At 43.9% G+C, this 72,089-nt stretch overlaps 1 long non-coding RNA gene across 1 annotated transcript; it reads left to right on the forward strand.

Annotated features, from left to right (window-relative positions):
• The first annotated feature begins 22,851 nt into the window (after nt 1–22,851).
• Nucleotides 22,852–34,144, forward strand: LOC132830094 (uncharacterized). The gene is made up of 3 exons (XR_009646322.1): nt 22,852–22,927; nt 27,089–27,127; nt 33,905–34,144. It is a non-coding gene; the product is annotated as an uncharacterized LOC132830094 (long non-coding RNA).
• The last annotated feature ends 37,945 nt before the right edge of the window (nt 34,145–72,089 follow it).

The raw sequence follows: 72,089 nt of genomic DNA on the forward strand, positions 1-72,089 counted from the left end.
CAGAACAAAAGCTGAACAATATAATCATTTACATTGTATACAAGTAGTTTTTTTTAACTTCTAAAGTGTGTGGCAGTGTGGATACTCACTGCTGAAGGCAAAATGTAATGCCAGAAGAAACAATGTGGTCTGCTATACTGTCTGTCACAGTATGAGCCTGAATGCGCAACTACATTGCCATCTTCATCTTGATTTGGAGATGCGGTGTTGGACTGAGGTATACAAAGTTAAAAATCACACAACACCAGGTTATAGTCCAACAGGTTTAATTGGAAGCACACTAGCTTTCAGAGCGAAGCTCTTTCATCAGGTGTACGGTGTGATGTAACTGAAATTATACATTGAAAAATTGATTGTCTGTTAAGTCTTTCATCTGTTAGAATACAGTGATAGTTTCACTTCTTTCATGTGTAAATCACAAAATCTTTTTTGCATTCTCAGGTTAGCTGTTAAAAATGGTGATAGCTAGACAATATGTTGAAGGTGTTAGCCCCCTGTGTTCTCTGTCTATGACCTGATGTTTAGATTAATTCTAATCTAAAAAGTGAGATAAAGGAGTTTTACATGAGTTCATGTAGTTTTTGTGCAAAGTACAATGTTACAATGTTGCAGGGTTACATTGAACTTTGCTCAAAAACTGCATGAATTTAAGTAAAACTCCATTATCTCACTTTTTAGATTAGAATCAATCTAAGCATCAGGTCATAGACAGAGAACACGGGGGCTAACACCTTCAACATATGAGGTTAAAACAATGACTGTAGATGTTGGAAACCAAATTCTGGATTAATGGTGCTGGAAGAGCACAGCAGTTCAGGCAGCATCCAAAGTGCAGCGAAATCGACGTTTCGGGCAAAAGCCCTTCATCAGGAATAAAGGCAGTGAGCCTGAAGTGTGGAGAGATAAACTAGAGGAGGGTGGGGGTGGGGAGAAAGTAGCTAGCTATCACCATTGTTGACAGCTAACCTGAGAATGCAACTTTTAAAAAAAGGTTTTGTGATTTACACATGAAAGAAGTGAAACTGCCATGGTATTCTAAAAGATGAAAGGCTAAACAGACAATCAATTTTTCAATGTATAATTTCAGTTACATCACACTGTAAATTTTTGCTATAAATTCTGTGTTACGATCGAGCCCTTCACTACGACCTGATAAAGGAGCGTCGCTCCGAAAGCTTGTGTGCTTCCAATTAAACCTGTTGGACTATAACCTGGTGTTGTGTGATTTATATCTTCATCATGCACTTCTTTACTCGACACTTGGGCAAGGTGTTTTTACATATCAGACACAAAGAACACATTCAATTCACTAGGTGCACTACATTTCTCATGATATCATTTTGAGAGCTTCAGCTGTGTCACCTTGACTTTCATTTCGATCGGAAAAGTATTACGTTAGATTTTGTTTGTAGAAATTTAGAGATATTACACAAATTAGTGTAATTACTCACCAAATTCCAATCAGTTCCTCCCCAATTTCACTGGTGATTGGGTCACTATAAAATCTTGTTTGTATGAATGATTTATCACTGATGTGTGAAGTTAAAGGACATCATTTAATTAGTGCAGGTAACTGCCTATAAACCAAGGAGAAGGACACAATCGTGGAGGTTGTTGAATGGGATGAATGCAGCATTTACCTGATGTCTAATACGTGACTTTAAGGTTTATTTTAATGTTTCCTTGCAGCTTGCTGTTATGCTTGATTCTTGTGCTAACAGTCCCTAGTGTTTTGTGCTGCATTTGCATTTGATCCCCTTCCTGATGAAGAGCTTATGCTCAAAACGTCGACTCTCCTGCTCCTCGGATGCTGCCTGACTGGCTGTGCTTTTCCAGTGCCACACTTTTTGATTTTGATCCCCTAAATCTAGCATGGGACACGTCTGTGTGCTGTTAGATATTTTACAGCCATGCCTTTTCTATTTGCTGAGGGCTTCCCAGCTATATGTGTTAGTTCCTTTATCCTTTGTGAAGCATCGCTTCCATTTTATGAAGCACCTTAGACACCACCTTCCAAACCCATGACCACTTACATCTAGAAAGGCAACAGTGACATATAGTTGGGAACACCACCACCTGCAAGTCCCCCTCCAAGCCATTCACCATCTCACTTCAAAATATATGACTGTTCCTTCAAGTTATTGGTAACACCCTGGAAATCTCTCCCTACTGACATTATGGGTCAACACCACACAGACTGCAGCAGTGCAATAAGGCAGCTCACTACAACCATTTCAATGGTGACTAGGATGGGCAATAACTGCTGACCCAGTGATGTCTACATCCCACAAGTGAATTTAGATAAAAGCCTGACTCTGCTTCAGGGATGAAAGATATCTCAAGGAAACACTATAGATATGAAGACTTCCATCATAGTTAAATTAATGACCATGTAATTTCTGCTGAAATCATTTTATCTGTCATCCGATTCATTATCCATCAATTCAGACATTCTCTTGTCTAACTGTCTTGCACTTTCATCTTGCAATTCAACATCTGAATTGTCATCTCTTAAGACAGATTGGAAGGATGTTGTGAAACCTGGAAGGGTTCAGAAAGGATTTACAAGGATGTTGCCAGGGTTGCAGGGTTTAGCTATAAGGAGCTGAAATGTGTTGCTGGAAAAGCGCAGCAGGTCAGGAAGCATCCAAAGAACAGGAGAATTGACGATTTGGGCATGAGCCCTTCTTCAGGAGTCTTCTTCCTGAAGAAGGGCTCATGCCCAAAACGTCGATTCTCCTGCTCTTTGGATGCTTCCTGACCTGCTGCGCTTTTCCAGCAACATATTTTCAGCTCTGATCTCCAGCATCTGCAGTCCTCACTTTCTCCTCTTAGCTATAAGGAGAGCCTGAATAGACTGGGACTGTTTTCCCTCTAGCGTCAGAGATTGAGGGGTAACGTTATAGAGGTTTATGAAATCATGAGGGACATGGATAGGATAAATAGACAAAGTATTTTCCCTGGGGTGGGAAAGTCCAGAACTAGAGGGCATAGATTTAGGAAGAGAGGGGAAAGTTACAAAAGGGACCTAAGGAGTAACTTTTTCATGCAGAGGGTGATACGTGTATGGAATGAGCTGCCAGAGAAGTGGTGGAGCCTGATACAATTACAACATTTAAGAGGCATTTGGATGGGTAAATGAATAGGAAGGGTTCAGAGGGATATGGGCCAAATGCTGGCAAATGGGACAAGATTAGGTTAGGCTGTCTGATTGATCATGGACAAGTTGGACTGAAGGGTCTGCTTCTGTGTTGTACATCTCTATGACTCCTTGAAACCCTTCAATGAATAACAAAGAGCTTTACTAGAAACTACATTGTGGGTTCTTCCAATGACCAGCTGTTAATTTAGTGGAAATACGAGTATCCATATTTTCTCCATCATTTATATTGATGTCCTGTGGAACTCATGGTGAAAATAGGGGAACTCCAATTATGGTTCCCTCAAGGATGCAGCTAAATGTTCATCTTCAATGTATATAATTGAAACGCAAGCTAAAAATCTTCCAGAATCCTATGGTAAGGGATTGCTGTGGCATGTAAAAGCCATGGCCAAGGACTGGACACATGGTACAAATGGATAACCAATGGCCGAGAGCATCATCGTTTTATTGTTTTCCTTCATTTTGAAATGTTACATTTGTTAAAAAGATGAAAATGATTCTAGAACAAGAAAAGGGAAAGCCATCACTAATATGTGTCATCATTAATTTACTAGGAATAGAAAGAAAAATTGTTCCCACAGTGGTTTATTATGGGAGTAAAGATGCAGCGTTAAACATCATCCAGATCTCTTCAAAATAACCAGGCTCCATCACTCTGTGTCATGTCCTAGAGCTTTCTGAAATATCACTACATGGTATTTTGTAAAACTTTAACGAACAACATTTATTTCAAAACTGATAATCTGAAGGATCACTAATTGACCATAAAATCTTAACTGACAGATATGTTCAAAGCTACCTCGATTCTGTAATTGTGAGCTTAAAGTTCAATTGAATTTTAAATATTGATACTCTCCAATTTCCTTACCAGTCATGAATCCATCAATGATTGTTTCAGTGCCATGTGTGAAGCATAATTTTATCCTTGTGATCACTAACTGCCCACTAACATTAAACAGTTTTTGTTCAGAAGATTTAAAATTTTAATGAAATCTTTTTAAATACATATCTGGTTGATGCATTAAGTTTCATTGGAACAGTGTAGGTGCCCAAGATGGAAATTTTAGCATGGGAGCAAGAGAAATGGTAAACAACTGGAAGGTCAGAATCATTTCCATAGACAGAGCAGAGGTGTTCCACAAAATGGTCATGCAGCCTGCATTTGTTCTCATTAATGTAGAAGAGACTGCTTATTGAACAGTGAATATAGTAGAGTCAGATCGAAAGAAGTACAGTACAAGTGAAATACTACTTCGCCTGGATGATGTTATGTAGGCTTTGGATAATGAGAAGGGAGGAAATGAATGCGTAAATCTTACATGGGAAGGTGCCATAGGGGAGTGGCCCACTGTCCAAAATGCAAGACCCTTTTTCTTTTACTCTGGGCACGCTCACAATCTGTTCCACTTGCTCCTCCTATACCTCTCTCTGCGGCATAAAACCACCATTTTACGTTCCTTACAGCTCTGATAAAGAGTTATACTGGACTTGAAACTTTGCCTCTGTTTCTCTGTCCATAAATGCTGCTGGACCTATTGAGTTTCTCCAGCACTTTCTGTTTTATTTCAGATTACCAGCATCTGCAAAATTTTATTTTTATTTGCCATTAGTGGTTGAGTGGTCTGTCGAGGATCAATGTGAATGGTGGAAAACAGCTGTTTGGGTTTAATGTTATCTTTGGGAAGAGATGGAATACAAAATACAAAATGTGATAATGTGCTAATGAGGTTCCTTGAATAAGTAGAGAGGACTTCAAAAATTAGACCTCTGATTTGCTTTTTCCTATGAGAGAGAAATTGCAATATGCTTACTACCTTGATGTTCAGACTTGATTGTAAAAAGTGCTGAATTGTCAGAAACATCTAGCAATACTAAGCTATCTTTAGAGCATTTCCACTAGCTCTGAATGTGTATTATATAGATCTCTGGATCTACTACTGCCTATATGTCTTGCACTAGTGTGCTGTTCAGCTTGTTTGAGCCGACCTTGCTGGAAGCTGAAATAAATAGTAATAAATAATCAGTAAGAAACTTCCAAAAATATTTTGAAAATATTCTGCTAGTGAGGCTGTCAAGTTAAGTTCTGTACCCGAGAGGCTCTGTCTAAGCTGACCTCCCATTGCTGAATCTCATAGAATCACAGACATCATATAATCTTACAGCATAGAGACAGGCCCTTCAGCCCACCATGTCTATGCTGACCAACAAACACCAAGCTACATTGCATCCATTTACCTACGCTTGGGCAATAGTCTACTGTGCCTTAGCATTTGAAGTGCTCATCCAGACGTTTCTTAAATGTTGCAAGACTACCTGCATCCACCACTGTGGCCTCACATTTCCTTCCTAATTTATTTTTTAAGCACCACCTACAGTCTTTATACTTTTAAAGGATCTGCCCCGTCTCTAACATATGCTTCTTTCCTTTTCTTTATCAAGCTCTCTACATCTCTTGATATCGAGAAGTGCCTGGAATTGCTGGGCTTATCTATCACTATTAGAGGAATGAGCTGGTCCTGAATCCTTACTCTACTTCCTTAAAAAGATTCCCATTTTCCAAATTCCCATTTGCCACCTGCAAGTAGCTGCTCCTAGTCTATATTTGCCAAATCCTGTCTAATGATATTGAAATTGCTCTTCCCACAGTTTAGGCATTTAACTTCTGCATTATCCTTTTCCCTCTCCATATTGACTTTGAAACTTACGGATTTATGGTCACTATCCCCAAAATGGTCACACACTGAACCTTTAAAATGTTGACTGGCTTTATTCCCTTGGATTAGGTCTAGCACTGCTCCATCTCTAATAGGACTATTGTTGTACTGGCACAAAATCACTCTTGTGCATGAACTTTGAAAATTCCACCCGCCTAATCCTTTCACCCTAAGGTAATCCCAGTTAACCTTAGCAAATTTGAAATCCTTTACAACTATAACCTGTATCTCTCACACCTTTCTGTTATTTGTCTGTATATCTGCTCCTCGAACTCTCTTTGACTGTAAGGAGAGAGAGAGAGACATGCAATATCATTCCCTTGGATCTTTCCACATTTCATGTCTTAGTCTAGTTTATGGACTGAATGAATGCAGGCAGTCCCCAACTTGTGAACAGGCTCCATTCTTGTGTCTGCTCACAAGTAGTTTTATAAAATATACAGAGTACAATGCAGAGCTGAAAATGTGTTGCTGGAAAAGCGCAGCAGGTCAGGCAGCATCCAAAGAGCAGGAGAATCGACGTTTCAGGCATCCTGATGAAGGGCTTATGCTCGAAACGTCGAATTCCCTATTCCTGAGATGCTGCCTGGCCTGCTGTGCTTTGACCAGCAACACATTTTCAGCTGTGATCTCCAGCATCTGCAGACCTCATTTTTTACTCGAAGATTTTGACCTACTGCGAATCCTCTTGCAAGGATGCCTTCCTTGAAGAAGCTCTCTTCCTCCCTCCATTCCTGATGAAGGGCTTATGCTCGAAACGTCGAATTCCCTATTCCTGAGATGCTGCCTGGCCTGCTGTGCTTTGACCAGCAACACATTTTCAACCACTTATAATATACCCAGTTACCTCATCAATCATCAAAAAGGGACAAATAGGTGAGGTATTATGTATTCTATTTAGATTTATGTTTTAAAAAATACACAATTTTGGCTTTACGGCTTGAAGATTGAAATGTCACACCTTTTCTCATTGGCCCATGTTGATGTTCAGCCATTTTAGAACCCCTCTGGTGTGACATTCAAAAACAAGTGTTACATGGCAGTTAGCAACGGGCAGCTCAACTTGGCAGAAGAATCTGGTTCCAGACAGGCAGTTTGTTTCAAACCCGAGTGCGACAATTATGGTCAAAGTGGATTGAAGGTGGAGTATGTGCTGGAATTTCCTATGTTTGAATGCTGCACTTGAAGTAACCAATCATAAACTCTCCTTGCACTCCCCTACAACCTCCATCAGCTGCACTGTTAGAACCTTACAGAAATAACACGTTGTGTTGGTTGGAGCATTTAATTATCAAGCTACACTGACATTCAGTCTATTCCCATAGTGCTGCAAAGCACAGAATTAATACTGAATGATACAGAATTGGGATAGCAAATTGAAATTTCACTTCCCTGCATCATTAGATATAACCCTTCACAGTTTATCATTGGGCTTAGCTTAATTCTCAAACCTGGAATTTTGTTTCCTTCATCCATCCCTGTAAAACATTGCCAGACACTCCTTGCTGATTGCTGCAGTCTAGGCCTCTGAGCTGACCATTAGCAGTAATTGATACAGTCCTCATAGCTAATACAGTCATCTGTGTCATTGCTGCTTCCTGCTGATCAGCACTTTTCATCCCGGAGTCCCATTTCTATTCAATAGAGCTCCATTTATTTTCTATCTGATGATAACCTTTACTGCCTGTTCTCTCACGTTGCCTATATTAAAAATACATATCTATGTGCATATGCGTTTTATTATTTTCTTCAGACTCGGATGCAAATGATCAGAGTTCTCTCTGCATGTAAATCTCCACCAAACTGCAGCAGCAAAGTGTCGTTGAGTTATTTATAGGGAATTTATTGCAAATGGGACAGTCTTGAATGTTTCTCTGAGGAGAACTGCACCAGACTGTTGTAAAATCCTGTCACTGCCACTTTTCTTGAGAGACCGAGAGCGGCAATATCTAGAATTCATTGTGTACAGTTTACTGAATATTACAGTCACACAGACAACCAGCGGCAAGGATAGTAGATTCTGAAAAAAAAGAATTTTCAAATGAGTCGGAAGATCACTTGAAAGGGGATGTTTTTCCATAGTTTTTAAAATTCAGTTTAGAAAGCATATTAATACTGTTGCTGGATTCCAACATTTTATTTCTAGGCTATTGTTGAAAACCACAATGAGATACTAAAGAGTTATTACCTGCAGCACTTCCAGTAATGGCTGAAACGTAAGAGACGCAGCCTCAGCACGTAATCCATTACTTATTCAGGGTCCTGGGACCATTAACTGTCATCCCAATATAACCGGCCCTTGCTTAAGCAGTTGAGGGGGGAGATAAATAGGCTAAGTGCCACGCAGGAGACAGAACTTGCCTGGACTTTGCGACTGCTTGTGAAGGTTATTGTCATAATTTGCACCAATGTGCCAGTATTGTTTGCTAATTGAGAGAAGAGAAAATTCATTATCATATAGCTGTTCAGGTCAGGTTTTTTTTCCTTGCTGCTAGTGAGTTGGTATTGATCTAGGGAAGGGGTGGGGGGAGGGAAAGCTGATCCAGCTTTTGCATTCTATGAATGAGCAGCAGTAGAATCTAATGATAAGGAAAGGAGTGCTGCCTTGACTGTATCCTGAGATTCTGTCTCTCACTATCCCGTGTCTCCGTGGCCTATAACATCAGCATATTCATCACTGCTGTCAGGATTAGTGGACTGTTTGCTGCCTTCAGCCTTAATTGGGGGAATACAGCATTTTGCAAGGAGAGGAAAGAAAAGAGAGGATATTTTCAAGTCAGCGAAAGAATGATGAAGGCGCTCCATAAGGACAGTTGGGGAAAGGGAAGAGGTAACATGCAAGCAAAAGGACTGACAGTGTCTGAGCAGGCGGTGGTTGGTCAGCTGTCTCCAGCTAATGACAGGTGCTGAATCAGGTTCATTGGGAGCACTTCCATGAATGGGAGAGGGGGAGTTGCTGCAAGGCCCCTCCCAAGCCAACAGAATGCAGAAAATAGAAGGATCTTTCTGCCCCTCTGCCTCACTCTCACTCTCTCTCTCTCTCCTTCGTCCCTTGCTACCTGATGACGCAGCACAAACCGACTGGCAGCGCACAACAGGATGGGTGACTTTAAAAATGGCTTCAAGAGGTCACCCTCTGAAACTTCTACTGCGAGCCTGCAGCTGAAGACAGAATCGAACTGGCCTGTTACTCACAGACAGGGCAACTGAGTGCTATTGCCATATTAGAGGTGTATCTATTAGGAACAGTGAGGAACTGCAAAGGTAACATTTGACATATTATAGCGATGTTTCCTTCAACTTGATCTTATTGTTTATTTGAATTAGTTTCGCTTGTAACAAATGATTTGGGGTAGGGGAGAGGGATGGTGTCGGGGGAGTGGCCATTAACTGTTTCAAGCATTTTTGTTAAGTGTAGAGAATGCTGCAAAGAGATCAGGCGATAGTCTTGTGTGCTAACATGCTTCCTAATGAAAGAAATGTTTTGATGCCAATTCTGATTTTGCAGGACTTGCCCCCACCCACGATCAAAAATGTTTTTGAGGGTGGGGCTGATGAAAAGGAGCCATTTTTCATTTTATAAAAATGTGAAATCTCTGGGTTGTGTTTGTTTCCTGGTTTCTCATCTTGTTAAGGAATGTGGTGGGTGCAGTTTTCACCAAACAGCTGCATTTAGCCGCAGTTTTAGTTTGCTTGGAATGAGGAGCCTGTTTAGTCCCTATAACAACATTTTTTTGCTTTTTGTTTAATTTGGTCTAAATGTACAGCTGTTTTGAATTAAACCAGACGGTCTGACTAATGCAAATTTTCTTGCCTGAAGTACAAACTTTCACTTTCCAGATATTAGTTTAATAACAGCTTTTGAGTCATGCCACATGTGTTGTACAGAGTAGAGTCTGGATAAATGATTATTACTGTATTAGGAAATGAAAACAGTTCCAATTTATTATGTCCTTTTAAGAGGCTTTTGCAGTCAGCAGGAGCTTGTAAAATATCCTGCCATTTCCACGTAGTTTGTCATATGTATGATATATCAATTTGTACAAGACCGTAACTGTCCACAGGACTGGGTTACAGACTGAGTTAGAACACTGTTCCATCTCCTCTGGGACCTGGGTTTGAATCCGGGCCAGACAGTGCAGATGAAGGACTTTTCTCCAACAGAGGAGAGGTGCAAGTGAGAGGCCCTAGGTATTGCAGTATGATAGAACTCTTCCTTTCACCTTTACAAATACAAGCTAGACACAGGGACTGACTCCATTAAACGAGTCTTCATTGTCTGATAGCTGTTAAGGGATTTAGATTACAATAAAAGTTGAGAAACAGTCTGAACCCAGCTATCAACGACTTGCATCATTATGTTGACACACACAGCAGTCTTAATAATTGTCATCATTCTAAATTCTTCAGTTTGGTTCTGTAGAAATTTTGTCTTGCACTACATTTTTTGAATCTTTCTTTAATCTTCATTTTTAAAAGAGGCATAAAAAAAACACAATTTTATAATCGCCCTTAAATATTAGAGCACAGTCTTGATAATGATAAAGAATTTGAAGATTATTAGATGGCTATTACACATACAGGCAATTCCACAGGACAGAGTTTTTTTAATGCTTTAGTCTGCAAAAGTTCCTTCCATGCTTTGTAAAAGTTGTTCAGCTTTCGTCCATTTTGGTTGGTGAATTCCTTAGACACTACACAATTGATTGGCCGTTAGGAGGTGATCATTAGGAGATGCTACTTTGCAGGGCAGGGCAGAGATGGACTAGTCCATAATACCATGTGCAGACCATTTGTGAACTAACAGCCAAAACTTGCAATCAGGGTTTTTGCATGACTTTTAACAATGACAACCCATCTTGCCAAGTTATCTACAACCAGAGCTATGAGGTAAGTATGGTGCTATTTAACTCTGCAAATATATAAACGTAAATTTGATATTCAGTTGTGTTTGATGCTTGCATGTAAGTTTTGAATGTGGATTGTGTGTTCTAATGTTATATTTTCTCAATATATTTGTAGTGCAAGTGTTTCTGCTGGTTTGATTGCAGATTTGACACAAAAGATCTAATTAAGGAAGCCAATTGTTTTTTTAACTGTTAGATTACTTACAGTGTGGAAACAAGCCCTTCGGCCCAACAAGTCCAAACCGACCCGCCGAAGCGCAACCCACCCATACCCCTACATTTACCCCTTTACCTAACACTACGGGCAATTTAGTATGGCTAATTCACCTGACCTGCACATCTTTGGACTGTGGGAAGAAACCGGAGCACCCGGAGGAAACCCACGCAGACACAGGGAGAATGTGCAAACTCCACACAGTCAGTCGCCTGAGTTGGGAATTGAACCCGGGTCTCTGGAGCTGTGAGGCAGCATGCTAACTATTGTGCCACCGTACTGCTCACTGTGTCAAATTTTCCTTAGCTTAATTATCATAAAATTAATTTGTGGCTTTGAAAGGTGTGTGGATACCATTCTGTTTTAATTTATTCCCAATTTCTTGGTTTGTTCACGAGTGTGGAAAAGAATGTTTCCAGTGTTGCATTCCAGTTTTTTTTGTTCTACTGTCAACTCTGTCCCACTCCACATGTTGAAACATCAAAGAATTCCTTCTGATATTCTGATACTTCTGTAAGCATGTTCCATTAAAACAAATTTTAACTTTTGTTTTGCTTGATAGCATGTCATTCATCATTCACAACATCTTGGTTTTTAGTAATAGTGACAAGTGGCAAAAAGGGGTCTACTGAACTATTACTGCACAATTAGTCTGGCAAATAAGATTCACTTGGCAACATTTTTGTTCTGTAGCCTTCAGGATTTACAGAGTAGCGCATCTGTAGCTTATCAGAAAAATTATTTATCCTTGAATATGATAGTTGGAACAATTTTAAGATGAATCCTTAAAATTGGAAAAACGTGCAGTAGGAATTTCAGAAGTTAATCTTGTACAAAGTTCACTTTTCCCTCATGGGCTAACTTTTGAGTTTGGTTCTCTGTCAAATGAACAGAATAATTATCACTTCAGGTCTTGTTTCTTTGAGAAACTGTTGCTGACTTGCTGTTCTGTATCCTCAGTATTGGGGTTACATACACAGTACATAATTCTTTTCAAAGGTCTTTTGAAATAAAATTTGATTGTATTCTTGACACAGTTTCATCTAGCCATGAAATGGTTCTGGGATATTTTATGTCCAAGACACAAATCAAGAAATCTCCAAACCTTGGTGTCTGACTCTGCCCAGAGTTACATACTTCTTCATATACCCATATGAACGTCCAGGCTATGGAATGTAAAGAAGTATGTATTTGTGGTGTGGAACATCTTCAAATATGAAGAAACCAAGTTCAATAAAAGCACAGAGCACACACACTCCTCTCATCTTAATGAAAGGCCTAGATGCTTCCTCATCATGTAGTACATTTTCCAGGAAGGAACTTGCTCATTCTCCAGAATGCAGAAGTTTTTACCTCTTAAAAAGCAGGCAGTTAAGGTGAAAAGGTATCATTAATGAAAATGGGAAATTATAAAAATAAAGGCTTATTATTTTTAAGTGCTACATAATTCCTGAGTGGGAGAACTCACAGCACCTGAAGCAGTTTCGTAAAGTAAAATACTCGACATACTTAGCAGGGTCCTGGAATCTATCTCCATTCCTTAAGCAACAAAAGTTTAATTATTATTATTAATTGATTTTTACAGTCCCTGTCCATTTTCTTTTTGTTTTCTCTCCTCATTGACTTGGTGCGATTTACCACTCTCTACTGAAAAGCAGCAAGCTGACTGCTACCACTCAGTCTTTAGCCAGTATTGTACAAGGGACCACCAATAATTATACAAAAGAGCCCTGTTTTCCATTTGCCATTGAACTTGATTCAAGGGAACTAATCCTCTCTGACTTCTGGACATGCTTCCTGAGCAGCTGGGGAAGGCTGTCTGGTGAATTGGCAGTACGCAGTCACACATTGTTTTAAAGTCTCCTCTGAGCTCTAGAGGATTCTGACCTCCCCGAGTATCTCCTTTCTGGTGCAGTAATTCCAGGCTTGTAACTGACTAATTGAAATAAACCCATTCAATTTCAAGTCAGTTGTGGTTCAGTTATAGCACTCTTAGCTGAGTCATATGGTTGTGTTGGTTCCTGTTCAATTTCAGCACTTAGGCAAGGAAATCTGGGGTGACGCTGCACTGCAGTATTGAGGGAATGCTATACCGTTAGTGGTGCCACCTTTCAGATGAGATGTGAAACTGAAGCCCTCTGTTCCCTCGCAGGTGGATCTAAAAGTGTCACATTGCACTATTTCAGAGAAGATTAGAGGAGTTTTCTTTTCACATTCTGACTAATATTTAGCCCTCAATCAACATTTAAGAGGAGATTATTTGGTCTTGACCACAATGCTGTATGTGGAAATTTGCAGTATGCAAATTAGCCATCAAGTTTCCTACAATTGGAGCAGTGAGTGCACCTCAATGTGTGAGCAGAGGGTGTGTTGGGATATCTGGAGGACACCGCTGAATGCAAGTCTTTCTTCCTTGTCTTTCCATTTATTTTGTTCTCCAGGCCATGGCACAAGGCACTGTTTTCATATCTGCATCTGATGCAGAAAGCAGTCAGTGTGACTGAATATGTCAAACCGACGCATATCTATTATTTTATCTTTTCCAATTTGTACCATATATTTTGGGGAAAGCCTTTCCCTCTTCAGCTCCCATATTCCAACAGACAAGAATGTCCCTTGGATTGGTCCATGGATATGGTTGTCAGACCACTGCAGTGATTCGCCATTGAATTCTGCAGGAGGCCTGATCAGTGACTCACCCACTCTTCCTGCCTGAGTTCAGGCGACTTGGAAGGATTTACACACTGATAATCAACCTGTTGTGAAGGGGAAAGCTTAGAAGGGTAAAATAAAATCAGTATGGTATGCAGAAAGACTCTAGCATGCAGAACACTGACGGGGGTCACATGGCTGGAGATGTCAGTAACTTCCGTGAGGATACTTGGCAGTGATAGATTTTCCCATCTGATGCTTTTGAACAACAGGCGAAGGTAGAACTGAGCTTAAGCAATCAACTCATCCTGTGTCTCACAAATCCACTGTGATTTCAGTCAAGCCACACTTGCTAGTTGCCACACTGGGACACAGTGATTTTCGGCAGCAACAGCTGTAAGTTTTTATTATCCTATATTGTCGTGTGATTACTCAAAGCAGGTGCCAGATGCTAAACTGCAGATCCTATTTCTTGGAGAGTTGAGTTAAAAGCTGTCAGCCGCACACTGCTGTCAGAAATAGTACAGCTACTGTTGTGATAAAGCAATTTATTTCAAATCTCCAAAGATTTAGCTAATATCCAATGAGCAGTTTCAAACTTTGGTGACATTGTACATTACCATCCCATAGTGGTGAAGAAAGTTTATCTACCATTATTACATAATTGCCAAAGTCACACTTGCCCTGTTTTCCAATTATAAAATATCAAAGGAATTCAGTTATGTTGAAGAAATTTGAGTATAAACATCTTACACACTAATGTGCAATTGCTGCAGAGTTGGTGCAAACATGCCTCTACACCCAGAGCAGGGGTTTTTAACTCCAAATTTAAGTATGAAGGTTCATTTTTTTCACTCTCGGTTTCAAACTCAAAATGTGCAACACCAGCCTGCTTTCCAGCAGCCAAAGATTGTTAAGTTCCTGATGATGTGGAGCTGGGCCAAGTAAGACAGAAGGGGATGAATTAGACACCGAATGTCAACAAAGTTTCTTAGATAGCCTGAAGGTGACGGGAGTTAACCGATCCCAAATTAAGACATTTGTATTTAGACAAGTTATGACAAAGGTTGGCCCAAGTGGGGCCTGAACCTTCTGGCCTATAGGTAGGAATGCTACCACTATACCACAGGAGCCCGCCAATTGCAAATTTGACCTGGTCTGTTGAGTAAGCAGCAAGGGCATAAGACCAGATTCTTACAGATCAGTGTTGACTTGTACCTAAGCCTAACGTTCCTTCCTTTGCTGAATATCCACTGATCCAGTTACCTCAAAAGTCTACTGATGGGAAGAAAAAGATTGATGGTCCTTCAGATTTCTGAAGAAGGGAGAGATATATTGCAAATCTGAGCTTTGTGTTATACTGCCCTCTTACTGGGGAGGTATTAATAAAGATAGTTCAAGGCTAACTGCATGCCGTTGAACATTTGTTAATCTTAAGTGCAGTAAACAGTAGATAGATGACAATGGGGCTGAGATGGAATGTTCTTTTATAGTGCATTTGAGAAATTAAGGGCTGAAGGACATTGTGACATATTTTTGGAACTCTTGAAGTTGTTTTTCAGAAAGTTTGAGCAATTACAAAGATTGCTTCATGACTATGTGTTCAGGTACAAGTATATCGGTGCAGTATTTAATTATTGAAAATGACACTGAAGGCATTTGGGGCTGAGGGAAGATTTTAAACCTGACAAAGAGGATTGGAATAATTATGAAGAAAGGTTACATATTTCACTGGAAGCAAATGAAATAGGACACGAGGAAAAATAAATGTTTTCATTGCCAGGCCAGATGCTTTTGACATAATTTTAAATAAATGCTGCCCGTTGGACCTCAGTACTTTGGACTATTTTGAAACTAATGAGATTCTTGACTTAGACTGACTGTGATTTTACCCTCCATGGAGGTGGTGAGAAGGACAAATAATTGGGAGAGTTCACCCCAGAGAAATACTCTTGCCCCTCTCACAACTTCCATAATTAAATGAATAGTCAATGAATGATCTTCTCAAACTACCAGTTAACGCCTTTTATGTGGTTAATTACCATTGACTTAAGGGGTTCAACTGACCACCGACCCAATAACTGCCTTCCCAGCAGAAGAGAAAATGATTGCATACAGCAATAAATCTTAGTTCAAGAATGAGATCATACTGAGAGTTGGATTAAGGAAACAGTTGTCAAATGAGAATTTTGCAGGGATAACATATTAAAAGTTAAACTCTCTTGACATTGTAACATGGCCCAAACTTAGAAGGCAATCTTTGAGATACATTTGTTGGAGCTTAAAGAATAATAAACTTCAAGCCAACCTGTTCAGCAAAGGCAATGAGCTAATGTGAATGGAGACCTATGATAAGACCACAGACATGGAAATATCAGAAAGATACAGTTGAAATTTACAACTGTAACTTTTTTTTCTTAAGGTTACAATGGAGTTTAGCAAGATTCAAGTTGTAGCAGCCAAGTTTACTCTCTCCAAGTCAGTTACCACGGTAGCAACCAACTGTTTAAATGCCCTCATTCCCAGTCGAAGTGCTCTGCCTGTGTGAAGTTGGTCATATCCAGATATCATGAAGGGGAAGAAGAAAGAGTAATTTTCAAGGTTGTGTTAAAGTTCCAAGTTGCAACCATTCAGCAGCGATTGGTCTAATTGATGAGGAGACAATGGCCTAGTGGTATTATCGCTGGGCAGTTAATCCTGAGACACAGGTAATGTTCTAAGCACCTCAGTTTGAATCCCACCATGGCACAGAGTGGGATTTGAATTCAATAGTTTTTCTTTAAAATCTGCAATTGATATTGACAATGAAACCATTGTCGATTGTCGGAAAAAAAACCCAACTGGTCACTAATGTCCTTTAGGAAAGGAAACTGCCATCCTTAGCTGGTCTGGCCTACATGTGACTCCCGACCCACAGCAATGTGGTTGACTCTTAACTGCCTCAATTTGGGATGGGCAATTAATGCTGGCCTGGCCATTATTCAATGAACAAATTTTTAAAAAGCAGCCTGGAAATCCTTGAATGTGCATATGATCGAAGTGGAAGCAGAAGTTGATGTTATTAAGCAGAAAGATCAAGAGTTAAGCTCAGTCAAAGAGCAAGAGAAACATTGTATGGAAGTTGAGTTAAAGGAATGAAGATATAATTCCAGCACCTACAGTAAATTCAAATGTCAGAGATTCACAACTTACTTTCATCATGAATACAGCTGCAGCTGTTTCTGTTATCACAGAGAAGGAGTCCAAGAAGCTTCTAAATCTCATTCCCTTAGGTAAAGCTGATGTGAAGCTGATTGATGATTCCAGTAACAGTATTTGAGTGTTAGATGAAGTTAGTATTTGAGTGGAACTGTGATGATGCAGCCTATTACTTGCCACTGGTAGTAGTAGCGAGGAAGAAAGCCAGTTTGATGTGAAAGGATTAGTTTGAGTCAATTCTGTTAAACTGGGCTGAGGTATTTACAGCAGTGACCAGTTAAAATAGAAGTAAAACTCTGAGGAACCAGCAAAAAAGTATAAAGTTGATTTTAAACAATGAGGATAAAATTAGCCCTAAGTATGATATTAAACATTGGAAGTTGGCAGATCATGAAAATACAGGTTGCCTGTTAAGATTTCCAATCAAGAGAGGTTAGCTTTTGGCCAAGGGGTTACCCGAGAATTACATCACACACAAATAACATGTTAATGTCTGCCAGACCATCATAGGCTCATAGAATCATATCATTTTACAGCACAGAAGGAGGCCATTTGACCCATCATGTCTGTACCAGTTCTCAAAAGGGTGATCGCCTTCTTCAGATGTTCATCCATCACTGCCCCAAAGGTGATGAAACTCCCCACCAGTTAGTTCCATTCTCTAGCCTTATCTCCATAGCTCTTTAAATTAATCACTTTCAAATATATATCCAACTCTCTTTTGAAATTTCTTATCGAATCCATCTTCACCACTCTCCCAAGCAGCACATTCCAAATCCTAACACCTCTGAGTAAAGAAATCTCTCCTCATCTCATTCTTACCTTTCTTGCTGGCAAATTTGAAATTGTAAGCCCTAGTTACTGATTCTGTGAGTCCTAGTTCCAACTAGTGGAAACAATATATCCTTCTTTAACATTAAAACTGTTCATAATTTTCAACACCTCTAAAAGGTTACCTCTTAATCTTCTCTGCTCCAAGGGCAATAAGTCCAATCTCTCTAACCTTTCCTTGTATCTAAAATCCCTCATTCCTGTTGTCATTCTATTAAATCTCCTTTGAACTCTCTCTGAGGTTTTAACATCCTTTCTTAAATAAGGTGCCGTGAACTGAACAGAATATTCCAAATGTGGTCTGACCAATGATTTGTAAAGATGTAGCATTACTTCCTTGCTCTTATGCTCTATGCCTCTATTTGTAAACCCAAGGATCCTACAAATCTTCTTTGCAACTTATTCTTGGCCACCTTCCGAGAATCATGCACTTGACCCCAGATATCCCTCTGCTCCTGTACTCCCCTCGGAGTTACACCATTGAGCCTGTATTGTCTCGCCAAGTTTCTTTGCTCAAAATGCGTTATCTCTCATTTCTCTGCATTGAATCTCAACTGTCAGTGTCTGGTCTACCTGTCAATGTTCACCTGAAGTCATTCAGCATCTTCCTCACAATTCGTTAACTTCGAATCATCTGCACATTTAAAGATTTTGCCCTCAACACCCATCTCCAAATTGTTTATGTAAATCAGAAAAAACAAGGGTCCCAACATCGATCCCTATGGAACACCACTTCCAACTCATTGCAAATCTAAGAACTCTCCACCTATACCTATCCTCTGTTTCTTGTCTTTTAGCTAACTTCTAATCCATCCACCAAGGATCCATCAATCCCAAATACTTTTAATTTGCTAACCAACCTGCCATGTGGCATCATATCCAATGTTTTCTGAATGCCCAAATATATAACATTCACAGCAGAGCACTCATCCACAGTCTGTGTCACCTCGTCAAAGAACATGATTAAATTTGTCAGACATGGTCTGCTCTTGACAAAGCCATGTTGAGTATTTAGTATTAGTTCATTTTTCTCTAAATGTAAACAGTAGAACGCCCGTATCCGTGGATTCGATTTCCATGGTTTCAGTTATCTGCAGTTTACCATGGCCTGAAAATATTACATGGAACATTGCAGAGGCTGCCAGGGAGGTAGGTTTCCCATATAAATGATAGGGTCCGCTACTATCTGTGGTTTCAGGCATCCGTGTTAGGTCTTGGAATATATCACCTGCGGATACAGGGAGATACCTGTATTTACGTTATTCCATGTAATGGGCTCTATCAGTTTTCCTACTGTCGATGTCAAGCTGACTAGTTTGTAGTTTCCTGCGTTATTAGATTAGATTCCCTACAGTATGAAAACAGGCCCTTCAGCCCAACAAGTCCAGACCGACCCTCCAAAGAGTAACTCAGCCAGACCCATTCCCCTACATTTACCCGTGACTAATGCACTATGGGTAATTTAGCATGGCCAATTCACCTGGCCTGCACATCTTTGGATTGTGGGAGGAAACCCCCACAGACACAGGGAGAATGTGCAAACTCCACACAGACAGTTGCCCAAAGTTGGAATCGAACCTGGGTCCCTGGTGCTGTGAGGCAACAGTACTAACCACTGAACAACCATGCTGCCAATCCTTTGCTCCTTTCTTAAACAATGGTGTTACATTTGCAATCCTCTAGAGCCCAGAACAAACACTGTGTTCAGAGAGGCCTGGACAATTTCTGGCAATGGCTTTGCAATTTGCTGCCATCCTCTCTAAACAATCTAGGGTGTAGCCTATGCAGGCCTGATGACTTCTGTATCTGGAGTGCTGCCAGCCTTTATAGCACCTTTTCTCTTTATCTATCACTATACTGCTCATTTGTTCAACACCCAATTTTTTCAATTGGGTGTCATTATCACCATCTTCTAATTTGGTAATGACAGAAGCAAAGTATTAAGTTAGTAACTCTGCCATATCCTTTGTTTCAGTGAGCAGTTTACCTGCTGTTCCTTATGGGCCCACCTCTATCCTTCACTAATCTTGTACTATTAATATGTTTGAAGAATGTTTTATGATTTGTTTTAGCACAGCCTGCCATCTTTTCCTCTTGCTTCCTTTTAGTCTTCTTTGTTCCTGACTTAGCCTCTCTTCTGCAAATGAGGTACTCTTCGAGATTTCTAATGCTATTGCTATTATTATTCTGGTATCCGTCATGTGCCTTCTTTTCCTTACTTTCTCATCAATATCATTATTCATCCAGGGTACTCTAGCTTTGGATACCTATATTTATTTTTCTTGGTTATGTACCTAGCTTACATCCATATATCTCATTTACTGTTTTATCTACCAAAATGAGTTTCTAATTCATATGCTCCAATTGAAATTTTAGACTCACAAAACCTGGCATTTTTCTGTCTGGGATCTTAATCATTGACGGATTTTTATTCTTTTCCATCTTAATATTGAGCCTTATTATGTTATGATTGCTATTTCCCAAATGTTCCCCGACTCTGACATTCTCCACTTTACCAGCATCAATTCCTAGGACCAGATACAGCAAAGCTCCCTCTCTAGTAGGATTGTTTTAGAAAATTCTTCTGAACATATTGAAGGGATTTCTCCCTCTCTATCTTTTTCCCTGTCTACGCAAGGGTAATTTAAATTTATAACTGTCACCTATTTTGTCTTGCAGATTGCCATAATCTGCCTACAAATACTCTCATCTACTTTCTTCCCACTATTCGGAGGTCTATGATAAATACCCAACAAGATCACTGCTCCCTTGCTATTCCTCACCTCCAAACATATAGATTATAATTTAGGAACTGCATTTTGTTTAAGGGTAATAATACTATTTTTGGTCAAGTATTGCTACATCTCCTCCATTTTTGCATACCTTATTTCTTCTAAAACTTGGATGTTAAGTCTCCAATCCTGTTCTGGCTTGAGTCACATTTGAGAACTTGATGTAGGAACTCACATGTGGATCTCAATGGCGTGATTCTCAGTGAATGTTCTGTTAAGATTAGATTACTTAGTGTGCAAACAAGCCCTTTGGGCCAACAAGTCCATACTGACCCACCAAAGCGCAACCCACAGAGACCTTTTCCCCTACACCTAACACTACAGGCAATTTAGCATAGCCAATTCACCTAACCTGCACATTTTTGAATTGTGGGAGGAAACCAAAGCACCCGGAGGAAACCCACGCAGAGAATGTGCAAACTCCCCACAGAGAGTTGCTGAGGTGGGAATTAAACCCGGGTCTCTGGCGCTGTGAAGCAGCAGTGCTAACCACTGTGCCACCATGTCACCCACAAAGTCATGAATGGTTAAGTAATGAATGGTTACTCAATAGAGTGTGATGATGATATATTTCAGTCATATTTCACATAAGTGAGGAAGGACTATCCTCTGCATTTAAGAATCATTATTCCACCGAGGTTCAGTATTGGTTAGAGTATAAATTTGGTTAGAGACAAAAAACTGCAGATGCTGGAATCCAAAGGACACAAACAGGTGGCGTAATACCCAAAATGTTACTTCTCCCTCTCCTGATGCTGCCTGGCTTGCTGCGTTCTTTCAGTCTCCTGCCTGGCTACTTTGTATTCCAGCATCTGCAGTTTATTTTGTCTCTAACCAAGTTTATACCACTGTGAGGTCTCTTCAAAGGATGCCCACTTTGAAGAAGTTCTCTGTCTCCCTCAGACGTGAACTCAGTGAGTCCCTTTCTCTGTTTGACCACACTGTGAAACAAAGCCACTACTACAGCCACGTCACTTTCCTCAGCTCCCATCTTTGCAACCACCTCATCCCTCAAGACCTACAGATACAGAGTTTAAATTTGGACCCACTATTGATGCTCCATACTTACAATACCTTCAATGCCTCCACAAACAATTCTCTCTCCGGATTCTCCACTCAACCCTCTCTGCAATGCGCAGGCTCCTCCATTCTGTCTTCTCATCCTTCCCCCAGCTCAAGGCCTCTCTGTCCCAAACCTGTGGAGGACCGTTACCCTTCTATATTTGATGCAGAATCTGGAGTCCTGAAAAAAGGTTGTGAGAGATTAATAGAAGAACTTTATCAAGAGTGCACAGGGATAATCCATATGGAAGCAGTAGGTAGATGTTACTTTTGATATCCAAAGGTAGGCAGTGATTTTGAGGAATCAGTGAAAAGTTGTGAAGTGTTACAAAATAAAAAAATGTTTTAACCAAGATTCCTTTTATTCCAAGCAGAAACATAGGAAAACCATGGAAACACCTATACAGCAATTTTTCTGAAGTGTGAATGGTAGAGTAATTTGTTTTTTATCAATAGATGTAGCAAGTGGATAAACATTAGATGGTATCTTCACCAGAAAGCTGAAGAGTTTTGAGAAAAAAAAGAGTCTATAAAGTTGAGATTTGGCCGTCTAATCTTCCAGAAATTAGGCTGGTGATTGGTTGCCAGTCAGCTTTTTTAGTGGGATGAAGATGGTTCCGCAACTCCCATGGCAGAGATACAGATGCTGCCAATGTGGCAGCTATAACTCGCTGCTAGGACAAGGTTTAGTTTTCTTTCGCCTGATGTGATTTCAAAGTACAAGGAAAGCAAAGCAAAGGTAACTCCTGCTGTGTGAGATTTTAAACTTAAAGAGTTCAACACTGGTCAGAAGGTCACAATGACAAGGCATTGACATGCTAAGAAAGAAGTTGTTGTAAAGATACCAGGTGCATTTATATATCTAGTGAAGACTGGAGAACGATTCTGTCAGTGTCATGTCAATTATTTGCTTGAAAGAGGAAATCTATCAAAGGTGTGCACAAGAAATGCTTTCCTTCATTGGTCAGTGCATTGAGTATAGGAGTTGGGAGGTCGTGTTGCGGCTGTACAGGACATTGGTTTGGCCAATGTTGGAATATTGTGTACAATTCTGGTCTCCTTCCTATCAGAAGGATATATGGATGAATTGGACCAAAGGGTCTGTTTCCGCTGCTGTACATCTCTATGACTGTATTCATGGTACTCTGGTAGTACGTGCATTTTGCATGTGATTATGGTATACAAACAATATTTGACCCAACCTGTTGGACTTCAGGTAGGTAGTACTAATTTTGTCATCCTTAATTCTGGGAACATATGTACGTGTACTATTTAGCATTTTAATGTATCATAATTTTTTTTGTTAACCAGGGAAATTGGTGAAATTAAACTCCCTAGCGCCCTCTTTGTTGGAGAGAAAGAAATTCAATTATGGCTGCTCATAACTGAACACGGTGAGCCTTTTCTCCAATGAGCGTAGAGTCATCAACCTGAAAAGTTAACTTCATTTCTTTTCACATATGCTTTCATGCCCATGGAGTGTTTCCAGCAGTTTTGTGTTTAGAGCTTTGTCAGCACCTGCTGCATTTTGCTTTTATAAAAATCTATCAATCTCCATGTTGAACATTCTTCTTGACACAATAACTACAGCTGTTTAGGGAAAGTGGTTTCCACTACCTTACTCATGAGAGAATATTTCATTCTTTCATTCTTTAATGAACTTGCTATATTGTGAACTGTAAGGTGCCCTTAGTTCTGGATTCCCTCTCAAAGGAATATCTATTTTATCAAATCCCTCTCTCAAATATCTTGATTAGATCACCCTTTGACCCTTAAATTTCAAGGGAATGCAAGCCAAGTTTATGAAGCCTGTCATCATAATGTGACCCTGTAAAACCTGTTACACTTCTGGTAAATTTTCTTCCAAAGCCAATATATGCTTCCTGTGGTGTCGTGCCCAAAACTGAATGTAATATTCCAGATGGGGTTTACTTAGTTTCAATACAGCAATTCTACCCTTTGTATTTTAGCTTGCTTGTGATAAAAGTGATAAACATTTTTGATTCCTAATGCTAATCTACCAGTGTTGGACCCAAAATAAAAACCATTGTATTTCCCCACATTTGATTTCACGAGAACCCCTTTCCACTGACATGGAAGCTTTTTTGCATATGTATGTGATCTGGTGAATCACTGGAATGTGATTGCAATTTGAACTGGATGGTCTAATTGAGATGTTTATTGCAGTGAAGGGCTACAGGGAGGAGAAACAAGACCAAATTCTGCTACTAACTTTGCAAGGCATGAGTTTTGTGCAGGAACCAAAGAGAAAATGCTGGAAAATCTCAGCAGGTCTGGCAGCATCTGTCAGGAGAGAAAAGAGCTGACATTTCGAGTCTAACTGACCCTTTGACCCTTTGACAGTTAGACTCGAAACGCCAGCTCTTTTCTCTCCTTACAGATGCTGCCAGACCTGCTGAGATTTTCCAGCATTTTCTTTTTTGGTTTCAGATTCCAGCATCTGCAGTAATTTGCTTTTATCCATTTCTCTGTAGGATTTCATTACTAAAGCTTAGGCAACTGCTGTCACCGATTCGACCTCCATCCTGATGGCAAGACCTCATGAGATGCTTGCAGCAACTGATCCCACCACCTAAATGCGGTTCACAGAAAGCTTTTAGAATGAATGAATTTTCACCGCTTCCTCTAATTCCTAACCACAGTATGTGGGAAGCCAGCAGTCAGAGATGTAACTGTATTGTGGGAGTTAAAACGGCGTAGGTTTCAGATCTCCAGCATGACAAGCTACCCACATCAAAGTTCCTGATGAAGGGCTTATGCCCGAAACGTCGAATTTCCTGTTCCTTGGATGCTGCCTGACCTGCTGCGCTTTTCCAGCAACACACTTTCAGCGCTACCCACATCAAACACAGCTTTTCCACATCATTCAAGCTGGGCTGACAGAATTTTCAAATTCTAAACTGGGCATTTTTTAATATGTTAAAAATCACTAATTGGAGATGTGTACCCAAGCACAATAGTTTGAAAATTAATTTGGGATTGAGCTCATTGAGTTAGAGACGAGTTTGCTGCAACTTGAATACAAACCTTTCAATGTAGGATATTGAAACAACTCCACAGGGGCCAGTATCCCATCACCAAGTCACCCTTCATTTACACATGGAGAGTCCTTCTCATTGATCCAATTCTCTCAGAGCCAGCTCTCAGAGTGAACAGAATCTCTGACACTCCTACTTATTTCTGAGAGCCAGGGCTCCCGACTTGACCAGATTTACAGCCCCAGTCAGGAAACTCATATTCTATGAAGTCCATCTGCCCACCCTCATTAGATTGACCACATCCCTCCCCCTCTAAGTCCAGGGATGTATGCCTGTTATTTTTCTTACATCCTCTCCAGGGTCTGATTCAGCCTCTGATGCAGGGAGCATGTACCTGGCCATTGCCCGCCTCTTGTGCTTGCAGCATCTCAGAAGAAATGTGCGCACTTCTTCAGTCAGTAAGGGTGTCAAGGCTGCGTCATCCGCCATGTCCATCCCAGACTCTGATTTTTCTTCAACGCTAGACTGAGGGGGAAAATCAATGGGTTCTGACAGCCTTTCTAGATGTTCTGAAGGGACGGGTGTGATTTGTTCCTGCCCTGTTTGTGATTTTGCAGCTTTCATGATGTCCACGTGCTCGTTCATAACCACCTCACCAACCGTACCTTGTATGTCACGGGATCCGATCTTGTGGCGGCCATGCCTCTGACCCATGCAGGGCCATTTCTGTGGTTTTGGCACCGAATTTTGTCCCATGAAGTAAATTGTATTGCTCGCTTAGAGGGATCATGTGTCCAGCATTGGCGTTCCTCATGCTGTTATTCCCCCAGCCCCCAAGTCCAGGAAGCTCAGATTTAACCTGGTGTGGAGCCTTCTCCCCATTAGCAACTCCGCTGGAGCTATCCCTGGAGTTGCATCTGTGGTGATCCAAAATGAAAAAAGAATTCGGAGAGTTTGGAATCGGGTGAAGTTGTAGGCTGTGTCTTTAAGCCTGCCTTCAGAGTTCGAACTGCTCTTTCCACCAGACCATTGGACGGTGGGTGTTTTGGAGCTGTCCTTACATGCTGAATGTCATTTGACTTCAGAAAGTACTCGAATTCCCTGCTGGTAAATGATGATCCATTGTCCGTGACCAACACTTCCCGCAGCCCGTGTATTTCAAAAGATGCTCACAGCTTTTCTCTCATAAGTCCTGTGTTTGGAGGATGAACTCAATGCATGCCCAATCACTTTGAGTGAGCATCCACAGTCAGTAAGAACGTTAATCCCATGAGAGCAAAGGTGGGGGTGGGGGTGTGTGTGGTCGATGTGTAGTTGAGTCTGGGATTGACCCAGTTATCCCCTTAAATGTGGGGAGCTGTTAATGGTAATTTTTGTCCTTGTTAGCACTCTGGGTATTGCCCCACCAACACATCCAATCCTGGCCACCAGACAAAACCTCTTGCCAACATCTTCATGTTGGGGATACCACTGGATCACCCTGATGAAGTTCGGCCAGTACCTAGTGGCTAACTCTGCTCGGGACAATCGGTCTTGCTCCCCACAGTAATGGCATGATGCCTGAAATGCTTCACCTAATTCAAAGATGACTGTTGTGAGCAAATTTCTTTAGGAGCATACTTCTGTCTTCGTCACTGAAATAATTCCACAGATGCCGATATCCTGTTACCAGGTCACCCTTTATTTACACATGTATAATATTTGGCACTGATCCAGACTCCCTCAGAGCCAGTTCTCAGAGTGAACAGGACCTCTGAAACCGCAGTTTATGTGTGTCAGTCAGTGCTCCCTAACCAGCCCCAATCAGGGAAGTCATGTTCGATGATGTCCACCTGACTGACCTTCTTACAATCACTACAGGTATCTCAACTGTTAATGCACCATGCTGTCCATTAAAGTCTCATTGGCTCCATTCCCAGTGAATGATATTAAAATGCTTCTTCCCTCATGCTACAGCCACCAATTCATGTCTAAAATACTTCATATTAGCTTCAAGAAAAATATGAAAGAAAGATTGTTACCAGTCCAGCTTAATACACCTTTTCTTTACTGACCCCTGGCAATGCTATGGAGGAACCTGTGGCCTATCTAGTTAAAAAAAGAATTGGGGCCCCAAGTGCTATACATTTACGGAGCCTAAGTGTAGTGATTGGAACCAGGTAGATCTTACTGACTATGAGATCCTTGATTGGGCTGTTAACCTGGGGCAATCAAGGAGCATTGGCTGACAGACATAAACAAGCGATTCAGAGTTTCCTGACATCAGGGACAGACTCTGGCTGTAACTATCCAGCCCGATGTACTGTGCAAATGCAAATAAATGGTGACTTGGTGGAGGGATACCGGCCTCTGTATGGTTATTTCACTGTGTAAACTTAAACAAAACCTTGATGACTTAACAGAAGAAAGCGTACAACTCTGACATATTTACAACTGAAGACTGGGTTTTGGAACAAAAGCCTTGGAGACTCTATGTAAGTATGCACTGAGCAAACGTTTAGACTGTTAGGTTTTCTGAAAGTTTACTTTAATCTGTGTTTTATTATTTGTTCACAGATTGCCTTTTCTATCAGGACAGAGCTAGTTGAGGACAAGGTAAGTATTGGTTAACGATTTAATGATGACATGTGTAACCAAATAACAGTTTCATCTGTAACTATTAGTTAACTAGTGGTTTGTGCATGAACCAGGTCTGTCACATTTCTCCCTGGCAGTGATACAGGAATCTGCATTGTCTATAATCAAAATCAGGATATAGATAGGACAGCTGAAGGTCTGTCTCAGTGATCCAATCTCTGTTTTTGATCTTCCTCTCTTTTTGGCATTTCAGTATGCATGCAGGATGTTAGTTTAATTATGACTTATACTTTGCTTCTACATTAATGTGAGATTTTAATGCTCAATGAAGTAGAAAGGTTAATGCAGTGTTGTTTCATGTAAAATAACAGCAACAAGGAAAAGATAACTCTTACATCTGAGAATAAAATACTTCAAAGCAACTATTGTGAACAGAACTGGAACATTTAGGTAGGGTGGAGGGTAAGACTTATGCTTTCCTCATAAATCAATATTTCCAAAATTGCATTTTCTGTTTTTTTTTCTGGATGCCCATTCAAACTAAAGTCAAGAAAAAGGAGCAAGACAAAAGGCATTGAGTCCATGACAATTGTGTGAATTGTTTTAATAAAGCTCATGTTTCAAAAAAGGCAGGACAGTCTGTGAGCTGTCAGCGAAGAGACATGAAATATCTTGTATTGTTCAAATCCTCCATGAAAGATTAAGGAAAACTAAAAGTGCAAAAGATAGTTACACCCTTGCAGCAATTTCAAGGAAAATCCCTACAATTACACTCCTTAATTACACCTTGTAAGACCTTTTATTTTTGTGGTCTTCCCTTTTCTTTTACAAACGTTATATACAGGTACACACAAAAAGCCAAGAGCAGAGATAAGCTGCCTTTGCTGGTCTGATTTTATTTTACTAATGAATGTACTTTCTCAACATTTTCTATCTGTGGATAATGTCCATTAAATTACACCAGGGATGGAAATTAAATGCTGGCTTTGCCAGCAGCACCCATTGATTTGATAAGGTGGCTGTTTAGCTGGGATTCTTTCAGTTTATATGGTACTAAATGCATGGGTTCAATTCCCACAGGACTGAGGTTATTATGAAGGCTGTGTCCTTGGGACAATGTCAAGGGAGCTTTGTTTTCTTTCAGTTTTAAAAGAGTGGAAGTAACTTTTTCAGTTTACTTTTAGTTCAGAATAAAGGGTGTTTAATGCTGTCTTTAACTCCATGCTATCGCTGTCCTGGGAGTATTTGATGGGGATGATGTCAAGGGAAACTTACCTTTGGTTTAGTTTTAGTTCAAAAGTATAGAGAGACATTTACTTTCTATTTAAAAGAGTAGAGAGAGATTTACTCTGCATCTAACACCAGAGATGTTCCTTTTGTGTGAGTATTTGATGGGGACAGTGCAGAGGGATCTTTACTTTCTTCTTATCTTTAGTTTAAAGGAGTGAAAGGCTGTCTTTCTCAGCCTCTCTCTTTGTCTGAATTGTGATGACCCTCAGGTGGAGCCACCATCAGTTGTCTCTCCCATGAGAGAGTAGCTCTATGATCTGGTAAGACTATGGTGTCTTTACATTTAAAGTTTGATAGCAAGTCTAAGCACGACCTTGACCTTTCCCTCCCCAGTCCAGAACATCAAAGGTAAATTTAGAACATCAGCTGTTCCCATTAAACAAACTGAGGCTAAGGCCTGGGGTGTCATGCCTCCATGACAGGGTGAGAAATAAATCTTGAGCCTTAACTGACTGGCAAAGGGACTATGTGAGAAAGTTTACCCCAGTCCGCCTAACTTCTGGTCAACACTGAAGAATGCTGCTGTAGGCCCATTTAGAACACTAGCAGCTCTGATGCCTCAGCAGTGTCACCAGGGGATGTGGTTGATATTGAGAACGGCATGAGATATTGTTTGACAAATATTGTAACAATTTGAGAGTGCTGAGGGTCAGAGGCAAAGTCTATCTAGAAATAGATTTGTCCACTGATGGGGCATAAACCTCTTTCCTTGATGTAACACTGCACTTTGAACAAAGAACCTCTGGCTCTGCTGGTGCCCAAGGCAATTGCAGGAACTTCACTTTAATTTGGCTGGTGACCTCCCTCAATGGTAAGAATAGTCACCACATCATTGGCAAGATTCCGAAAGCTAGGTCAAATGGTGTTAAGTGGGTCTTCAATTATGCTAATTAGCTGCCTGCCAGCTTGGAGCAGCTAGCCTCTCTGTATCCCACCCACTGTTCGTAAAATGATGCCCTGCTTTAGTGTTATGAAAACCATAGCAATAAAGATATTTTTGTGTAATTAATTAGATTAGATTAGATTAGATTACTTACAGTGTGGAAACAGGCCCTTCGGCCCAACAAGTCCACACCGACCCGCCGAAGCGCAACCCACCCATACCCCTACATTTACCCCTTACCTAACACTACGGGCAATTTAGCATGTCCAATTCACCTGACCCGCACATCTTTGGACTGTGGGTTGAAGTCCATGACAGGATACTTGATTTTTACAGTTTGATATATTCTCTGTGCTGTTCCATTCCAGATTTGTGACATGGCAGTATGATTTATACAGGACGTGCAGCACATCCACTTTGTGTTATACTATATTTAGCAGCACATGACAATATCATGCAATTGATGATTTTAAGACCTTACTAAATCCATTTCCTTGTTTTACACCTTCATTTCCTTTTGAAAATGCAGTGGGCTCCAGCTGATAGCCACCTCTCTTCATCCTTCCCTTGTCTGTCTTGTCATGCTGCTTGCCCCACATCCAGTCCTGCCTGAGCAGAAATTTCCTCCAAACATGGACAACTGCCCAGGAGCCCCTGTTGGTTCTTTTTGGGAAGGCACAATGTCTGAAGTGCCAGTCAGGTACTTAACCAGGCAGGGGCAGATTGTCCCAGGGGAATGGGGAGGTGGATGGCCTAGTGGTGTTATTGCTAGACTGTTAATCCAGTGACTCAGGTAATGCCCTGGGGACATGGGTTCAAATCCTATTTGAATTCAATAAAAAAAAGAAAAAAATTAGGAGTTTAATGATAACCACAAGTCAATTGTTGGGGGGGGGAGCCCATCTGGTTCACTAATGCCCTTTAAGGAAGGAAACTGGCATCCTTAACTGGTCTGGCCTGCATGTGATTCCAGACTCAGTTGGTTGATTTTAATCTGCCCTCTGGGTAATTAGGGATGGGTAGTAATTGCTGTCTAGCCTCTTCTCATGAATGATTAAGTGGATAATAAAAATCTATCTATCTAATTTATTGTCACCATCCCTACCCCTTTCCACCAAACTTGCCCTCCTCAAACTCTGTTCCTCAACCACAAAGTCAATCCCTCTTGCTGGGTCATTGTCAGAGTCTGAGCCACACTTTGCAATCATGCATTGCTATTGTCCCTGAGATAAGCTCTGAGCACAATTCCATCCCCCCATCACCCATCTCAGCCTCTGCCTCAGCTTATCTAATGCTGAAACCCTCAGGCTTTCTTTTATTATCTTTGGAATTAATTATTTCAATGCTGTCCTGAACAACTTACTACCTTCCGTCCTCCATCAACTTGACTTCATCCAAAACTCTGGCAATATCCTGACTCACCCTAAGTCTAGTTCGCCCACCACCTATTTATTTGCTGACATATATTAGTTTCTGATGTGGCAATGCTTCAATTTTAAAATATTTTTATCCTGGTTTTTAAATTCATCTATGGCCTCATTCTTTTCCACCTCTGTAACCTGCTCCAGGGCAACAACTTTATAACCAACCAATTCCAAGCATCTGCACATCCCCACTTTAAATTGCTCCTCAATTGATGGCTATTCCTTCAGCTATTCAGGCAGTACTGCTTCTGTTTCTTTAAGATGCTTCTTAACACATACCTCGTTAACTGAGAGAAAATGAGGACTGCAAATGCTGGAGATCAGAGTCAAAGAATGTGGTGCTGGAAAAGCACAGCCAGTCAGGCAGCATCTGAGGAGAAGGAGGATCAACGATTTGAGTACATGTTCTTCATCAGGAATGATCTTGATGCTCGAAATGTTGATTTCCCTGCTCCAAGATCATTCCTGATGTAGAGCCTGACAGGCTGTGCTTTTCCAGCACTACACTCTTCGACACATACCTCTTTAACCCAATTCCTGGCCACCTCTCCCAGTATTTCCATCTGTGGCTCACTTTCAAATGTTGTTTGATAATGCTCCTGCAAAATGCCTTGGGACATTTTCCTTCTATTTAAAGATAAATGTAAGCTTTTCTTGTAGGTGAATAGTTCTTGTATTTTGTTCCATGTTCAACTCCTTGAGATTCACCCTAATTTTGCTTTTGTTTATTATTCAGCTTCTCTTTGGCATTTGTTCAGCTTTATGTTTCCTTTAACACATAACAATGATCTTTTGATCTAGGAAAGTATACCTTTAAGTAATCTGTGGCAATGATACTGGTGTATGTTTTACCACTACAATGATAAGATTATTCAATGTTGTATTCGTGATGGTCTCTCAGCAACTTGTTGTGTTCCTTCTGCCATTGACCAGTTTCAACCAGAAAAAAAATTGTATGGTGTGCAATAGAATTTGTCATGTTGCTAATTATGTGTCATGTGTCAACCATGGGGTGGCACGGTAGCTCAGTGGTTAGCACTGCTGCCTCACAGCGCCAGGAATCCCGGTTAGATTCCCGCCTCGGGTGACTCTGTGGAGTTTGCACATTCTCCCCGGGTTTCCTCTGGGTGCTCCGGTTTCCTCCCACAGTCCAAAGATGTGCAGGTTAGGTGAATTGGGTGGGTTACTCTCCAGAGGGTTGGTATGGACTAGTTGGGCCAAAGGGTCTGTTTCCGCGCTATAGAGAATTTATTCTAACCTAATTAAATGTAATTATTATTCATTCACCTGAAAAGAGGAAATAGACTGAAACACTTAATTTGCTTTGATATAAATGGCATCTGTTGATCAATCCAGAGCCAGGCAAAAATAATATTATCACAGTGTTCCTAATATTTTCTGTATTCTCTATCCTTAAAATCTCAGAGGTGCCACTGCCGACTGAAGTATCAAATTAGCCATTGTTTTGTTCCACTTTCAGGGCTTACACTGATTGAAACTGGCCAATTGATTTCACATCAGATCTATGGCAAGGGAATGAGCTGCACTCTACAGAGATTGAAAATTGTCCAAACTCATTTTTCTTGGGATTGGTAAGGGTCATCATACAGTGGTCCTTTGTCCACTGGGATTGAGACTATTCCAGTTCATTTCACTAATAATGTGTATTTGTTATCACAGATTGAACCTATGTCCATTGGGATGGAGATTGTTCAAAATCATTCAATTTGCGACTGATCATTTCTGTCGGCCAAATGAAACTTCATTTACTTTTACTATTGGTCCAAGGTGATCCAGTGGTGACACCTGTTTGCTGAGGTCATATTACCCCTTAGGAGATAAAAAAGAAATATTGTAAATGTTGGGAATCTGAACTAAAAGCAGAAAATGCTGGAAATGTTCAGTATCCAAATGGAGGCTCACCAAGTTCATTTTTTTTTAATCCCATTAGAAGTTTTAGTACTTGACACTTTTTAGATGTATCAATTTGTTTTCCAGGCAATGTTTAATTTCTGTGATATAAATTAGTTTAGATTACTTACAGTGTGGAAACAGGCCCTTCGGCCCAACAAGTCCACACCGACCCGCCGAAGCGCAACCCACCCATACCCCTACATATGCCCCTTACCTAACACTACGGGCAATTTAGCATGGCCAATTCACCTAACCCGCACATCTTTGGACTGTGGGAAGAAACCGGAGCACCCGGAGGAAACCCACGCAGACACGGGGAGAATGTGCAAACTCCACACAGTCAGTCGCCTGAGTCGGGGATTGAACCCGGGTCTCAGGCGCTGTGAGGCACTGTGCCACCGTGCCGCCATCTAACCACTGTGCCACCGTGCCGCCCACTACCACCGTGCCGCCCACTGCCACCGTGCCGCCCACTACCACCGTGCCGCCCACTACCACCGTGCCGCCCACATGAAAGGTACATCTGGTGCAATCATTGCAAATGTATCACTAAATATATAGAAAAGCATTTCGAGTCATTTTACATTTTTTCCCTTCGTTTATTGTGTTTTTTGTTGACGATGGTTGTGTGGAACTTAATAATTTTTGTTTTCAGATTTGTCCCATAAAAGTTAGAGAATTAATGCTTGATTTAAATGATTGTTTTTGATGGAATTTCCAACCTGCTTAGTTTTCCGTAGAATCAAAGGAGTGGAGGAGGGCAAGGTTTGCAAGCAGCATGTACCGGCTTGTCTGTGACTGGCCAGTCACTTCTGAGGAGATGCTGCAGAAGCCGTACACTTGCTGTGAACTTCTGAAACCTTGTTGCCTCTCTTCAGCTGTGAGCGATAGTCCTGGGAAACCATTTCGAGTCATGATGAATTTCTCAGGCAACGATATCAAAGGAAAAATATAGTTTGCAGCATTTTGAACAAATAACATGACATTGCTTTTCACAGTTTAATATTTTTGTCAGAATTTTGTATTTTGTTAATGTTTATTAAAAACAAAGTTAATTGAAAAAAAGATAAATTTCCATTCAGTTGTCAAGCCAACATGGAAGCTGTAAATTGTTTTAAATAATATTGAGTATTTGCATTAGTAATCTTTTTTATCTCTTTGTCATTTGGCTTCCTGGTTATTCCAGGTTCTGAGTTGTTAATATTATTATTTTAATTCGAGATTAACCTAACTGTTTTTCTCAGTGGATGTTGATCATTACTATTTCCCATTTATGTTTTGCAGTTTGAGGAAAACAGAGCCTGTTTGGAAACTTTATTTTATGAACAATATTAGAATTGTGTGACACCCCCCCCCCCCCCCCCCCAATAAACCTTACTAATGCATTCTTGGTCCAGAACCCGAGAATCCATCAGACTGTTAAACCAGCTGAGCCCAAGGGACAACATTGCTTGTTTAACAGCTCTCATTCTCTGATTTCTGCTGTCAATCATATACTTTTAATTTACAGTAACTTAAGAAGTTTCACGTGCTTTCAGTTTTTGCAACTGAGATTTTAATTAGCGATTGATATTGTTATTGCCAATTGTAAGTAGGAAGCAATGCTTGAATGAATTTTAAAGTTTTTTTTAAAACAATAAATTCTATTGTTAATATAAAGCTCATTGCTTCAATACAGTGTATAGGGCATGAGGTACCAGGGTGGGGTGGGGGAACGTGGTAGTGGGGTGAAGTACCTTAGTTTGGCCTGAAGGGCATGGGATGTCATAGATCAGGTTTGGGGAGTGTGTGAGGGCTGAGGAGTAAGGGGGCAGAGGGCATTACTTTTATCATTATAATTGGGACAAAGTCAGGTAGCACTGAGGTGGGTCTTTTGAACAACTCTTCTCAGTATTTTCCTGCCCCTGTGTGCTGCCTCTGCACTGTTTCTCAGGAGCCTGCCCAGTTGCAGCCTCCTCCAGCAACAAAAACATACTTGCAGAGCCAATTTCTCACAAAATGAGCCTGTGCATCTTGCAGTTTTCCTGACTCCAGCTACCCACCTCTGGGATGAAAGGTCAGGACTCAGACCTCGACTTCAGCTAATCTTGATACAATTAACAGGTCATGTCTTTTCTCCCTTGGTAAAAATGAAGGCCGAGGCGATGACTTAGTAAAGATATTTATGATTCCGAAAGGTTTTGGGAAAGTGAATATTGAGAGACATTTCCACTTGGGACAGGGGAAAAAGTCTGACTAAACACAATCAGTACATGACGATCACTTAGAAACACAAGAAAATATTGTTATGGACCAGATCAGCCCCCACCCCTTAAAAAAAAAAGTAGGGTCCAGGCTACCTCTTTAACTTTTATTTTTATTTAAAGGCAAATATAAGGTGAAGTGTCCCAGGTTTGATTCGTTTGGTCCACCACTAGATTTTAATCAATACACATTTTATCCTTTGGATACTGTCAAATAATAAAAAAAAGAAAAGTTGGCAAAATTTTACCTCAAATGAAATACATAATAAGATAATGTATTAATTAATCACTAATTGTCAACTGTGTCCATGTAAGCAGCATTCCATAAATATATCCTTGACGAGACAATTTAGCAAAACAGTTAAGAATCACACAACACCAGGTTATAGGCCGACAGGTTTAATTGAGAACACTAGCTTTCGGAACACTGCTCCTTCATCAGGTGGTTGTGGAGTATACCTGATGAAGGAGCAGTGTACAGAACGCTAGTGCTGATGTTGTGTGATTTTTAACATTGGCCCTCCCAGTCCAACACTGGCACCTCCAAATCATAGCAAAACAATGGCTCATTGGTTAGCACTGCAGCTTCACAGCATATTCTCCCCATGTCTGCATGGGCTTCCTCCCACTATACAAAGATGTGTAGCCTAGATGGATTAGCCATGGTCATTGTAGGCTTGCAGGGATAGGCTGGGTGTAGGTGGAATGCTCTTTGGAGGGTCAGTGCAGAGTTAAGGGCCAAATGGCCTCTTTCTGCACTGATGCTATTCTCACATGATGCCTCTTTCCTGTCCAGCAGAAGGAAATACTGAAAGGGACGGTTTGCCTTATTTTATTTCTAAGGGGAAGCCTCTCATTTAAGACTCTAGCAGCAGAGATGTCAAGCTGTTTGCTCAGCATCAGTAGAAACCTTCTCAATAATTGAAAGCAAAACTAAAAACCTTCCTGGGTCTGTGTGAGCCCTGACCTGCCCACTCATACTTCTTATGTGTAACTTTAAAGAAAACCACCCATGGATACCACCAAGCTGTTCACCAACTGCTTGTCTGAAACAGACAACCCGGTGACACTGGATCAACACTTCCCTGGAAAAGAAACAGCACAGGGCACATCCCTCCTAAAGGCACAGTACCGTCATAGAATTCAGAAGAAATATCTTTACCCAAAGAGGGGTAAGAATGCAGAAGTCACTACCACAGAAAGTGGTTGAACTGAATAATAGAGATCCAGTTAAGAGGAAGTTAGGCAAGCATATGAATGAGAAAAACAGAGGGTTGTGACAAGAGATTTAAATAAGGAAAAGTACAATGAGACTCAAGTGGAGCATAAAGGGTATGGATTGATTTGCCCAAAGTCCTGTTTCTATGCTGCTTGTCCAATGTGACTTTGTGAAACTGTCATGAGCAACTGTATAATACTACTAAATAAAAACAGAAAGATGTATGGATGCTATAAATTGGGCACAAACAGAAGTTGCTGGAAAAGCTCAGCAAGTCTGGCAACATTTTGGGTCTGGTGATCCTTCCTCAGAACCGGACCTGAAATATTAACTCTAACTTCTCTGCACAGCTGCTGTCAGACCTGCTGAGCTTTTTCAACAGTTTCTGTTTGTGTTTCTGTATAATAGTACTCCTGTATTATGCAACTTCCAGTTTTCTATCTTTTCCAAAGTTCCAAGATAACATGTGATATCCCTCGAACATATTCATGCTTAGATTTCAGTGGCAGTTTATGGCAGAGTTTCATGTTTTACTGTAATGTTCTTTTCAGTGGTATTTACCTGAATTGATGTAATCAGTGTTAAAGATCATGGAATTGTCAGTGCAAATTACATATACAGCAACTTGAATTTCCATGATTTTTTTGCACTTATTTGAAAAAAACCATCATGCTGCAAACAAGCACCTCTCTCAATACTGGGTATACACCATCAGGATGAGTGAATCTCGAGAAACGGCTTCTGATAATCACAGCAGTTGTGTATCTTTGAGCAGGTTCCAAAATGTTCTTTTGGGTGCAAGGACCTATTAAGAAGTTTTTGAATATAATTTTATCTTAATTAATTTCGGAAATGATTACCTATGCAGCAAGACAAGTAAGATGTCTTGTCTTTGCAACTGTTTTGAAGTCATCTTCAATAATCTAAATTTACAGGCTATTATTATGATTAATAATACTTATGACATACAAACCCATTTCTGGGTCAGTCATTCAAATGGCATCTTGTTCCTACTCTTAAATGACTCAAAGAATATTTTTAAGCAAATTTAATTATTTTTAAATCTCTTTTTTTAAAGTGCTGCCTGATTGCACTAATTCAGGGCAGATTTGGTATTGGCAATGCACAAATGAGCTTGAGGGGTAATTCAAGGAAGGAATTCTCAAAATAATTTTGGGTATGATTTGCACTGGTTTCACCAATTCACATCAGTGTGCTAACTCTTGGAGCTGTACAATGGAATTATTAAAGGTTTGCATCTAACTTGTGACAGGATTCTGTTGATCAGAATCCTCTTCTATAATTAATCATATTCCAATATGTTGGCGTGTGTTCGTTGTGGTATTTGTTTTGCTTCAAATATTACAAATTCCACTCTTTTTGTTCGCTTGAGTGTAGGTTCTTTTTCCTGGCAGCTTAATTAATCTCACTACTGGATGAAAGCTCAGAATACCTACTGCACAGTGGGATCAATAACTGCTCTCAGTAATAGAAAAGGGTGTCATAGGGTAAATATTTATGTGCTTAAATCTCTTTAGATCAATAGGAGAGGAATTGGTGGAGAAAAACACCATGATTGAGACTAAATTGGAGATTGCTTGATAGGTGCAGAGGTCGAATGCCATCATGGCTATTGAGTGACAGGCTAGAAAACAAAAAAAAATGAAACATACACCTGAAAGGAATTTGTCATTTAGCTTGTTTCTGCATAAGGGGATAAAATGAGAATGGGTAAAATACGACTTAATGGAGTTTCATACTTCTGAGGGATTCAATGAGTAGGGTACACTAAAAACTGTTCTCTCTCTGGGATCCAGGTTGAACCTAGAGCAGTCATGGGGCATGGATCGGCTTCTCTCTGTGATTGTTCTATATGGTCCAGAATGAAAAATATTTGGCCATTTTTCATTTTGTCCCTAGAGATCCTTAATTGAATTAATTGAGAGTAAAATTGGTCAAGGTGTAAAACCAACATCTAACGTGCTCCTGTATGCTACCTGTTGGACTGCTGAGTTGGATCAAGTGCAGTGGATTCATCCATACATAAAGGTTGTGTTGTATAAAATATACTTGGAGTTGAAAATGGTTCAAGTGATAGGCTAAATGATGTATTGCATTGAAGTACTTGGGTTGAATTTCCACACAGGCTCTCCTGATCAACCATTTATACAAGCCCTTTGTTTATTAGCACTCCTTGAATATACTGTAATATATTTTCATCCTTTCTTAATTCCATTATGGATCGTGATTGTAGTAATAGTGATTTCTTTTTGACCTGAATGTGTTATTTTGAGGCATTTTTTGGTCTACCTTCCATGATTTCCTGAGTCCAAAAGCTGTTGTATTTTTTCCAGTGTGTTTTAATCAGATGCTTTGTTCCATCACCAAATTACTTGGGAGTGAAAACTATTGGAGGGCGGTAAAAGAAAATTGACATAACATCCCTTTTGGATACCTATCTTATATGCTGCAAATCAAGCTTCATCTCATCTTAGGTTCACGTGGTAACAGAGGTTGTGTAACACGTGAAGCACATCCCTGTTTTTATCATTGTAACGCCTCTCCATCCTCACCAGATGCAGATGCTTTGCTGAAGCTGGTAAAAGAGAACCAGATCGACTTTTGCACGGATTTGGTCCCCTTCAACCAGCTGCAGCTGTGCATTTATCACCTCATCGAAGGATACAGCTGTCTCATGGGAACTGAACCCTGGAAGAAACTTCACGTCTGGATGTTTGAAGGTGAGCAGAGAAGCTGGAACGAAACCAATATGAAGCTATTGTCTTCTGGGCAGTACTGGGTTCATTTCGACAATGAGTTGTTAACATCCAGATGTAACACAGGCAAACACAATGGGAATTTGAAACCACGATGGCATCGCGCCAAGGGAAGAGTGTCCCAGGGCTTTGCTAGAGGTTTTGTATTTACAGGCAGACGTGACAATAGTAATAAGAAGAGTAGTAAACAGTAAATAGTAATAATGCTTATCTCTTAACAAAAGAAGTGTCGGAGTTTAATTCAGGAAATTAAAAAGTCTCTACTGAATACATAGTACAGCTCCATCAAGTCGCTACCCTGGACCTGAATGAGAATCAACTCTGCTAGTATTGCATAGTTGGTATGTTCAGACATAAAATTGAAGCCCAGTGTCTTCACAGGTGGATCTAAAAGAACACATATCCCTATTTCAAAGAAATATTGCATGGAAACACTGGTGTTCAACTTCCACACAGTTTCTCTTGATCAATCATTTATGCCAGCCCTCTGGCTATTCCAATCCCTTGAATATCCTATAATGTATTTTCACACTTTCTTAATTCCGTATAATTTGGGAGTTATGCCCTCGTAATGTGACCAATAGTTATCTCCAAATCAACGTCACAAAAAGCAAATTAGCTGCTCACTATTTCTTTGCTGTTTGTGGGCTCTTCTTGTGGGCAAATTGACTACCACATTTCCCTCATTACAACATTGACTAGATCACAAGAGTTAGCAATTCCTCCACCATCACCATTTCAAGGACAATTAGGGTAATAAGTAGCCCAGCCAGTGAAACCCACAGCCACGGAATGATTTTTGTAAAGAAACAATGGACTGCAAAACACTTTCAAATGTCCTTTGGCCGTGAGAGGCAATATAGAAATGGAAATCTTTCTTTCATTGATCATTTTGACTGGTCTACACTTTGCGACACCATGTTGATAGTTACATACCTAATGTCTGCATGTCTGTTGTAATAGAAGGACATGGAATAACTAATGAATTTTTGATCTAGAGGTTATTCACCTGCAGCATCCTGTGATAAAGTGGAGCTTATTCTTTTATCATGCATTGGATGTATTCATTCTCAAATTTTATATTCATTCACATTCTACAAACACTCTTTTTATCTTTTTCTAGCAATGCTATAAAAGCATTTTTGATTAGATTAGATTCCCTACAGTATGGAAACAGGCCCTTCGACCCAACAAGTCCACACCGACCCTCTGAAGACTAACCCACCCAGACCCATTTCCCTCTGACTAATGCACCTGACGCTACGGGCAATTTAGCATGGCCAATCTACCTGACCTGCACATCTTTGGATTGTGGGAGGAAACCGGAGCACCCGGAAGAAACCCACGCAGATGCGGAAAGAATGTGCCAACTCTACACAGACAGTTGCCCGAGGCTGGAATCAAACACGGGTACCTGACGCTGTGAGGCAGCATTTACCGAATGGATCTATCCTTCTTAAGTCCTATACTTAAGGAATCCTAGAGAACAAGCCAAAATAAACCAAAAGTAAAAATCTGTTTTCAAATCATGGCACTTAAACCTTATAAAAGGGGGGTGGGGGAGGCGAGGGGGTGGTGGATGTTGGGGGGTGGGGGAGACGAGGGGGTGGGTATAGGGGGGTGGGGGAGGCGAGGGGGTGGTGGATGTTGGGGGGTGGGGGAGACGAGGGGGTGGGTATAGGGGGGTGGGGGAGGCGAGGGGGTGGGTGAGTGTGTGTGCTGGAGGCGGGGGATATGCGTGAGGGGGGTGCGTGAAGGAGGGGAGGTGAGGTGAGGGGTGTGTGGAGGGGGCAGGGGGTGGTTGTGGGGGGAGTGGGGGCAAGGGGGGGTGAAGGGAGGTGTGTGTGGGGGCGGGGAGGTGTGTGTGGAGGGGGCGGGGGGTGGTTGTGGGGGGGGTGGGGGCAAGGGGAGGTGTGTGTGGGGGCGGGGAGGTGTGTGTGGAGGGGGCAGGGGGTGGTTGTGGGGGGAGGGAGGCAAGGGGGGTGAGTGAGGGGGGCGAGGGGGGTGAGTGAGGGGGCAAGGGGAGGTGTGTGTGTGGGGGGGCAAGGGGAGGTGTGTGTGTGTGTGGGGGGGGGTGGGGGGAGATGTGTGGGAGGGGCGATGGGGGAGGTGTGTGGGGGGGGGGGCGAGGGGTCCCAGGTGTATGTGGGGGGCAAGGGGGGGGAGGTGTGTGTGGAGGGGGAGAGGGGCTAGTTGTGTGTGGGGGCGGCGAGGGGTCCCAGGTGTGTGTTGGGGGCAAGGGGGGAGGTGTGTGTGGAGGGGGCGAGGGGGTAGGTGTGTGTGGGGAGAGGTGTGTTGGGGGGGGGTTCTAGGCATAGAGGTGTGTTTGGGGCGGGTGAGGGGAGGTGTGTGCACGGAGGGTGGAGGGTGAGGGGAGGTGCGTGTGGGGAGAGCAAGAGGGGGAGTTGTGTGTGGGAGGAGGTGTGTGTGGGGGTGGTGTGTGGGAGGAGGTGTGTGTGGGCGGGGCGAGAGGGGGAGGTGTGTGTGGGGGTGGCGTGGGGGGAGGTGTGTGGTGGGAGTGAGGGGGGAGGTGTGTGTGGGGAGGGCGAGGGGGGACTTGTGCGTGGCGCGGGAGGGGGAAGGTGTGTGTGGGGCGGGAAGGGGAAGGCGTGTGGGGGGAGGTGTGTTTGGGGGGTGAGGGGGGCGTGAGGGGGGAGGTGTGTGAGAGGGGCGAGGGGCGAGGTGTGTGTTGGGCGAGGGGGCAGGTGTGTGTGGGGAAGGTGTGTGTGGAGGGTGCGAAGGGGGAAGGTGTGTCTGGGGGGGCCAAGGGGTGTGTGTATGTGTGTGGGGGTAAAGGGGTGTGTGTGTGTCGGGGGTAAAGGATGTGTGTGTGTGTGTGGGGGGGGGTGCGAAGTGTACGTATGTGTTTGCGGGGGGGGGGGTGAAGGGATGTGTGTGTGGGGGGGGGTGCAAAGGAGTGTGTGTGTTTGCGGGGGGTCGAAGGGGTGTGTGTGTGTGTGTGTGTGTGTGTGTGTGTGTGTGTGTGTGTGTGTGTGTGTGCGTGCGTGATGTGCGAAGGGGTATGTGCGTGTGTGTGGCGGGGGTGCGAAGGGGTATGTGTGTGTGTGGCGGGGGTGCGAAGGGGTGTGTGTGTGGAGGCAGGGGTGTGTGTGTGTATGTTTGGGGGCGAGGGTCTGTGTGTGTGGGGGCGAGGGTGGGTGTGTGTGTGTGTGTGTGTGGGGGGGGTTTGGGTGTATGTTTGTGGTGACGAGGGTGTGTGTGTGGGGGGGCGAAGGGGTGTGTGTGGGGGGGGGGGGAAGGGGGATGTGTGTGTGTGGGGGTAGGGGGATGTGTGTGGGGGTAGGTGGGTGTGTGTGGGGGTGGAGGGGGATGTGTATGTGTATGGGGGGGGAGGGGTGGGTGTGTGTGTGTGGGGGGGGGGTGTGTGCGCGTGGGGGGGGCGAGTGGGGTATGTAGTGGGTGTGGGGGAGTGGTGTGTGGATGTGTGTGGGGGCGACTGTGGTGTGTGGGGAGGCGACTGGGGTGTGTGGGGGGGGCAAAGAGTGTGTGTGTGTGTGCGCGCGTGTGGAGGGGGGCGCGAATGGATGGGTGTGTGTGGGGGTGTGGGCGAAGGGGTCTGTGTGTGTGTGGGGGTGCGAAGGGGTATGTGTATGGGGGGCGCGAAGGGGTGTGTGTGTGTGGAGGTGTGAAGGGGTGTGTCTTGGGGTGGTGCGAAGTGATGTTTGTGGGGGGGCGAAGGGGTGTGTGGGTGCGAAGGGGTGTGTGTGTGTGTGTGTGTGAGAGAGAGGGTGAGGGTGTGTGTGTGTGTGTGTGGGGTGGGGTGCGAAGGGGTGTGTGCGCATGTGGGTGGGGGTGCGAAGGGGTGTGTGTGCGCGCATGTGGGTGGGGGTGCAAAGGGGTGTGTGTGGGTGGGTGCGAAGGGCTGTGTGTGCACATGTATCTGTGTGCGGGGGGGGCGAAGGGGTGGGTGTGTGTGTGGGGGGGGTGTGAGTGGGGGGGGGTGAAGGGCTGTGAGGGGGTGGGCGAAGATGTGTGTGTGTGGGGGGGCAAAGGGCAAGAAGGTGTGAGGGTGGGTGTGAGGGGAAGAGGGTGTGAGGGGAAGAGAGTGAGTGTGAGGGTGAGTGTGGGGGCGAGCGGGTGAGAGGGTGTGAGGGCGGGTGTGGGGGCGAGCGGGTGAGAGGGTGTGAGGGCGGGTGTGGGGGCAAGAAGGTGTGAGGGTGGGTGTGGGGGCAAGAGGGTGTCAGGGTGAGTATGGGGGCGAGAGGTTGTGGGACCGAGAGGGTGTGAGGGTGGGTTTGTGGGGGGCGAGTGGGTTTGAAGGTGGGTGTGGGGGAGTGTGTGTGGGAGTGTGTGGGAGTGTGGGAGTGTGGGAGTGTGGGAGTGTGTGGGAGTGTGTGGGAGTGTGTGTGTGTGTGTGTGGGAGTGTGTGTGTGTGTGTGTGGGAGTGTGTGTGTGTGTGTGTGGGAGTGTGTGTGTGTGTGTGTGTGTGTGTGTGTGTGTGTGTGTGTGTGTGTGTGTGTGTGTGTGTGTGTGTGAGTGAGAGAGAGAGAGAGAGAGAGAGAGAGAGAGAGAGAGAGAGAGAGAGTGTGTGTGTGTGTGTGTGTGTGTGTGTGTGTTGCGGCGAGAGGGTGTGACGGAGTGTTGGTGTGGGTGCGAGAGGGTGTGAGGGAGTGTATGTGTGTGTGTGTGTATTGTGGCGAGTGGGTGTGAGGGCGGGCGTGGGGGCAAGTGGGTGTGAGCGTGTGTTGGTGTGGGGGCGGGAGGGTGTGGGGGCAAGTGTGAGGGGGAGAGTGTGAGGGTGGGTGTGGGGGGCGAGAGGGTGTCAGGGTGAGTATGGGGGTGAGAGGATGTGGGGCCGAGAGGGTGTGAGGGTGGGTGTGTGGGGGGCGAGCGGGTTTGATGGTGGGTGTGGGGCCGAAAGGGTGTGTGGGCAAGAGGGTGTGAGGGAGTGTGTGTGTGTGAGGGAGTATTGGTGTGGGGGCAAGAGGGTGTGACGGCGGGAGTGAGGGGTGAGAGTGTGTGGGGGGAAGAGGGCGAGAGGGTGGGTATGTGGGGGGGAGCAAGTGTGAGGGTGGGTGTGGGGCCAAAAGGTGTGGGGGATGAGAGGGTGTGACGGAGTGTGTGGGGGGGGGCGGTGAGAAGTTGTAAGAGAGTGTGTGTGCGGTGGCGAGAGGGTGTGAGGGCAGGTGTGGGGGTGAGAGGGTGTGGGGGTGAGAGGGTGTGAAGGTGAGTGTGTGGAGGGCGAGCAGGTGTGAGGGTGGGTGTGGGGCCAAAAGGTGTGGGGGCGAGAGGGTGTGACGGAGTGTGTGGGGGCGGTGAGAGGTTGTAAGAGAGTGTGTTTGGGGATGGGGCGAGAGGTTGTGTGGGAGTGTGTGTTGGGGGGCAAGAAAATGTGGGGGCGCGAGAGACTGTGAGGGAGTGTGTGGGGCGTGCGAGAGGGTGTGAGGGAGGGTGTGGGTGTGGCGAGAGGGTGTGAGGGAGTGCACATGTGTGGGGGTGAGAGGGTGTGTGTGGACGAGGGTGTGTGAGGGAGTGTGTGTGTGGGGGGGGGGGGGTCGAGAGGTGTGGGCGAGAATGTGGGGGAGTGAGAGGCCGTGAGGGTGTGTGTGTGGTGGGGGAGGGGCATGAGGGTGTGAGTATGTGGGGGGAGGGGCGTGTGGGTGTGTGTGTGGGGGGGGGGGGGCGAGAGAGTGTGAGGGAGTGTGTGTGTGAGGGAGTGTGTGTGTGAGGGAGTGTGTGTGTGAGGGCAAGAGGATGTGAGAGCGGGAGTGAGGGGCGAGAGGGTGTGAGGGTGAGTGTGGGTGGAAGAGGGCAAGAGGGTGGGTGTGTGGGGGGGGGGGGCGAGCAAGTGTGAAGGTGGGTGTGGGGCCAAAAGGTGTGAGGGCGAGAGGGTGTGACGGAGTGTGTGTGGGGGGGTGAGAGGTTGTAAGAGAGTGTGTGTGTGTGTGGGGGCCGAGAGGGTGTGTGTTAGTGTGTGTTGGGGGGCAAGAGAATGTAGGGTGGTGAGAGGGTGTGAGGGTGTGTGTGGGGGCGAAAGGGTGTGAGGGAGTGTGTGTGTGTGTATGGTGGTGAGTGGACGTGAGGGTGTGAGGGCGGGCGTGGGGGTGAATGGGTGTAAGGGAATGTTGGTGTGGGGGCAATAGGGTGTGGGGCCGGGTGTGAGGGGGAGAGAGTGTGAGGGGGAGTGTGGGGGCGAGAGGATGTGGGGCTGAGAGGGTGTGAGGGTGGGTGTGTGGGGGGCGAGCAGGTTTGAAGGTGGGTGTGGGGCCGAAAGGGTGTGGGGGCGAGAGGGTGTGAGGGAGTGTGTGTGTGTGTGTGTGTGGGTGGTGAGAGGGAGTGAGGGAGTGTGTGTGGGGCACGAGAGGGTGTGAGGGTGGGTGTGTGGGGGGCGAGCAGGTTTGAAGGTGGGTGTGGGGCCGAAAGGGTGTGGGGGCGAGAGGGTGTGAGGGAGTGTGTGTGTGTGTGGGGTGGTGAGAGGGAGTGAGGGAGTGTGTGTGGGGCGCGAGAGGGTGTGAGGGAGTGTGTGGGGGATGAGAGGGTGTGAGGGTGTTTGTGGGCGAGAGGGCGTGTGTGGGGTTGCGAGAGTGAAAGGGTGTGTGTGGGGGTGAGAGGACGAGAGGGAGTGTGTGGGGGAGACAGGGCGTGTGTGAGGGCGCGAGGTTGAAAGGGTGTGTGTGGGGCTGAGAGGGTGTGTGGAGGGGGGGTGTGAGGGAGTGTGTGTGGGGAGGGAGTGTCTGGGGTGGGCGGAAGGGTGCGAGGGTGTGGGGGCAAGAGGGTGAGAGTGTGTGTAGGGGGGAGCAAAAGGCAGTGAGAGAGGGAGGGTGTGTGTGGGGCCGAGAGGGTGTGAGGGCGTGTGTGAGGGGCAGAGAATGTGGGGGGTTGAAAGGGCGAGAGGGTGTGAGGGCGGGTGGGGGGTGAGAGGGTGTGTGGGTGGGTGTGTGGGTGGCGAGCAGGTGTGAGGGTGGGTGTGGGGCCAAAAGGTGTGAGGGCGAGAGGGTGTGACGGAGTGTGTGGGGGGGGTGAGTGTGTGTGTGTGGGGATGGGGCGAGAGGGTGCGAGGGTGAGAGGGTGTGAAGGTGGGTGTGTGGGGGTGAGCAGGTGTGAGGGTGGGTGTGGGGCCAAAGGTGTGGGGGCAAGTGGGTGTGACGGAGAGTGTGGGGGGTGTGAGAGGTTGTAAAAGAGTGTGTGTGTGGGGGGGTGGCGAGAGGTTGTGTGGGAGTGTGTGTTGGGGGGCAAGAGAATGTGGGGGGGGCGAGAGGGTGTGAGGGAGTGTTTGGGGTGTGCGAGAGGGTGTGAGGGAGGGTGTGAGTGTGGCGAGAGGGTGTTACGGAGTGTGTGTGTGTGGCAGCAAGAGGGTGTGAGGGAGGGTGTGAGTGTGGCGAGAGGGTGTGAGGGAGAGTGTGGGGGTGGCAAGACGGTGTGAGGGTGAGTATGGGGGTGAGTGTATGTGGGGCCGAGAGGGTGTGTTGGTGGGTGTGTGGGAGGCGAGCGGGTTTGAAGGTGGGTGTGGGGCCGAAAGGGTGTGGGGACGAGAGGGTGTGAGGGATTGTGTATGGGGGGTGAGAGGGTGTGAGGGTGTGTGTGGGCGAGAGGCCGTGTGTGGGGATGCGAGAGTGAAAGGGAGTTTGTGGGGGAGAGAGGGCGTGTGTGGGGGAGAGAGGATGAAAGGGTGTGTGTGGGGCTGAGAGGGTGTGTGGGGGGGAGGGGCGAGAGAGTGTGAGGGAGTATGTGTGGGGAGGGAGTGTGTGGGGTGGGCGGAAGGGTGCGAGGGTGTGGGGGCAAGAGGGTGAGAGTGTGTGTAGGGGGGAGCAAAAGGCAGTGAGAGAGGGAGGGTGTGTGTGGGGCCGAGAGGGTGTGAGTGTGTGTGTGGGGGGCAGAGAAAGTGGGGGGGGGGGGGCGAGAGGGCGAGAGTGTGTGAGGGCGGGTGGGGGGGGTGGCGAGCAGGTGTGAGGGTGGGTGTGGGGCCAAAAGGTGTGAGGGCGAGAGGGTGTGACAGAGTGTGTGGGGGGGGTGAGAGGTTGTAAGAGAGTGTGTGTGTGTGGGGATGGGGCGAGAGGGTGTGAGGGTGAGTGTGGGGGGAAGAGGGCGAGAGGGTGCGAGGGTGTGAAGGTGAGTGTGTGGGGGTGAGCAGGTGTGAGGGTGGGTGTGGGGCCAAAAGGTGTGGGGGCAAGAGGATGTGACGGAGAGTGTGGGGGGTGTGAGAGGTTGTAAGAGAGTGTGTGTGTGGGGGGGGGGCGAGAGGTTGTGTGGGAGTGTGTGTTGGGGGGCAAGAGAATGTGGGGGGGGGCGAGAGGGTGTGAGGGAGTGTTTGGGGTGTGCGAGAGGGTGTGAGGGAGAGTGTGTGTGTGGGGGTAAGAGGGTGTGTGGGGACGAGAGGGTGTGAGGGAGAGTGTGTGTGCGGGGGTGAGAGGGTGTGTGGGGACGAGAGTGTGTGAGGGAGTGTGTGAGTGGGGGGGTGAGAGGGTGTGTGGGAGTGTGTGAGGGGGAGGCAAGAGAATGTGGGGGGGGGGGCGAGAGGGTGTGAGGGAGTGTTTGGGGTGTGCGAGAGTGTGTGAGGGAGTGTGTGAGTGGGGGGGGTGAGAGGGTGTGGGGGAGTGTGTGAGGGGGAGGCAAGAGAATGTGGGGTGGCGAGAGGGTGTGAGGGAGGGTGTGAGTGTGGCGAGAGGGTGTGAGGGAGAGTGTGTGTGGGGGCACGAGAGGGTGTGTGGGACTGTGTGTGGGGGCACGAGAGGTTGTGGGGGAGTGTGTGTGTGGGGGTGAGGGGATGTGGGCGAGAATGTGGGGGAGTGAGAGGCCGTGAGGGGGTGTGTGCAGTGGGGGAGGGGCGTGTGAGTGTGTGTGTGTGTGTGTGTGTGTGTGTGTGGGGGCGAGAGGGTGTGAGGGAGTGTGTGTGTGTGGGGGCGAGAGGTTGTGTGGGACTGTTGTTGGGGGAGAGAGGGCGTGTGTGGGAGTGCGTGAGGGTGTGTGTGGGGGGAGGGGCGAGAGGGTGTGAGGGATTGTTTGGGGAGAGGGAGTGTGTGGGGTGGGCGGGAGGGTGCGAGGGTGTGGGGGCAAGAGAGTGTGAGTGTGTGTGGGGGGAGCGAGAGGGAGTGAGGGAGGGAGGGTGTGGGTAGGGCCGAAAGGGTGTGAGGGTGTGTGTGTGGGGCCGAGAGGGCGAGAGTGTGTGTGTGTGTGGGGGGGCGCAAGAGAGTGTTAGGGTGTGGGGGGTGAGAGGGTGTTAGGGTGTGGGGTGAGAGGGTGTGGGTGTGAGTGTTAGGGTGTGGGGGTGAGAGAGTGTTAGGGTGTGGGGGGTGAGAGGGTGTGGGGGGTGAGAGGGTGTTAGGGTGTGCGAGTGAGAGGGGGTGACGGCGGGTGTGGGAGCGAGAGGGTGTGAGGGCGGGTGTGGGGGCATGAGGGTGTAGGGGCGAGAGGGTGTGAGGGCGGGTGTAGGAACATGAGGGCGTGGGGGTGTGAGGGTGTGAGGGAGGGTGTGTGTGTGTGTGTGTGTGTGTGTGTGTGTGTGTGTGTGTGTGTGTGTGTGTGTGTGTGAGGGTGTGAGGGCGGGCGTGGGGGCATGTGGGTGTGAGCGTGTGTTGGTGTGGGGGCGAGAGGGTGTGAGGGAGTGTGTGGGGGATGAGAGGGTGTGAGAGAGTGTGTGGGAGGTGAGCGAGAGGGTGTGAGGGATTGTGAGGAGGGGTAAGAGGGTGTGAGGGTTTGTATGTGGGATGCGAGAGTGTGTGGTGGTTTGTGTGTGGGGTCGAGAGGGTGTGAGGGTGTGTTTGGGCGAGAGGGCGTGTGTGGGGTTGCGAGAGTGAAAGGGTGTATGTGGGGGTGAGAGGGCGTGTGTGGGGTGAGGGGCGAGAGGGTGTGTGTGGGGGGAGGGGCGAGAGGGTGTGAAGGATTGTTTGGGGAGAGGGAGTGTGTGGGGTGGGCGGGAGGGTGCGAGGATGTGGGGGCAAGAGAGTGTGAGTGTGTGTGTGGGGACGAGAGGGTGTGAGGGATTGTGTATGGGGGGTGAGAGGGTGTGAGGGTGTGTGTGGGCGAGAGGCCGTGTGTGGGGATGCGAGAGTGAAAGGGAGTTTGTGGGGGAGAGAGGGCGTGTGTGGGGGCGAGAGGATGAAAGGGTGTGTGTGGGGCTGAGAGGGTGTGTGGGGGGGAGGGGCGAGAGGGTGTGAGGGAGTGTGTGTGGGGAGGGAGTGTGTGGGGTGGGCGGAAGGGTGCAAGGGTGTGGGGGCAAGAGGGTGAGAGTGTGTGTAGGGGGGAGCAAAAGGCAGTGAGAGAGGGAGGGTGTGTGTGGGGCCGAGAGGGTGTGAGTGTGTGTGTGGGGGGCAGAGAAAGTGGGGGGGGGGGGGGCGAGAGGGCGGGAGGGCGGGTGGGGGGGGTGGCGAGCAAGTGTGAGGGTGGGTGTGGGGCCAAAAGGTGTGAGGGCGAGAGGGTGTGACAGAGTGTGTGGGGGGGGTGAGAGGTTGTAAGAGAGTGTGTGTGTGTGGGGATGGGGCGAGAGGGTGCGAGGGTGAGTGTGGGGGGATTAGGGCGAGAGGGTGCGAGGGTGAGAGGGTGTGAAGGTGGGTGTGTGGGGGTGAGCAGGTGTGAGGGTGGGTGTGGGGCCAAAAGGTGTGGGGGCAAGAGGGTGTGACGGAGAGTGTGGGGGGTGTGAGAGGTTGTAAGAGAATGTGTGTGTGGGGGGGGGGGCGAGAGGTTGTGTGGGAGTGTGTGTTGGGGGGCAAGAGAATGTGGGGGGGGGCGAGAGGGTGTGAGGGAGTGTTTGGGGTGTGCGAGAGGGTGTGAGGGAGAGTGGGTGTGTGGGGGTGAGAGGGTGTGTGGGGACGAGAGGGTGTGAGGGAGTGTGTGAGTGGGGGGGTGAGAGGGTGTGTGGGTGTGTGTGAGGGGGAGGCAAGAGAATGTGGGGTGGCGAGAGGGTGTGAGGGAGGGTGTGAGTGTGGCGAGAGGGTGTGAGGGAGAGTGTGTGTGGGGGCGAGAGGGTGTGTGGGACTGTGTGTGGGGGCACGAGAGGGTGTGAGAGTGTGTGTGGGGGGGCGAGAGGTTGTGGGGGAGTGTGTGTGTGGGGGTGAGAGGATGTGGGCGAGAATGTGGGGGAGTGAGAGGCCGTGAGGGGGTGTGTGCAGTGGGGGAGGGGCGTGAGTGTGTGAGTGTGTGTGGGGGAGGGGCGTGTGGGTGTGGGTGTGTGTGTGTGGGGGCGAGAGGGTGTGAGGGAGTGTGTGTGTGTGTGTGTGTGTATATGTATATGTGTGTGGGGGATGGTGAGAGGGTGTGAGGGAGTGTGTGTGTGTGGGGGCGAGAGGTTGTGTGGGACTGTGTGTGGGGGAGAGAGGGCGTGTGTGGGAGTGCGTGAGGGTGTGTGTGGGGGGAGGGGCGAGAGGGTGTGAGGGATTGTTTGGGGAGAGGGAGTGTGTGGGGTGGGCGGGAGGGTGCGAGGGTGTGGGGGCAAGAGAGTGTGAGTGTGTGTGGGGGGAGCGAGAGGGAGTGAGGGAGGGAGGGTGTGGGTAGGGCCGAAAGGATGTGAGGGTGTGGAGGCGAGAGAGTGTGAGGGTGTGTGTGTGGGGCCGAGAGGGCGAGAGTGTGTGTGTGTGGGGGGGAGCAAGAGAGTGTTAGGGTGTGGGTGCGAGAGGGTGTGGGTGTGAGTGTGCGTGTGGGGGTGAGAGAGTGTTAGGGTGTTGGGGGTGAGAGGGTGTTAGGTTGTGGGGGGGTGAGAGGGTGTTAGGGTGTGGGAGTGAGAGGCGGTGAGGGCGGGTGTGGGGGCATGAGGGTGTGGAGGCGAGAGGGTGTGAGGGCGGGTGTGGGGACATGAGGGTGTGGGGGCATGAGGGTGTGTGTGTGTGTGTGTGTGTGTGTGTGTGTGTGTGTGTGTGTGTGTGTGTGTGTGTGTGTGTGTGTTGGAAAAAGTCATGAGGCATTGTGTCTGTCTATGACAGAAGAAACAGACATCCGTCCTCCTCAGCTCTTCCCTAAAACCCCATCGAGAAGGCAGGCTGAAAGTGAAAGAAAACTCACATGATCACTACTTCCTTAAGAATTCTGCCATGACCAGCTCTGGGTGTGTGTCACCAGAGTTCTCAGTTTTAGTTGGACATAACATACCTTGGCCATGATCCCCACTCCCACTCCCACTCCCACTCCCACTCCCGATGATCAAGGTTATCAAGACTAGACTTTTTCTGTCTAGCTTTGTTTCTTGAGATGGGTGAGAAAATAACTTAATTAATTAGCTCTGCTGTTGATACTTTGTGATTTCCATTTTTTTTTACTCTTTACATGCAATACGTATGCACCTGTCATCCGGGCTCTGACTGTCCTTTAACTAAATTGCTCACTAGGACCATGTTAGAGAACATTTAAGAATCAACTGTGTCACTTTGCGCCTGGTGTCGCATATTATCCAGATGAGCCTGAAGGACGTTAGTAAATCAGATGGGTTTTTACAACAATCAATGATAGCTTTTGTGGCCACCATTACTGTGGCTAGCTTTATTTTATTTTTTTCTTTTATTTTTTTTCTTTTTTTTTCTGGCCCAGGGACAGTCCCCTTCCTCTCAGACACAGTCAAGGTGGAGAGTCCTTGAACACGCACACACACTGATCCAGCTCCCTCAGAGGCAGCTCTGAGTGAACAGAACCTCAGATATCTCTAACCCTCCTCTTTTTAATCTCCTGTTTATATTTTTTCTTTTTTCTCTTCTTTTTTTAGGTGTGAGACACAGTGAGAGACACAAGGTGCACGAATCTTTATTCAATTTCTACCACCAGGAAGATAGGAAAACACCCGAGTGGCCAGTGACAAGCAGTGCCCTTCACATCAAAGGCAATGCTGTGAGATCAGGGCAATGCTGTGTGATCGGGGCAATGGTGTGTGATCGGGGTGGCTTTATTAAGTGAATTTAATTACAATCAGCTGTAGTGGAATTTGAACCTATATCCCCTGCTCCTTGGATGCTGCCTGAACTGCAGTGCTTTTCCAGCACTACACACTCAACCCTGGAGCATAACCCAAGTTCTCTGTATTACTAGTCAAGTGATAGTGCCACTACACTACGGTCTCCCCTGTTAAATAAGTACACGTTTATTTCAATAATTAATTTGTTGCTTTGGAATTTTTATTTGAAAACTACTTTTATTTTTGTGCCAAACCATCTTGCACTGAATTTTCACTGAAACCCTAGCTCCCTGGCCAAGTGAGAGGAAATGTGAAATATGGCCTTTCATGTGAAAATGTACGCCAACCTGGGTAAACCGTATGTTTAAACGTGTTTGCATATTATTGTATACCATTTTGATTATAATATTCACGTACTCTTGTTTACATGTCTGGCAAAATATAAGTTTGGATATTTATTTCAAGTTTGCCTATGCAAAGACCCACAAATTGATATATGCACATGTATTTGTTTACAAATTTGTCAAGCGTTTTTGTAATTTTCCAACTTTCTACTTCTGCAGGGAACCTATCTGCTGGATCCACACCAAGGTTTCTAACATGCAGAATGGAAGACTCTCTGGCCAGCATTGTGTAGCTGGAATAATATCTATACAGCTTTTACATATGCTTATTTGTATTTTACCACATGTTCATGAGAATATTTCATTGGTCTCTGTTCAAAAATAATGAAGTTAAATCTGGGAACAAGTTATTTTTCTCCTAAATGTGCAAATACAAAACCTTATCTCCAAAGACAACTTAGTAGCTGATTTCACTGATAACTGTATCATGGAGCCAGGAGTTATCAATGATAGCTACTTCCGAATTGTTGACTGGTACGTTGCAATTGTGACTCATCCACTTGTGTTGGCACTTGTGCAGCGCTTACAAAATGCTGAGGGTGGAATATTCCCTCCCTGCAGTGATGGGGAAATATTTGGGTGAGTTGGCTCTGGAGAGATATTTTGTCCATTGTTGCTGCCTCACTGATGAAAGTCTGGGTGAAAAGTTCCATGAGGGGTTTTCTCGATCTGTGATTATTTAGTCTGAAAGTGGTGATTAATGATCAGTTAAGGACCTCAGCTTGCCATCTGACAGGCATGAAAAGGTGGTTGGTTTCCTGATTGGGTAACCAGGGCAAACTGTCAGCCTTGGGGTTTGTCACCTCAATCTATGGACAACCAGAGACATGGATCTGGGCCAATGCGATGACCTATCAGAGCCATATCCTGGCTTTGTCTTTAACCAGCTCAGACCCCTCTATTCATCATCCTCACCCAAAAGTGGAGAAAAAAAATTAGTTTCTTGCCATTGGATCCCCTGCAGTTTGACCTTGACAGATGCTCTTTAGAATCCAGAAGCTGCCAGGCTCTGTCTGTATGTCTGACAGCATTGGAACATTCTTGTAAGGGTTGTGGGCTTTGCTGGCAAGGCTAGCTTTTGTTGAACTGGTTGGATCGCCAGGCTGTTTCAGCATCAACCAGATTGCTGGGTGTCTGGAGTGACAGATCAAGCAAATATGGCAGACTTCCATTCCTAATGGAAATTAGTGAACCAGATGAATTTTTAGGATAGTCAAACCTATCAAGTCTGCTCCGCCATTCGATCATGCCTGATCTGGTACCTCAACGCCATTCTCATTGCCATGATCAGCCATGATCGAATGGCGGAGCAGACCTGATGGGCTGAATGGTCCAATTTTGCTCTGACATACTGTGGTCTTATGGCTCTATAATCCACAATGGTTGCGCAGTCATCATTAAGCTAGCTTTTAATTCTAGATTATATTGAATTTGAATTTCACCATCTGCCCATAAAACTAGCCTGGGTCTCTGGATGATTGATCCAGTAACCACTTAACCACTGGCTCCCCAGCTTCTGGTGACCGGGGACATCAGTAATCTCATCAGAAGTCACCAGACAGCAGTTTCTAACAAGCTGATTATAAGACCATAAGACATAGGAGTGGAAGTAAGGCTATTCGGCCCATCAAGTCCACTCCGCCATTCAATCATGGCTGATGGGCATTTCAACTCCACTTACCCGCATTCTCCCCATAGCCCTTAATTCCTCGTGACATCAAGAATCTATCAATCTCTGCCTTGAAGACATTTAGCATCCCAGCCTTCACTGCACTCTGCGGCAATGAATTCCACAGGCTCACCACTCTCTGGCTGAAGAAATGTCTCCGCATTTCTGTTCTGAATTGACGCCCTCTAATTTTAAGGCTGTGTCCACAGGTCCTAGTCTCCTCGCCTAACGGAAAAAATTTCCTAGCGTCCACCTTTTCCAAGCCATGTATTATTTTGTAAGTTTCTATTAAGTCTCCCCTTAATCTTCTAAACTCCAATGAATACAATCCCAGGACCGCTCCTCGTATGTTAGACCAACCATTCCAGGGATCATCCGTGTGAATCTCCGCTGGACACGTTCCAGTGCCAGTATGTCCTTCCTGAGGTGTGGGGACCAAAACTGGACACAGTACTCCAAATGGGGCCTAACAAGAGCTTTATAAAATGCGATAGGTCAGGTTTTCTCAGTGGTAAGAGTGGTGTGTTAGTCAACACCTAAACTACCCATTTCCACACTTAATCCCAAATAGGGAAATCCGTGTCCTTTGTCTGATTTTTATTTTATTTGGTTCTTTACATATATGTGTTTGGAAATCCTCATGAGCAAGTCTGCTTAAAAAATTAATCTATCATAGGTTCTACTTTTTTCATTTGAGAAATTGTTGTTTTTAAGTACAGCAAGTTTTAGGAACAATGTATTGTACATGAATTGATGTGGTTCTGTTCGCCGAGCTGGGAATTTGTGTTGCAGACGTTTCGTCCCCTGTCTAGGTGACATCCTCAGTGCTTGGGAGTCTCCTGTGAAGCGCTTCTGTGATGTTTCCTCTGGCATTTATAGTGATTTGTATCTGCCGCTTCCAGTTGTCAGTTCCAGCTGTCTGCTACAGTGGTCAGTATATTGGGTCCAGGTTGATGTGCTTATTGATTGAATCTGTGGATGAGTGCCATGCCTCTAGGAATTCCCTGGCTGTTCTCTGTTTGGCTTGTCCTATAATAGTAGTGTTGTCCCAGTCGAACTCATGTTGCTCGTCATCAGAGTGTGTGGCTACTAAGAATAGCTGGTCGTGTCGTTTCGTGGCTAGTTGGTGTTCATGAATGCGGATCGTTAGCTGTCTTCCTGTTTGTCCTATGTAGTGTTTTGTGCAGTCCTTGCATGGGATTTTGTACACTACATTGGTTTTGCTCATGCTGGGTATTGGGTCCTTCATCCTGGTGAGTTTTTATCTGAGAGTGGCTGTTGGTTTGTGTGCTGTTATGAGTCCTAGTGGTCGCAGTAGTCTGGCTGTCAGTTCAGAAATGCTCTTGATGTATGGTAGTGTGGCTAGTCCTTTGGGTTGCGGCATGTCCTCGTTTCATTGTCTTTCCCTTAGGCATCTGTTGATGAAATTGCGCGGGTGTCTGTTTTTGGCGAATACATTGTATTGGTGTTCTTCTTCCTCTTTTTTGCAGTTCTGGTGTGCTGCAGTGTTGTGGCCCTTTTGAATAGTGTCTTGATGCAACTTCTTTTGTGTGTGTTGCGGTGGTTGCTTTCGTAGTTCAGGACTTCGTTTGTGTGTATGGTTTTCCTGTATACCTTTGTGGTGAATTCTCCGTTCGATGTTCTCTGTACCATCATGTCTAGGAATGGGAGTTGGTTGTCCTTTTCTTCCTCTGTAGTGAATTGGATTCCTGTGAGTGTGGCGTTGATGGTCCGTGTGTTCTCTATTTCTGTGTTTTTAATGATTACAAAGGTATCGTCTACATATCTGACGCAGAGTTTGGGTTGAATTTGCGGTAAGACGGTTTGTTCTAACCTCTGCATTACCGCTTCTGTTATGAGTGGGACTAGCCACACTACCATACATCAAAAAATTTCTGAACTGACAGCCAGACTACTGCGACCACTGGGACTCATAACAGCATACAAACCAACAGCCACTCTCAGACAACAACTCACCAGGACGAAGGACCCGATACCCAGCATAAGCAAAACCAATGTAGTGTACAAAATCCCATGCAAGGACTGCACAAAACACTACATAGGACAAACAGGAAGACAGCTAACGATCTGCATCCATGAACACCAACTAGCCACGAAATGACACGATCAGCTATCCTTAGTAGCCACACACTCAGATGACAAGCAACATGAGTTCGACTGGGCCAACACTACTATTATAGGACAAGCCAAACAGAGAACAGCCAGGGAATTCCTAGAGGCATGGCACTCATCCACAGATTCAATCAATAAGCACATTGACCTGGACCCAATAAACTGACCACTGCAGCAGACAGCTGGAACTGACAACCGGAAGCAGCAGATACAAATCACTATAACTGCCGGAGGAAAGGTCACAGAAGCGCTTCACAGGAGGCTCCCAAGCACTGAGGATGTCACCTAGACAGGGGACGAAATTTCTGCAACACAAATTCCCAGCTCGGCGAACAGAAACCACAACAACGAGCACCCGAGCTACAAATCTTCTCACAAACTTTGACCATGAATTGACCAATAAGTTGCTGTTAAAGGTTATATTTGCATATCAGTGCAGTGGTTGTAATCACACCTCTGGGTCAGGAGGCCTGGGTTGAAGTCCCATCTCTTCCAAAGGTGTGTCATTACATGTCTGTACAGATCGCTTTTTTAAAAAAATCAACAATACAGAGAGATACTTGATGTTGTAGAGCACCTTTCACAACCTCAGACTATTCCAAAATGCTTAACAGTCAATGAAATATTTTTGAAGCATAGTCAATGTACTAAGAAGCACATCAGCCAATGCGTACCTAGATAGTCACCTGATGAAGGAGCGTCACTCCGAAAGCTAGTGTGCTTCCAATTAAACCTGTTGGACTATAACCTGGTGTTGTGTGATTTTTAACTTTGTACACCCCTGTCCAACACCGGCATCTCCAAATCATGTCAGTGATGTGTGATTGAAGGATAAATATTGGTCAGGACATCAATGAGAATGCCCTAATTCTTATCAGAGAAGTTACACAGGCTCTTTTGAGATAAGTGCCATCATATAATATCCCAGCAGAGAAAGAGTGCCTCCAACTACTTGGAACTTCTTCAATGTCCATTTTAATTTATGGCCTTCAATGCTTGAACCCATAACTTTTTGGCTTAGAGTGAGAGTGCTACTAACTGAGCCACAGCGATTCCAACTGAGCTGTAGCTAATAGAGATGCTTGCTTTTGCAGTGCACATTAATGAAGCTTTATGTTGCAATTTCTCAGTGCATGCTAGTGGATTACTTCCTGCAAGCTGCACTGTTTTATTCGTTTTATTTTTCATTATAGTTCAATTGGAATATCAGTAATGTAGCAAAGGTTCACTTGTATATATCCTATAAATTGGTGAAAATGTGTGAGCTGAATAAAGACATTATACATTTATATGGCATATATATATATACAGCACTTACATAAGCAATTTAAACTAAAATTGATTGGTTTTCAATAGTGAATATAATGTGCAGGCACAGGAAACAGATTTCCAACTTCAATTTATAGCCACTTCACGTAATTATTCACTTAACAGTTAGTTACATAGATGAGGTCAGTGATCAGGAGTAATATGTTCTTCTCCAATTTGCCTTTCAAAAGGCAAATTAAAAGTTAAGCTAGAAAGACATTTGGAAATGAGTGTTTTATGGATGAAATTGAAATTGCATTAAGCAAGAATTGTTTAGCCTGTGAGTGCTGCCGTAGTGCTCAAAAGAAAGTCTCATTCCTCTAGAGACACCAGCTTCCGAGGGAAGAGAAAACTACAACATCAGCGTTGTCACGTATCACATCATTAGACCTATGATTAATGGTTCTTTAAGCCTCATCGGAGGAAATGGCTATGCTTTGGCTACTCGATTAAAGAGGCTGTATCATCAGCAGTTTGTAATTTCAAAGCAGAAACTCCTGTTGCCACAACATTCCAAGGTTGTAAAGTCGAAAATGTCACCTCACCATGCGTACTGCTATTTTACAATAACATTTTAAGAGCACCAGAAATCAAATCCTCACACATTTGTTTAAAAGCGACTGAAGTAAGGATTTTTAGTCCACTATTGTGTGATAGTAAATCTGCATCACTAGGGTAGCTATTGTAAACTGCTATTACATGCATTATTTTTCGACTGTGCAGTCGAAACAGGCATTACCTGTCCTTCTAACAGGAACCAACTTAGATCTGAAAAAGCCCAATGTGCCAAGTTCTCCCTGATTAGAGTGCTAAGTGCTCCCGCAGTACTGTCCCTGCCCCTTGACTGGGACAACCAGGTTCAAGTCCCTCCTGCAGCAGGAGTGTATAATGTCTCTGAACAGGTTAATGAGATAAATAGGTTAATTTAAAGAAAGTACAAGTCAATTTTCAGGCATAAATAAATTCACTCAGGAAAGAAACTGCTCTTGAATTCATCATCGACATAACATTTCTCAAGGAGCTTGGAAGGAATCAGAGTGCAAAACAATATTAACTCTCCCAATAGTAAAAGGATGCTCTTTGGTGCCAGCGCTAAAGCACAGAGTTAGAATTAAGTAGAAACAGATTAGCACTGCCTCTGACCCACACTTTGTCTGACATAATTAGGTAATGTCTCTCAGTGCATTGTGGAAGAAACTTACTCTGTCTGGGAGCTAGCTAGCAATACAAAATTCTCACGTCCCACTCTCACATCTATATTCATAGGGCAGAACACATCTTTGAAACCTGTTATTCGCAATTTGAAGAAAAGAAAATATTTCCATTTGGATTGTTTCAGTTTGTCAATTAGTGCATCCGATGACTCAATGATATTCATTCAAGTGGATTATGGATTGTGAAGTTAACACTAAATACAAGAGGGTTTTGATTAAATAATTTGCAAGTATTTCGCTGAGGATCCCAAGGATGTTCACTTATTATAACACAGGTACACATTACAGCAGTTTGAGGTCTCCAACACAAACTAATCATGGCACATTGATTATTGAAGATCAAAAGAACACCCTATTCCACGATGTCATTTTGTATATCATTAAAGTCGAAGAATCAGTATGTAAGTTTTCTGAATCCCCCCCAAAAAAATTTTATGCAGTTAATCCTTAAAGAACACAGTCAGCTCCAGGTCAATCTGGACCTTAGCCACACAATTCATATTCAAGAATAGAGGAAAGGATTTTACCAATCTTACGCACGTAGAAAATAAGGCAGAAGTAGAACATTCAAGGCTGCTCTGCCATTCAATAAAACCATAGCTGATATGTTTGTATTTTCAGTTCAATCTTCCCATTACCCTGATAATCTATCTTGTAAGCAATGTGGATGTCTGTTGCTGGCACTCTTGAGCTGTCACCCATCCAAAAAGGCTGGGAGCTTACGGGTTTTTGCCTGTTGTTCTTAAAGGGAAGGTGGGCTCAGAGGCAGCCATTTAATTGACACCCTTTGGGAAAATTGCTCAGCCGATCCCGCTCTATGTTGTCTCAGGGCCCCTACTGTCAAGAAAGCACACTGACATCTCTACTTCCTCTGAAGGCTAAGGAAATTCGGCATGCCCATACTGATTCTTATCAATTTTTATAGATGCTCCATGGAAAGCATCCATTCCGGATACATCACAGTTTAGTATGGCAACAGCCCTGTCCCAAACTGCAAAAAATTAAAGAGAGTTGTGAATGCAGCCCACTTCATCACAAAAACCAGCCTTCTATCCATTGACTATGTCTAAACTTGCTGCTGCCTCAGGAAAGCAGGCAACATAATCAAAGACGCTTCCCATCCTGGTTATATTCTCTTCCACCTTCTTCCATCTAGCAGAAGATACAAAAGTTTGAAAGCACATACCATCAGGTTCAAGAACAGCTTCTTTCTCACTGTTATCAGACTTAAGAATGGACCTCTCACATATTCACATTTTTTCTGTAACACTATATTCTACATTCTGCATTATAATGGTGATGTACTTATGTAAGGTATAATTTGTTTGGTTAGCTTGCAAAATACTAGTTTTCACTGTATCACAGTACATGTGACAATAATAAATCAAAGCAAATCCAATCAAATTTGGTTCCCACATTGGGATGTAAACCCTGTGGCAAAATCCAACTCAATATTTCAGCGCAACAAATTTCTTCCATTCATCCCACTAATATAGAATGTCTCTGCCCAGCATCTCCAACTTTAAGCAACATAGTTTGGCCTATGATTTGTGATCAGCAATCAAGCAATGAAATTGTCACTGACTTCAAAGAAAGCTAAGTAGACAGACTCACAATTACTTGACATGGAATTCACTATTGCTTTGTTCATTAGAGATTTCATTGTTGAATGTCAGTATTATCATCACGTTGCCTAGTGACCAATCTCATTAAAGAATTCTCACAGTCAACCAGGCATGAAATCAAACCATGTGTTAAAAAATTTTACATCAAGTAAAATAAGTGATTGTCAGAATCACATGGGCTTCAAGTGGAACTGAAATATGAAGGATGGACTTTTTAACAAAAATAAAAATCAATGATAACTCAATGAATTAATTTGATATTCTGCAAATTTCCAATGTTTTCAATATTAAATCAATTGCAGTTGTTATTACTTAGATTGTTATTAAAAACTAAGTTGCACATTTTACAAGACTCTTTGTTTCAAAGTTCTTTTTTATTTAGAGTGGAAAAGGGGAACGTTTTGCCAGATTTACTTAATTTTGGTGATTAGATACTCCACAGAATGAAATGACAGAAGGGCATACACAGAGCACAACTTCAGGGTCTCTGTGTTAGCCTGTGTATGCATCTGTGGGAGAGAATAGGTATTAAGGTTTCAATTTCCCAATGTTCTGACGTTCTGAAGCGAAGTCATATGGGTTGGAAACAGTAAACCTGTTTCTCTCTCTGCAGATGCTGTCAGACCTGCTGAGTTTCTCCAGCACTGTTTTTATTATAGCACATTTTAGGAGACTAATCACCTTTGTGTAAAATCCATTATTGTTGAGAATATGTTTTGAAAGAATTGTGACATGATGATTAAGTAGCCTATGGTACAAAGTTTTGCAAATTGGCTATTTTTATCTGCACTTTGCACTTTACAGAAATCCTCATTGATGCTGAAAATGTCCTGGGGAAATAGCTCTGCATTTATCAGAACTCCACTCCAGTATTAAATGGAAATAGAGAAAGTCATGCAACTCAATGGCAGAACTAAACTTAATGTTATGTTTTTGATGACGAGAAAAGTTGATCATTCTCAAAGGGTTGAAGTTAAAAAGAAAAGTTCTATTTGTGGATAAAGGTTACAGAACAAACTAAGCGACAAATGGTCCTCCTGTGTGATTCATCTTTTATTTCACTCAAAAAAGAAATGAATGGTTTGGAATAAAAGAAAGGGCATTACATTGCTCAGCAGTACACCACCTTTCAATGTCATTTACTGCTTTCTGAAACACCTTGCTTTCCTGCAACATCATAATTTGATGTAAAAGTCAATTGCTAAAGATCACAAAGTAGGAATAGAAAAATTGACGAGAGTTATTCAAGATTATATTTTCATAGGAATAGAAGCAGGAGTAAGCCATTTGGCTTGTTGGGCTTGCTCTGCCATCCATTAAAATCATGGCTGATCTGTCCATCGTCTCAGCTCCTCCCTACCTGCATTATCCCCACACCCTTAATTCCTCTACCGCGCAAAAAACCATCTGACTGCGTATTGAATATATTTAATGAAGCTGTTTCTACTGCCTCCTAGGGTAGAGAATTCCATAGATTCACTACTCTTTGGCAAAAGCAGTTCCTCCTCATCTCTGTCCTAAATCTACTCTCTCTAATCTTGAGGCCATTCAAGATTACTCTCTAGTCCTAGTCTTACCCATAAGCTTGTCTGTCTCTATCTTATCTATCCCTTTAATAATTTTCTATGTTTCTATGAGATCCTCTCTCAATCTTCTAAATTCTAGTGAGTACAGTCCCAGGCGGCTCAACCTCTCCTCATGGGGGAACCCCCTCATCTCCGAAATCAACCTGGTGACTCTCCTCTGCACCGCTTCCAAAGCCAGTATATCATTCCTCAAGTAAGGATACCAGAACTGAGCACAATACTCCAGGTGAGGCCTCAGCAACACCTTATACAATTGCAGGAGAGTTTCCCTGCTCTCAAATTCAATCTCTCTAGCAATGAAAGCCAATATTCCGTCTGCCTTCCCAATTACCTGTTGCACCTGCAAATTAACTTTTAGCCATTCATATACAAACACTCCTAAGTCCCTCTGCACAATATCATGCTGCAACCTTTCATCATTTAAATAATACTCTGACCTATCATTTTTACTTCTAAAGTGGATAGCCTCACATTCACCAACATTGTACTCTATCTGCTAGACCCTGTCCCACTCACTTAATCAATGTAATTCTCTCTGCAGGCTCTCCATATAGAATCATAGAGGCATAGAGATGTACAGCACAGAAACAGATCCTTCAGTCCAACTCTTCCATGCTGAGCAGATATCCCAATGCATTCTAGTTCCACCTGCCAGCACCCAGCCCATATTCCTCCAAACCCTTCCTATTCATATACCCATCCAGATGTCTTTCAAATGTTGTAACTGTACCAGCCTCCACTACTTCCTCTGGCAGCTCATTCCATACATGTACCACCCTCTACGTGAAATTGTTGCCCCTTCGGTCTCTTTTATATCTTTCCTCTCTCACCCTAAACCTATTCCCTATAGTTCTGGATACCCCACACCCCAGGGAAGAGACTTGGTCTATTTATACTATCCATGCCCTTCATGATTTTATAAATCTCTATAAGTTCACCCCTCAGCTTATGACACTCGAGGGAACATAGTCCCAGCCTATGCAGCCTCTCCCTATACCTCAAAACCTCTAACCCTGGCAACATCCTTGTAAATCTTTTCGGAACCATTTCAAGTTTCCTTCTCATGCTAATTCTTACCATCTCCTATTGGCAAAATCGCCCTAGAGCAATAATGTTGACCAGAGAGGAGTTCCACTGTGTCTTCAAGTGGCATTTTTTATATAAGGTAATGGCTCTACAAGGGCTACCTTAGGCTTCATGCAAACTGATGGTGATGCACAGTCTTGGGTGATGAGCATGGTTGGGTTAGATCTTTCATCTCTGGGCTTCTGATAGTCACAGTCATTTTGTCCAACTAGTCAATGTAACTTGTACCTTTTACTATCATTCAATAAACTACATTTGCTGTTAAGACAAGTGCATCTTCTTGATAAGAATCACTAATGATTCTTCCTTAGTTAATAATGATAGTTAATAAAACAGGCCCTTAAACTCAGTATAAAAAGGAAGATTGGTCGCAACACTCTTTTATGCACCAGGCCAGACCTCCTCAAAACATTTCAAGAAGACAGCCAAAACCCTAACCTTTCTAGTTGTTTTGAGCAGGTGTAAAGTGAATATTCCAGGAGTTATGCAGCTGGTCAAACCCCCTCAGTTTCAAACAAAACAGAATTTATTTACAGGGTACCGAATGAAACACAAACGAAAGAGAACAGAATACAGAATAATTTATCCTATCTGAAAGCCCAATAGACTATCCCAACTCAGTGATGCTGTTCCAAATTCCTGCAACAATCCTCATAAACAACCCTTGTCAAAAAAGGTAAAATCAAACACAGGGTCTCAGAGGAGAGAGAGAGATAGAACATAGAACAGTACAGTCAAGATTAGAGTGTTGCTGGAAATGTACAGCAGATCAGGCAGCATCCAAGAAGCAGGAAAATCGATGTTTCAGGCAGGAGCCCTTCATCAGGAATGAGGCTGGAAGCCTTAGGAGAGGGAGGGATCTCTTCTAGCCTCATTCCTGATGAAGGGCTCCTGCCCAAAATGTCGATTTTCCTGCTCCTCGGATGCTGCCTGACCTGCTGTGCATTTTCAGCACCACTCTAATCTTGACTCTAATCTCCAGCTTCTGCAGTCCTTACTTTTGCCTATGGAACAGTACAGTACAGGCCCTTTGGCCCTCGATGTTTTGCTGGCATTCTATCCTACTCTCAGATCAGACTGACCTACATATCCTTCATTGTACTAACTTTCATGCACTTGTGCAAGCGTCACTTACATATCCATAATCTAATGGCAGAGTGTGGAACACCTTCTTCCACGTAGCTGTTTCCTTGACCAGTAGCCTCAAAGAAACTGACTGCTTGCTAAAACTAAACCAAACCTGACCAGAGAAAAGCTAAACGTGGAGATCTTGGCCACTCCCCTTTCATTGCATAAGCATTTTTAAAAAACTTGAAAGCTTTTTTCCTGAGGCAGTATCTGTTAGCAATAATCAGACTGTCCCTAAAACCCTTCCAAACTGGACATACCAGAACCTCTGTTTATGACCACGCTGAAAAAAAAGACAACATAATCTTGTTAAAGGGGCAGCATCATCACACCTCTACCCCCATCCCAACCCCCACCCCAACCATATGCTGCCAGTATTTGATTCTGAAAATGAATGACATCATTCAGATAGAGCAGGTGACCAGAAAAATCTTTTCTCGTATTTGTCTTCACAACTCAAAAGGCATTGAAAGAGTTATCAGGGTGGCCCTACCAGGAGTAAGGAGCTAATTCAAGGGATCATTAGAACACAGAAGCATCTCCACCATGTCAGGACGGTGACTCACTGTACGTATGGCATTTGTTATCGATGATGACAAGTCATCTATTGTGCTTCCATCTGCAACATATTTTCAGGAAAAAACAGAGATAAGGGGCTGGATTTTCACTTATGACTTGGGCATCATGAGTCGGAAAATTGCTGCCTCCTGCCCATCATCTTTAAGTCTTCCTATCATCACACTAGATGAAGTTATAATTTATCAAAAACTGAATGGTGGGAGATCCAAGATGGCGGCGACCAGCAAGTCTGAGTCTGTAGTGCTTTGCCCAAGATTCAGGTAAAATGGGCTGCCCTACTCCACCTGCCAAACCATTCAAAATAACGTTTATTCAATACAGTTAGTCATTTTGCATCAAACTTGAATAGTTTGGTGCTTTGTTAAAATGACTGAGTGAAAGGATGCCCGCAGCTCGCAGCAGGCAGGAACTCCTCCCGAACTCTTCCCCAAACCCCCCCCCCCCACCCCCTCCAAGCAGGGGACTTACCTACAGTGGTGAGCCTTGTTGCTGTAATTACCAAGCTGGAAGAGAAGATCGAGGTCTTCACAGAGGATTCCAGAAGCAGGTGGGAGTCGCTCTCAGTCGCATTGCAAAAGCATGACTGAGACATTGAAAAAAATCGAACATCGAGTCGGAGGGGCCGGGCTAAACGCTGTGACCTCCGAGGCTACTGCAGAATTGGCCGTGGGTCAGGTCCATACTCTCGAACAGTGAGTCTGGGCCTTAGAAGATCACATTGACGACCTTGAGAATGTGATTGTTTTTTATATATAGGCTGGGCGGTCTAGTTGATTCAGTGAGGGGGCTGGGGGTGTCTGCCTTGTCCTACCTTCTCTCTATCTTTTAGAGCGGGGTTGTTTCCCCCTTTTATTTTGTGTTACTATACTTAATCATTACCTACTGAGACTGTAACTTTATGTGGTATTAACATTACTAAATGTATCTAGGTGTTGGTGTGTTATTGGGGGAGGGGTAGGGTACTCACCGTTAACTTTAGCTTTATAGTATACTTGAAATTTTCTATTTTATTACGGAGTGCCTGCATCGAGGGTGGGGCACTGGTTGGGAGAGGATATGATGGGTTTTTGGAAAGGAATTGATGTCCGCTGGAAGCAAGGGGGAAAATCTCCTTTTAAATATGTTTTTTTTATTTAGAAATAGTTTTTTACTATATTGGCGTGAGTGTATTAAAGAATCTCTATTTTTGTGAATTTTCTATAGTCTATGCTCGGGGTTCTTTGGATGGGGTTCTTCCTCCCGGGGGGTCTCGGACTTGCCTGGATGATTATGGTTAGTCCTTTGATTAAATGGTGTACCTGGAATGTCAAGGGGAGTAATTCACCAATCAAAAGGAAGAAAATTCTATCAAACCTCAAAAAATAAAGGGTTGACATAGCTCTCTTACAGGAGACACATTTATTGGATAAAGAACACTTCAAATTACAACAGGGTGGATTTGATCAGGCCTTCTTTTCATCTTTCAGTTCCAAAAGTAGGGGAGTAGTCACTCTTATTCGGAAAAATCTCTCTTTCAAAATCCTAAGTCAGATAAAAGATGAATCTGGATGTTACATATTGATTAAATGGAGCCCTAATAAATGGAGAGGAATGTGAGATTTTGAATCTGTATTGTCCCCCGGCGCATCCTTTCAAATTTATAATGGAAACATTCTCCAAACTGATGGCTGTCGGGGCTCGTGACACAATTATAGGGGGAGATTTTAATTGCATTATGGACCCGGAGATAGACTGGATACCCAAGAATACTGCGGGTGTATCCCCCAGATCCAGGAAATTGGTGGATTTGAATAAAGAGTTAGGATTAGTAGATGTGTGGAGGTGCCTCCACCCGCAAGGCAGAGATTTCTCTTTTTATTCTAATTCACATAAGTTCACACTAGAACTGATGTGTTTTTTGCCCCCTCAACCTTTTTGAATTCCATATTATCCTGCAAAATAGGTAATATAATAAGTTCTGATCACGCTGTGCTGTATATGGAAATCAAGACTAGGAACAATGAGACGCCGACCCCCACCCCCCTCCTCACCCTGGACATAGGCCTATGGATTCTTCCTTAATGAAGGATAGTAAATTTGTAAAATATTTATTTCAAGAATTCAAAACTCTTTTGGAAATTAATTCAGGTACGGCTGGTATCCCGTCAGTGATGTGAGAGACCATTACAGCTTATGCATGGAGTCTGATCATTTCATACTCGGCGACCTAGAAAAAACTAAAGGGAGAACAACAGCGTCTACTCGAAGCTTGCTTAAAGGCAGCTGAGACAGCGTATGTTGATAGGCCCTCTGTTGCTAAATTACAAAGGATTACAGCCCTTAGGATAGCCCTGAATACCATGCTTACTCAAATGGCAAAGAGGGAAATATTATTTGCAAAGCAAAGAATATGGCGATAACCCTGGTAGATATCTAACATTTCTCGCAAGGAAAAGAAAGGCCCCTCAAGCTATCATGTCCATCAGGGAAAGTGCTGATACTTCGACTCACAATCATAAAAGGATCAACACAATCTTCAGAAAGTTTTACTCTGATTTGTATAAATCGCAGGATTGTGAAGATAGAGCCAAGAAGATGGAGCCCTTTTTTAAAAGCCTGGCCTTTCCGGACTTAACCCCGGAACAGGTGTTGATCCTGAATGCTCCCCTAACAACCCAGGAAGTACTTGACGCAATCAGGCAGCTTAAGAGTGGTAAAGCACCTGGTCCAAATGGATTTCAGGTTGAATTCTACAAAGAGTTTACAGGAGTACTAGTTGGTTCACTTATGGACATGTACAACTACTCATATGGTCAGGGCTGCCTACCACCTTCGTTAAGAGAAGCAAATATTTCTCTCATTCTCAAAAAAGGAAAGGACCCAGAAGATTGCGGATCATACAGACCAATGTCTTTGCTCAATTTAGATTTTAAAATTCTTTCTAAAACATTAGCATTGAGGCGGGAGAGGGTATTGCCAGATATCATAAAAGCGGACCAGACGGGGTTTATCAAGGGCCGTAGATCATCTAATAATATTAGAAGGGTTTTGAACGTGATTCAAGTCTGTCATCAGGAAAGAATAACGGGAATAGTCGTCTCGGACACGGAGAAGGCATTTGACAGGGTTGAATGGTCATAGCTGTTCTATACACTGGAAAGGTTTGGCGTTGGAAAGGTATTTGCTAAATGGATCTCAACATTGTATAATGACCCCAAAGCAGCCACGATCACCAATGGTTTAGACTCGGATAGCTTCAGTGTGGGTAGGGGCTGCCGTCAGGCATGTCCTCTCTCATGGTTACTATTCACACTAATAATTGAGCCACTAGTGGAAGCTATATGGGCTGATTCTACTATAGTCTAATAAGTCTGACTCCAGACTTTAGGAAGTATCAGCTGAGTTCTCTATTAAGCTACATAGCCGATTGGGTCTTGTCTGACCCGCAATCAATCTGGCTGGACATCGAGGTTTCTCAAGTAAAAAGTGCCCTTTTATGAACCTCTGACTTTTAGATAAGATGAAAATCATTATGGACAACTGTAAAAACCTTATAGTATTAAACACAATTAAAGCCTGGAAAATAATGTGGCAAAACGAGGGTAATTCACATAAAATCTCCCCCTATATTCCGATAATGGGAGCACGGGGTTTTCAACAAGAGTTCACAGATGCCACATTTAAATCCTGAAAGTTCAGGAGTATCTCCTGTTTAGGGGATCTGTTTGATGAGGGGGTCTTGATGTCTTTTGAACAGCTGCACCAGAGATTTGGATTACCTAATGGAGACCTCTTTCGATACTTCCAAATTTGAGATTACACATAGAAGAAGACTACCTTATTAGATAGCCTTTATAAATCTGATTGAGAATGTAGAGTGTTGTGGCCAATGGGTTTACCCTCGGTCAGCACTCTCTATCATTTTTTACATAATGAAGTGTCGGAAGACATGGAATATTTGCTTAGAACATGGGATCAGGAATTGGGGTTGGAAATATTCACACGAATGTGGGATGATATCTGGGAAAATGCCAGAAATATCTCCATCTGTAATAGAACCCAGGCCATTCAGTTAAAGATACTCCATAGGACACATATAGCACCGGAACGATTGGCAAAATTTAGGGTAGGAGCATCTCCAATGTGTCCCAAATATAAAATAGAGGTGGGCACTCTCACACCCTGCTTATGGACATGTCATAAGATCCGCAAATACTGGGTCAGAGTAGCAAATGCTTTGACAGAAATCTTGGGAATGGAAATTAGAGTAGATCCAGTATCTCTTCTCCTGGGCTTTTCGAGCTGGTCTTCCCTGGATGTGCACGGGAGGAAATTATTTTCCATTCTCTCCTTTTGTGCAAGGAAAAATATCTTAGTAAACTGGGCAGCTGAGGGCCCCCCAGGACTTCTGAATTGGCACAGGTTAATCATGGAATGTATTCCCCTTGACTTCCTTACAAATATGGTGCACCAAAAAACTGAATTATTCCATAAAATATGGCAGCCCTTCCTGAATTATATAGATACAGATGGTTCGGTCATTTTGTCAAGGGCTTTCATCTAGTTCTGGTAGAGGTTCTGGCTGGTCCGGAGCCCCTTGGGGGAGGAATCCCGCATGAATACTGTTTTATTATGACTTGATGTTAATTTGTTCTGAGCATGTACTTCACTATTTAATTACTATGTTATCCTTTTTTTTCTTGAGTAATGTACGATATTTTATTATACACTCTGGTTAGTTATAAGTTAGATTAGTAGTTAGTTGAGTTTGTCTTTTTCTTTTTTTTATCTTTTCTTTTTGTTTGACAGGTTTTGGTTATTATTTATTTAATATTACTTGTATATTAGTGTTTGTATTTGTGTTTTTTATTTTGAACTTTGTAAAAACATGTTAAATTTTCAATATAAATATCTATTAAAAAAAACTGAATCGTAGGCTTGAGGGCTGAAACACCAGAAACAGTCATGTGGTTGAGAAACGTTGAGAGGCGAGAGTTGAATGGAAAACAATGAATATTTTTATGAGTGTGAATGATTATGTACCTGAAACTTTACTATTTGCTCAAGAGATGCAAATGAAATACTTTCACTGTGCTGTATTGTGGAAACTTCCACTGTTACTATCTAACACCATTTGAGATGTGTGATTGCATTTGCTTTTCACAGTGAACACAATTTTAAATTTGTTCTAGAATCAGACTAAACAGAACACAATACATTAGCATGGGGTAATCTTACTGGATTCATCATCCAGTGGCGTGGACTAAAGATTGGGAAATATGGGTGACATAAAATTGCAATCAAAATCAGCTATCAGTGAAATGACCATGAAATTATCAGGTCCTCAGAAATAGTCCACCAAGTGATTCAGTTGTTTCAAAGCTAATACATAAAGATATAAAAAGAATAAAACAAGACTGAGTACTCAATATTGACCTAGGCACCAGATTCAGATATGATAAAATCACACTCACCTACTTCACCCTTTAAAGGATCCCCACTAATATCTGGATAATTATACCAATATTGAAAGAGATGGTCCTCAGACTAGTTCAGAGTTCTGAAGAGTCATACTGGATTTGAAACATTTTTTCTGTTTTTCTCTCTCTACAGTCGCTGCTGGAGGCTTTTTTCCAGCATTCTCTGTTTGTTTGAGTTATTTCCTTTCTGTTCTTGATACGTATGAAATACGTCAATGTTTAGCTAGATCAATTTGTGCTGATGATTCAAAACTTGAAAACTCTGCAATTGTTTGGACCATAGTAAAGAACTTCAAAAGGACATAGACAGGTCTGTAGTGTGACCAAACAAGTGGCAGATGAAATTTAATGCAAAAACACGTAAAGTGATTCATTTTGTTAGGAAGAACACAGAGGGGCAATATAGGATATAATTCTAAATGGGTTGGAATAACAATCTTGGGCATGTATGTGCACAAACTATTGAAGATGGCAGGTCAGGGTGACAAACTAGTTAATAACACATTCACCATTTTACAGTTTATTAATGAGGGCAGGTTGTCCATAACCTTGTAAGTCTTGGCATTGCAAATGCACTTCTAATAAAAAGAAGTTCAGCATCAAACCGAGTATTGCATCAGGTTTTGGTGCCACACTTTAGGAAAGATTTGAAAGTATTTGAGACAATGCAGAAATGATTTGTGGTATGATTGATGAGGAACTTCAGAGACATATATGGACTGGGGAAGTTAGGATTGTTTTCTTTGGAAATAAGAAGGTTAAGAGGAGATTTGAAGCATTATTAAAACCATGAGGAGTCCAGATAGAATAGATAGGGATAAGATATTCCCATCAGTGGAAAATTTGTGAACAAAAGGGCACAGCACTTGGCCTATCACTTGCTATGCCTTGGATGTGCAGGTCCTTGTTAAATGTTGAGGTTTTCTGCCTCAACCATCCTTGCTGGCATCGAGTTTCAGATTCAGGCCACTTTCTGGGTGAAGATATTTTTCCTCACCTCTCCTCCAAACCTTCTGCCCTTGAGCTTAAACCTACATCCCAGTCATTGATTCCCCCCACCCTGGGGAAAAGTTCCTTCTTGTCTACTCTATTTATGTGGGAGAAAGTGAGGACTGCAGATGCTGGAGATCAGAGCATAAAAATGTGTTGCTGGAAAAGCGCAGCAGGTCAGGCAGCATCAAAGGAATAGAAGAATCGACGTTTCGGGCATAAGCCCTTCTCCTGTTCCTTTGATGCTGCCTGACCTTCTGCGCTTTTCCAGCAACACAATTTTATATTCTATTTATGTGCCTCATAATTTTGTACGTCTTAATCATGTCCCTCTTAATGTGCTCTACTCTCAGGAAAAGGTCATTCGTTTGTCCATCTTCATCACTGAAACTTTCAGCTGCTGATTTGTCCTCATTTTTGTCAGTACACGCATACAATATTGTTTAGTTTTGTTATCAAACTACTAAGTAAATAAGTTAGTATCCATGTGTTTGTTTCAAATAATGGTGCATTACTTTGACAATATATGGCAAACATCTCTTTGTCATATTGAGATGCCCTCAGATAAAAGCAAGTGGACAACCAAACCAAATAGAAGGGGGGATTATTGCTAAGTATGATTTAACTCACTTCTGCCTTTGCCCCTTCATACGTCAGTAAACTTTGACAGTGTTATAATTTCTCTAACTCTGGCGTCTTGTGAAGCCCCCATTTCCTCACCCCACCATTGGTTGGTATGTCCATCAGTTAGGATCGAAAATTCTGGCATTTCCTCTCTGAACTCCCAAGATAATCTCTCCTTCTGTAAAATACCTCTTAAATCTCACTACTTCAGTCAACCTCTTCCAATATCTCTTCCTTTAGTACAATGTTTTGTCTGCATACATCAATCTGAAACACTTTAGAATCAGGTTGAGAGTTTGCTCGTTGAGCTGGTAGATTTTTTTCTCAGATGTTTTGTTGCCATTCAAGGTAACATCATTGGTGAGCCTCCGGTGAAGTGCTGGTGTTATGTCCCACTTTCTATTTGCGTGTCTTGGTCTGTTGTGGTGGGCGATATCATTTCCTGTTCTTTTTCTGACAGCTTGGTAAATTAGGTCCAAATCAATGTGTTTGTTAATAGAGTTCCGGTTTGAATGCCAGGCCTCGAGGAATTTCTGTGTGTGTCTTTGTTTAGCCTGTCTGTGTGTATGGATCACAGTGACAGTTGGTTAGGT

This window comes from Hemiscyllium ocellatum, chromosome 30, assembly GCF_020745735.1.
Source record: "Hemiscyllium ocellatum isolate sHemOce1 chromosome 30, sHemOce1.pat.X.cur, whole genome shotgun sequence".
Classification (NCBI taxonomy): domain Eukaryota; kingdom Metazoa; phylum Chordata; class Chondrichthyes; order Orectolobiformes; family Hemiscylliidae; genus Hemiscyllium; species Hemiscyllium ocellatum.